At 48.2% G+C, this 71,562-nt stretch overlaps 1 protein-coding gene across 1 annotated transcript; it reads left to right on the top strand.

Annotated features, from left to right (window-relative positions):
* Positions 1-16,172: 16,172 nt before the first annotated feature.
* On the top strand, positions 16,173-43,793 carry RAB7B (RAB7B, member RAS oncogene family). The gene is made up of 6 exons (XM_065936690.1): positions 16,173-16,471; positions 25,672-25,740; positions 26,239-26,365; positions 27,109-27,324; positions 35,348-35,473; positions 41,912-43,793. The coding sequence occupies exons 2-6, from the start codon at positions 25,688-25,690 to the stop codon at positions 41,990-41,992; spliced, it is 603 nt and encodes a 200-aa protein (XP_065792762.1). The 5' UTR covers positions 16,173-16,471; positions 25,672-25,687; the 3' UTR covers positions 41,993-43,793.
* Positions 43,794-71,562: the final 27,769 nt, after the last annotated feature.

Raw genomic sequence — 71,562 nt, 5'->3', positions numbered from 1 at the left:
TATGCAGTGAATATATATTTATCAAGCCCCAATTGTGTGCTGACCATGTTGCTAGGCACTGGGAACACAGTGAAACAAGGAAGACAGTCCCTGACTTCAAAAAGCTTAATTCCAATGGGAGAAGGTGGGGAAAAAACTCAAAAGCTAGCTGACAATAAAATAATTGCACATTAATGGATGGAACAACAAAGAGTAATATACATACAATAGAATATTCGGCTTCCCTAGTGGCTTAGTGGTAAGGAATCTGCCTGCAATACAGGAGACATGGGAGTCGAGGGTTTGATTCCTGGGTCAGGAAGATCCCCTGGGAAAGGAAATGGCAACCCACTCCAGTATTCTTGCCTGGAGAATCCCATGGAGAGAGAAGCCTGGTTAGGCTACAGTCCATGGGGTTGCAAAGACTAACGCAACTTAGCACACATAATAGAATATTATTCAACCTGAAAGAGGAAGAGAATTCTAACAGTACACGGATTAAGAATCTTATGCTAAGTGAAACAAACTTGTCACCAAACAACAAAAAAACAAGGACTGTAGCGTTTCACTTATCACACCCCAAGTAGTGAAAGTAGAGACAGAAAGTAGAACGGTGGCCCCCGGAGAGCAGGGAAGGGACAAGTGGGAAGTAATTGAGAGGGTGTAGAGTTTCAGTTTTACAGGATGAAAGCTCCTGGGGATCAGTTGCACAACCGTGTGAGTGTACTTAACACTACTGAACTGTACCCTTAGAAATGGCTTGATTTTATATGTGCTTTGCCAATTTATACATTTTCTTAATTGCATATTGTAGCCGGAAAAGGTCATGAGACTCACCTGTCTCTGGGCACTCTTACCTGGGGTTCCAGGAAGGTCAGAGAGGAGATTTCTTACCTCTGACTGCTTCCCAGGGAGACTGAGCTTATCCTATTTCAGCAGAAACCCAGTTCCCCCTCACCTCTCCCATGTGGAGAGCCTTAAAACTCCTTATTCATCCCAAGATTCATTGGAAGGACTGATATTGAAGCTGAAACTCCAATACTTTGACCACCTAATGCAAAGAGCTGACTCATTGGAAAAGACACTGATACTGGAAAGACTGAAGGTGGGAGGAGAAGGGGATGACAGAAGATGAGATAGTTGGATGACATCACTGACTCAACGGACATGGGTTTGGGTGGACTCAAGGAGTTGGTGATGGACAGGGAGGCCTGGCATGCTGCAGTCCATGGGGTCGCAGAGTCGGATACGACTGAGCGACTGAACTGAACTGAATTGCAAACTCCTTAAAACAGTTTCCTCTCCAGCCAGGCTGCAGTGGGGACCATTCCTGAGCAGAACTGGGAGTAAGAGGGCAGGTTATCTAGACACCTCCACTTTCTCCTTTCAGAGCTTCCTGCTCCGTTTCAGCCTGGAACGAAGCGAACTGTGATGGAAAGTAGCAAAGACTTTGCAATCAGGCTGACCTGGACTTAAAGCCCCCAGCTTACATTACTTCATCTCCCTGAGCCTCATTTCCCTCAAATGGACTCTAGGTTGACATGAGAATTAATAAGATTAGGCAGGGAAATTCCTAGCACGGTGCCTTGCATAAAGGCCACCAACAAACGTCAGTTCGTCCACTCTTGCACCTCTGAAACCACTATCCTTAGTTTTCCACAAATGCCCATTTCCCCCGCCCCTTTACTGCTCTGTTTTGTATTTCACTGGTCCTTTTCCTCCTGAAAACAAATCAGTTTTAGGTCCTATTGCCCCAGGATCCTGCTAGGTGGTAGAACATATTCTGAAAAATAAATACAATATTAATAAATATTCAAGCTCCAGTAAATCATGTTGATTTCAAAGAGCATTTTCACCTAACACAAAGGAGTGAATAATGTGGAAATTCCAGGCACCACTACAAGAGTGGGGAAGATATTTGGAGCAAAGGGATATTGGGGGCATGCCACATGTCGCATGGCGAATGCACATCCCAGGATGGTGCTGGCCTTAATCCTACATGAGTTTGGCATGACCAGACCTATGGTTTCCGTTTTTCACCTCCCTACCCATCTATTGGAGAAGCAGGAGGATATTCACAAATCACTGAGCAGAGTTGTTTCTTTTTTTTTTGCCCTAAAATGCCCAGGCTAATCAGCTTACAGCTGTCAGTTGTAGCTTGCCAACTCACAGCTATCAGAAGCCCTCGTCTCACGGGGCAGGCTGACATTTCTGCCTGTCTTGGTACTTGCTGTGAGTGACCAAACCAAGAAGCAGAGGCCTGGCTGAGGCTTGGCTCTCAGGTTTTCCAGCGGCCCTTCCTCAACAATCTGCCTTTCTTTCCATATGCTGACACGGAGATGGTGCAGCGAGTGAGCTGATTTTCAGAGGCTGTGACCACTCCTGTCTCTCTGGGAACCTAAACTGGGTTCTAGTCACCCAGCAAGGGCTTCCCAGGTGGTTCAGTGGTAAAGAATGCACCTTCCAATGCAGGAGACTCAGGTTCGCTCCCCGGGTCGGGAAGATCCCCTGGAGAAGGAAATGGCAACCCACTCAAGTATTCTTGCCTGGGAAATCCCATGGACAGAGTGGCCTGGTGGGCTATAGTACCTGGGGTGGCAACGAGCCGGACACGACTGAGCAACTGAACGACAACACGACCAAGCGAGGCTACTGGCAGGTTGCAGTGGACACGTAAGTATCCTCCAAGGAGTGGTCACAGGATAAGGGGAGAGCACAGAGCAGGCAGAACTCAAATTTGGTGAACTGAGTTGACTTGAATGAAACTACTGGTCACTGGGGAGGATTCCAGAAGCTGGCTGTGTGAGGCTAGAGGTAAGGAGACGTGAGCAGAGGTGCAGGACAGGACAGCCGGTACACGGTACCAACTCTCAGCTCCTTTCCTATACGTGTGATGCATCTTTAACTCAACAGACAGTAAAGACTAGCACTCAGCCAACATCATATTCAACAGAAATTAACACGTAAGGCAGGGGCTAAGTGACATGGGGGTGCAGAAATAAGCTGGACTCGGATTTTGCCTTCGTAAAGCACTGCAGAAGATGAAACATATGCACAAACTACTACTATGTAGAGGGGAAGGTGGTCAGTTGCCCCATAAGATGGGTCACCAAAGGGACCCAAAAGAAAGGGCGAGTCTACTTCTCTCTGAAGAACTCCTACAGGGCTTCATGGAGGGGGTGGCGTTGACTGAACCGTCACACACACAACACACTCAGAGGAATGGAACAATTGAGAGAAGTGCAGATAGATTCCTGCCACACACCCTGTCGGTCCTTTATTGGACTAGAACCTGGTGGTCCAAAGTCGACGATGAGAGAGTGAAAGAAAGAAAGAGGCTAATATTCCCTGGGTTACGCAGCCGGCTTTCATGCTCCAGAGAATCAGCCAGAAATAGAGAGACAGACAGACAGACAGACAGACAGACAGACACGGGGACCCAAGCTCTGATGGAGCAAAAGTGTTTTAATCAACATGGTGTGGGCATATATACTGTCTTTCAAGGATCTCAGCAAAAGGCATCTCAGCAAAGATAGAGATTAAAATTCCAGACTTACAAAACATAAGGTGATCCCTATTTAAGAGAGAGAGTTGTAAACAATCACTTTTTACCATATGGTTCCTAAGAAGGAAGAGAGTACTTATCACCATATTGAAAAACTAACGAAGGAAATGCCTGGATTCCTCAGCCCTGGAAAAGGCGTGTGTCTCCTCTTAATTCCTGAATATTCAGGAATTAATAAGAACCAAATGATTCCTGACAGATCCAAAACAGCACACAGGAAGCCTTCTGCTAAATGCTTCCTGACAATACCCGGCACTGTTCCCGACAATGCAGGAATTCAAAGAAACATAATTCAAGGTTGAATTCAGCTGGGGATTAGTTCCTGCAAGGGAACAGGCATGTGCTTGGCACAGAGATACAAACCCAAAAAGGCTCCAATGTTTACTGTCTACTCAGGGCTTTTCAAACTGAAAGGATTTATCCATTGTGGGTCATGACACCACCATTAGGGGGCCATGACCTACATTTTTTAATGAAATGGGTACCTTCATTGAAATGAAGATATTATAAGTATGTTTCATGAAATTTTTATTGTGTGTGCCTGAGTGTGTGTGTTTACTAGGTTGAGAAGTAAATGTATTTCCAGAATGCTATAGAGCTCAGCCAAAAAAAAAAAAAAAAAATTGAGAAACCCTCATGTAGTGAGAGAGACCAAAATAGAAATTATTCTGTGCTTCAGTGGAGTAGAAAACAGGCAGGGAGTGAGAATTGCTGGGGACCAGGGAAGCTTAGGAGGAGACAGGAGAAGGGAGGGGAGGGATTGGCTGATGATGCTTCCTTTGTCCTCAGAATTAGAACGGAGACGCATCTGAACTGGCCCTCGGTGCTGTGTTGTCGTACACTGAAGAAGTATGTCAACATCCGTGCCTTACCAGAAGTCACCTTTACCATCCACGGAATCCCCTACAGCCTCCAACCAACTGTCTGTACCCTGCTGGTGAGATCTGCTTCCTTATTCTGCAAGTCACAGGCCATCCTCACCCACCTGCCACTTCCCCTTTTCAAACAGCCGTCTGCCCTCAGGCTGCCCCCTCCCGTCAGACCCAGTTTGCAGGCATCCCCTCTGCCAGGGGCCCCGCTGCCCAGGGTGGGAAGGACAGGCGTTGCCTCTAATTTGCTGTTCTGCTGTGAAGCGGCAGCCAGCCTTGCACAAGTCATTTAATGAGGTTTCCTGACGCTGTGAGGGGGGACTTTTCAACTGACAAAGTTTAATCCCTCAGCCACCGAGTCAGACCAGGATCCTTTCATCCCATTTTATAGATGAGGGAACGGAGACTCAGAGAGTTAAGTGATTCAAGATATGAGCTGCTGGGGTGGGGGTGGGGATACAGAATAAGGTTATATCTCTTCTAACATTCAAGCTAACATTCTCCTCAAACAAGAAAATGCTTGTTCCAGGAGACTGGTAGATTTGGAGAGTGAGGTAAAAAGACCTGCCAGGCATTTTGGAAATCTGTGATCCTGAGTTTTCAACACTGCACTTCTTTGGCGACACACTCTAATACACTGGCTTTGCCCAAGAGTTACACGTGGCATCAGGGTCATTGCACCAGGTTGGAAGCAGTACAGCATGAATGAGGGGTTTTGCCTACCCCCACACCTTGACCTCCATTAACCCCTTCTCAAAGCCACCAAGTATAAATGGGCAAAGCAAATGAAAATGAACGTTTTGCTTTAAAACACAGCTCCGTGTCAAGCCTGCTAAGCTCTTCCAACAAAGGAATTCTAGAGCTGTCAACTGTGAACACCATGCTGAGGACAAACTAAACATTTCAACTGCGCTCAGTTCCCCAGCCTCCCCTCCCCTCCAGGGCCCCACATTCTCTCATGGCCACCCTGTATGAGTCCCCACTCACCCACACACCTTCCCTGGACCATTATGGTGCCGTTGTTCTTTTATGCCAGCAGTTTCCAATCACAGCCACCTCAATCCTTCAAGGATACGGTCCTAAATCTGCATCTTTATCTCCTTCCTCTCAGGAAGACTCTTGAAGCCCTCAGTGAATTTTCCCAAACCCTCACTGGCAACTTCAAATTTCAAATGGCTGTTGAAACGACAACTCCTACTTGTTAGACTCCAAGGTTTCAGCAAATCAAAAAGCAGGTTTGGGAAGGTCACACTCTTCTCATGGAAAAATGGATGCCTACCTGCCATAAAGCCAGAAGAAGCCACTCAAATGATTCTTCCCAGAAAATCAACAAGAGAATAGCAGTGGTGAGTCACTTACAGAGCAATACCTCTACTTTAACAAATTAAGTTGAGCTTTGCTGGAAACTAAAGAAACCAGAATTTAAGCCAAGATCTTCTAACGCAAAACCTTTTGCTATTCCAGCCACAAGGTTTGAGTTTTCCCAGTTGTAAAATGGGGGTGTATAACACATGAATGATTATCAAAACTGTAGAAGTTGGAAGCCAAGACCTACAAATATGAAACTGTGCAAACACTTCATTGAGTGAACATGGATAGGTGTATGAAAAGGGGAGAAAAACTGATGTCGGGTTGCCGCAGCCTACAGCAGCTTGAAGCAGGGCTTTGGTTCCCAGCCAGAGACTGTAGTCAGGCCAAGGCTGTGAGAACAGAGTCCTGGCCACTAGACCACCGGGACCAGTCGCCAGTGGCAAGGCCCTGGCCCACCAGCTGCGTAGGAGCGAATTTCCACATAGAGATGGGAAGTAGTGAAGTGAGTAAAATGTTTACTAGGAGTGAAAAAGTATGTGTGGATAGACACATGGACAGACTCAGAGAGAGTCAAACTCTCATGGCAGTTCAAGTCACTTTTCTGGGACGTTTCTTCTGGGTTTCCTTTGGCCAATCATCTTGCTCTGCCTCTTTCTGAGTCCGTATTTGGTGTATTTCAGGGTCCTCCCATGTGTGCACACATATCTCTTAGCAAGATGGATTTTAGCAAACAGGCCCATGGGTAGCTGATATCACTTACTATGGGGTGGCACCTCCTCCCTTTCTGACCTCCAGAGAGCTTTTCTGCTTGTATGTAGCCTGGGAAGTCTCCTTAACTTCAGGAATAAGGAATCTGCAGTCTTTTATCTCTTGTCTGGGCAAGGCCCAGCCTTGTTTCCCCCTCTGTTTTGCAGTATCTGAGCGCCTGGGTGAACCTGGTCAGCTTGGGGCTTATCCAGCACCCGCCTCAGAACCAACCAGCTGCAGCGGTGAAGCAGCTCCCGGCGCCTTTCAGAGCAGCTACCACCACCACACATGTAGCCTCTAGTCAGCCCTGCTTCCTTCTTTCCCTGTATTTACATTCTTCTTTGCAACTCCAGAAATTAATGGGTGGAATGAAGTTTTGAGTCAGTGCCTTTCAAGACTCTGACGTCCAACCTCCAGCTGGGTCCTTCTGGACACTAGGCAATGTCTCCATTAGATGCTTTCACTCTGTCTTTGACCGAGGGAATACCCATGTGGGGCTGGCCCCAGCAGTCCCCTAAGCAGGGGCCTTGTGTCTGGGCCCACCCACTTGGAAATTCAGCTGGGTATTCTCCATAGCTGTCAAAAAACCACTACAATATTGTAAAGCAATTCGCCTCCAATTAAAATAAATAAATTATTTTTTTAAGTTATTCTCAATAGAGGGCAGTTGTTCCAGAGCTACAACCAAATTAGAGTGAAGCAGCGTGAGAACATACACACAAACACACACTCACACACACTTCATACATACCCACATTCACACCAACTCCATCTCCGTGATGGAAGAACTAAGCTGAATGCCCATACTTCTTGCTGCTTTTTGCTGATGGTGGAGACCTGGCCTGGGAAGACTTCTTACTGGAGCTGCTGCACTCTCTCCCTGTCCACGGGATAGTAGAGTAACTCTGAGGTCTTAGGGGATCAGGGACCCACAGTCACAACCACAATCCTAAGGGATGTGGGAAACTTTTATTGCTTTATTGCTTTTTGTCTTTTGATGGGAATCTCCAAACATGTGCTCAAGCAGAGATTACAATACAATAAATCCCTGTGTACCCCAACTCAATTTTTACAACACAGCCACACATGGCCAGGCCTGTTTTATCTTGCACCACCAGGCACTCCTCTCCCCAGCCCCACATACCTGGGTTATTTTGAAGCAAATTCTTAGCATCATATTATAAATTATCACATCAAAAATTTATCCATAAACCCTGCTAATATAGGTATCCCCTGCTTTTCAAAAGTTCACTTTATACCACTTAGATTTTATGAAAGACCTACATTAGCATCTGGGCTTCACAGGTGGTGCTAGTGATAAAGAACCTGCTTGCCAACACAAGAGATGTTAAGAGATGAGGGTTCAATCCTTCTGTCAGGAAGATCTCCTGAAGGAGGGCATGACAATCTGGTACTCTGGTACTCTTGCCTGAAGAATTCCATCGACAGAGGAGCCTGGCAGACAACAGTCCGTAGGGTCGCACTGAGTTGGACATGACTGAAGTAACTTAGCATGCAGGTACGCACACACCAAAGAAGTTCATGGCTGCTCATATATGCACACACTTTTTTTGGTTTTGTTTTTAGTCTTTTTTGCCTATATATATGTGTGTGTGTGTGTGTGTGTGTGTGTGTGTGTGTGTATAATGAAATTATTGCTTTCAGAGTGAATTGAGAATAATCTGATCCAAATAAACCAAAAGCAGCGTAAGAAATTTCTTACCTGGGAAATCCCATGGACGGAGGAACCTGGCAGGCTACAGTCTACAGGGTCACAAAGAGTTGGACACGACTGAATGACTTCACTATAGGCTTCCCTGATAGCTCAGTTGGTAAAGAATGCGCCTGCAATGCAGGAGACCCTGGTTCGATTCCTGGGTTGGGAAGATTTGCTGGAGAAGGGATAGGTTACCCACTCCAGTATTCTTGAACTTCCCTTGTGGCTCAGCTGGTCAAGAATGCACCCGCAATGCGGGAGACCTGGGTTCGATCCCTGGGTTGGGAAGATCCCCTGGAGAAGCGAAAGGGTACCCACTCCAGTATTCTGGCCTGGAGAATTCCATGGACTGTATGGGGTCGCAAAGAGTCGGACACGACTGAGTGCCTTAGCGTAATAAAAGGGTTAACAACACAAGCTCTGCGGAGGCGGGAGCCAATGTTTAGAGAACACCCCCACAGTCTCTCTCCTCCAGGGTGATTTCTACATGGGCAGCTATGCTGGTGTGTCCGCCTGGTACCTGTGGTTCCAGGAGCCTGAGTGGTGGAACTGAGTGTGAAAGCGATGCTTCAGTCACATCTTAGGAAGTGAAAGCGCCCTCACCCGGTTCTGTTCTGAGCACTCTGGCCCCACAAGGCAGAAGCGATGCTTTTAGTCAGTGTGGACTCGACTCCTGCTGTCTGTGTAAACCTGCTTAGCCCGAATAGCTGCTTTGACTTTTCCACAACTGACTTTGGCTCCTTGTGACCTTCACCTCTGAAATCCAGAACCCTGTTCCATGTCTGGTGCTAGGTCACCACCTCTCAGGGACGGGCCGAGAGCTCTGGCCAAGCTTCACCGTGCCCTGGGAAGGATGCTGCATTCATTTCCTAGTGCTGCCACAGCCGGGCACGACAACGTGAGTGGCCTAAGGCATAGGTACCCACTGCCTCACAGTTCTGGAGGCTAAAAACCAAGACGGATGGCGTCAGCAAGGCCACACTCCTCCTTGGAATCACGGGGAACAATCCTTGCTCACCTGAGCCAGCTTGTGGTGGCGGCTGGAATCCTCACCGTCCTAGGCTTGCAGCTGTGTCGCTCCAGGGTCTGCCTCCCTCATCACCTGATGCTGTCCCCTGGTCTCTGTGTCCCTTCCTTCTTATAAGGACACCAGCCATACCAGATGAAGGGCCCACCCTACCCTACTATGACCTCACCTCAATTTTAATTGCACTTTCAATGACCCTGTTTCCAAATAGGGTCATTCTGAGGCATAGGGCTTCAGACTCCAACCTATCTTTCAGGGGAAAAGAATTCAAGCCAGAGTAAATGCTCTGATAACTAACCACTCTTAGAAGGACCCCTAAAGTCCTTTTAGGAGTTTTTGGTGTTTTGTTCTTCTCTTCTTTTCTTTCTCTTCTTTCCCTCATGAAAAATCTGTAAGTTAGGCAGAGCAGGTTTTCTTACCTCGCTTTGTTAATAGGGAAATTGGAGTATAAAACAATGACACAATTTGTCAAAAATAGAGATAAAAGGAGGATGCATGTCTCGCAGCTCCTCACCCACGGCTTCTGATTCATACTCCTCCCCTGCTCAGCTAACTGGCAGTTCAGGATATGTCAAAGGTAAGGATGAAAGGTCAATTTCAGCCAGTTTCCCTAACAACGTTTTCTTGTTAAAATAAAAATGTATAATCTGCTGAAAGATTAGTGGTTGCTGACTCCCCCAAAGAATCCAAACACCTTCCTCCTTCCTGCTCCTACATGGAGATAAGATCCTGCCAAGAGGATTCCAGGGAACCCGCTACTGTTTGTGGGGGGAGAGGAGGCATCACTACCTTTGAGGCATCGTCCTCTTCCTGTTCTAAGTCCTATAGCCTCTCCTGGGGGTCTGGGGTTCCCATCATCACCTCCAACATGATAGGAAGAACACAGGCCTCAAGTCACCCCTGTCAGAGCCTCTCACTTGGGAATGGGAATCTTGAGTGCGACTGCACAGGGTGGAGGGGTGCCTGGCACTGAGTCGTGCGTGGCAGACACGCAGAGGCAGCTCCTGAGTCCTCAGTGATGAGGTCGTCAGGCCTTCTCTGCTTCTGTCCTTCCTGCTGTGTCTACTGTTCTCAGCTAAAGAGCTCTAGCATGTGCATATCCCCGTGGAAGGGAGGCTGGGATGACTGTCCTGTGTGGACATCGTGGCCTCAGGAGCATGGCTCAGTGACTTTGGCTAGGGAGCTCTTAAAAGAACTTGTGCTTATGAGAGGAGGTGTGCGAGAACTCAGCCAACATCCACACAGAGCTGGGGTGTGCAGAAGACATCAGGGCTTGGAGCCACACGGCCAGGCCGCAGGAGTGCTCCACTCCTCAGCTTCAGCATCTGCCCTCGTCTTCTCCACACTTGCTAGGTTATGACATCATGAGTTTCTTGCACAGAGAACCCTCCCAAATCAAAGTGTACTCCTCATTCATGGAGATGCCAGTTGAAAACACAACGTTTCAAAGCCCTGAACTCCATGTGCTTGGGGTTCCCGCACCCCCTTGGACCTCAGTTATTCCACTATCCTGTGGACAGGGAGAGAGCGCGGCAGCTCTGCTCGAAAGTCTTCCCAGGCCAGATTCGGAAGAGGCCCCGGTACCAGCGAGGCACTTCTCTATGTTTATTTGACCTGAACTCTACAGGAGCAGGCGCTCTGTCTTGCTCATCCTTCTGTCCGTCGGCTAAAATGTGGTCCACGGCCACACCTGTCCACGGGGGCCGGGAATGGCAGCGAGCTGTGGCCTGGCGGTGTACGGTCGTCTCTGCCTCACCAGGCCTCTTGCGAGGATCCCTTCTTTTCTCGTGCTTCTTAAATGTGAGTGTGTCTTGCGTCTGCCTCAGCCTCTTCTCTCTGTCCTCTTCCCACCACTCTGGGATGGGGCGTCTCTGCTGGGTATGGCCTGTGGAGACAACCCCCGAGTCGACAAACAATCTCTAAACCTCTGACTTTTTCAAATAGCTCCTGTATCTTTGTTTCTCATCCTGCATTAGTCTGGAAATACAATTCTTTCCTTTGCCCGGCAAATACTTATGGAGCTCTACCTTAGGCCTGTTTCCCTAAGGGGAAATTTTTTTGAAATGCCTGAGTCAGAAGCTTATATTTAACTTTTTATTGGGAAGTTCAATTCCAAGGAAGCCAAAAAGGGGAAAAAGGAAGTGAGGAAGACAGAGAAGGGGAATAGATACAAGGAGGCGAGCTCAGAATGGACCACTGGCAGGATGGTGTGAGGGCCGTGAGTGAGGTAGGACTCCTATCTACCGGCATCTTTCTTCTCCTGGATCTGTTGCTCAGAGCCTTTCTTGGGGGATTTGGTCCCCACACATTCGACTTGTAATCCTGGCCTCTCCAGGGAAGTCCAGGGAGCCAGGGCTCCTGCAACCCCCCAGCCTGGGAAGAGGCCCAGCGCACTGTCCTCAGCCAGCACCCTGCCCGCAGGCTCCTTGACCCCGGAGGTCGTGTTCACAGGTCTGAGACCAGGGAACCGGCAGGAGTGCTCCCCAGTGCTGCTCTGGCCAGAAGCAAGACGGGGAGCAGTGGGGAGGCAGGCCTAGCCCAGAGCGAGTGCCGGGCTCTGTCACTGCAGCCTAGCACAGAAGCATGCACCAGACAGGTAGAGCCTGCCCTCACGGAGCCTAACTGGGGTCAGAAGACGTCCGGCTGACAGGAGCCCCGTATCCCCCTGCCAAACGCATTGTCTCCCCCCAAGGTGAGCGGCATCACACCCTGACCCCCCGGGTCTACAGAGCTGCGGCTGCTCCCCCGCCCCTCACGCTCCCCTCCAACCCCTGAGCAGTCCTCAGGTTCAGTCAGCATTCGTGAGCGCCCTCCCAGTGCCTGAAGTGAAGGCAGGCAGCGTCTTGCTCCCCACGAGGCACGCAGCCACACCCGGCCGCGGTAGGGTCTGCTGGGCGGGTGATGGCACCAATCGGTTCTGTCACAGATTGCTTCTGCCACTTGCTCCCTTGTGCCCCGGTCACTGCCTTTCACCAGGCCTCTTTCCAGAGCATCCCAACGATCTGACCTGGTCCTGCTCCTCCCAGACACATTTCGGAAGCCCGGCTCAAACCACATTTTGCCCCTGCTCCAGTCTTCCCAGCAGCTCCTCGCAGCTCACCTCAAACCCAGGCTCTGGGCTCCGGGGCTCTGGAGGGCCTGGCCTCCATCTCACCTCCTCCCTCCACTCCCGTGTCCTCTACCCTGGACCAGACAGGGCCACCTCCATTACTGCAGCTTCATAGTTTTACTCCCAAGATTCTTTCTTCCCTGTTCACCAAAGGCGCACAGTCCCCAGAAGGACCCCTTTTCAACAGGTGTTGACACTGTAGCCGTGAGGTCTTAGACCCAGTGCCACAGAAGTCCAGGTTGGCGTCTCAGCTCTGTGGGGTGCGCCCTGTGAAACGGCCAGCCCTGACAGGCGCCTTTTTTGTGCCATCTCTCTTCTGCCAAGCAGATCAGCCTCTCCTCTTGAAACCAAGGGGGGCCCTGTGGGGCTCCCAGCACAGAGGTCCTTTCCTGCTCATTTCTTGTAGGCAAGACTCCAGCCTCCGTGACCTTCCCTGAGGTCCAAAGGGCAGATGTGAACGGTTGCTAGCCAAGGGGGGAACCACCAAGACCCACCGGAGGCAGATCAAAGGGTCCAGAGGATCAGGAGAGTCTGCACACACCCTCACCTCGTCAGCAAGCCCACTCCTGGGAAGTACAGTTGCAAAGCTTTTCATCCAGTCCTCCTGGGGGACACTTACTTTTTCAAGGCGGGAGTCTACTGTGTCACCCTTTGCCTGGCAAAGTAATAAAGCTATCCTTTGCTACTTCACCTGAAAACTCTGACTCTGAGACTCCACTCAGCACCAGTGTGCTGAGCTTTCAGCGTCACTCTCCCTGCCTCCCAGGGCCCAGGCCGTGCCCCCACCAAGACCACTTCTCACAGTGAAACTCACTCCCTGTCCACATGTCACGCATCTGCACATGCTCCCAAGGCTATGCACCCTCCAGTGAAAATCCTTCCTCTCCACAAAGCTTTCCTACTTGAGATCCTTTAAATCTCCACAACCCTTCAGCTGTGTTCCTTATACCATGATGTGCACCATGTCTTGTTCCCACTGATAAAATGCAAGTATCCATTTTGTGTCCCGAGGAAGGGTCTGACTGTTGAATGAATGCGTGCAAGAGAAAGAAAGGAAGGAAATTCAATGAACACATAGTCAGGGCCTCCCCCACAGAGCAGAGGCTGAACGCCATTTCCCAGTAGAGCACGTGTCAGGGGGAGAGAGGGGAAGCTGCTGACTTTTGATCCATGTGGCCAGAGGAAGCAGAGACTAGAGCCCAAAGGTGCTTGGTGACTTGGCTTCCCAAGGCATTAAGGGCAGTTCTGCAAACGCCTCCTCAAAGCTTAAGTTTCAGTCTCACGTTCAGAACCAGCTGAGGACAGTCCACTTCCCCTACTCACAAGCGCCCACAGCAGCCAGGGGGCTTGTGATCACTTCTACATGCTCTCTAAAGAGGCTCCAGTGCACTTCTATAACTTTACAGATACCTGTCTGCCTCTCCCCCAACACACACATGTCATTTAAAACCAGGTCTCAGAGAAGGAGACAAATGGGGGGGTGGGGGATTCCAAAGGGCACCCATTTAAAACCAAACTGGCTGTCAGAAACCAGTGGTTGTCCTGAGGGTGAACTGATACACCCTTTCAGTTCAAGTAGACCAAGAGGAATTTGCGCTGGAATTTTTCCAACTTTAATGTATGCTGTCCAATTATTACACTTCATGGAAATCACTTCACCCTCCCTCCAGGCGTGTTTGCCAGTGAAACAAAGAAATGAGTTTCAACTAGAGCTTTTGTTCCACCAAACACTCCTTTTCAGGCCCTGTATCTGTCACTACATGCGGCCAAGTGTGGGTTCAAGGATATTAAGTCCACCCTTAAGAAATGTATAGTCTAGCTGACCAAACAGGCCTAGACAGTAAGCACGATGAAGTGGTGTTGGAGACTCAGACTAGACAAAAAAGAACTTTCTAACAATGAGGATTATTAAACAAAGGATGGACCTCATGAGGAGGGAAAAATCCCAGCTCAGGAGGAATGCGGGGATGGGGGGACGTGTACATCCCCAGTGTATAAATGTATTATAAGCCTTAGAGGGGTTCCTTGGGATCTAGTGACCCACCTCATTTGCAAGTGTCTAAACTCACTTTATTCCCCTTTAATCTGCCAACTGTAGTTACCAAGGCATAGTTACAGGCAGCTCAGATGACCCCCACAATGATGATGCGAGCGGGACTCTAGGGCGACAGGGACAGAGCAAACAGACAGAGTGGGTGACTGAGTAGTTAATCCCACTAGGGACTTGTCAGTGGAAACATACTGGAGACCCCTATAAGTTAATGCTTGCTCAAGAAAGCAGGCTTGCTCAACCACAAAACCAAGCAGGCTTGCTTAGCAACAAGACCACACAACAGAAGCATGTGACACGCCCCAAACAGTGAAACAACGGTGGCATGAGACCCGTGCACCGCCCAGCGAGCTCAGTGCGTTAATGAGCCCTAGGACATGCTCTCTGCACACATCAAAAAACAGTAATTGTGGACCTAGCTTGACCACGTAGGGATGAGAAAACTCCCCTGCTCAACCTGGAGGAGGAATTGGTGATGGAAGCGTGATGTCTACTCAAGAAAGACAAAGATGTTCTCCTGCTTCCTACTTTTCCTTTGATTATAAATCTGTAGCCCAGTAAGTTCTCGGGCGCGGCATTTCTCACCTGCCACCTATAAGCCTCACCAGCATCCTATTCTAATAAATCACTTCTCATCTATCACTTTGCTGTCACTGAACTCTTCTCTGCACTGGGACATAAAGGACTATGGCACAAGCTCTTCGGAGGCCCCAGAAATGACACCTAATGGCTTCAAGGGCACAAAACCTTTCTGTGTCCTTCATTTCCTTGGTTATAGGAAATAGCCTTCGTTCAGCCTCTGTAAGCTTCCCTGAGCGCCAATGGGCAGTTTCTGGGAGTTGTTAGTTAGGGAAGGGGGGGGATGCAAGACAAGGGAGAAGCTATGCAGCCAGCCTTGGGGCAAGGTCCTGTTTCCCATCAACAGATACACACACTATCTCTGAGCCATTCTGCAGAGACTGAAACCCCCTCCAGGTGAGAGAAGTTAAGGACCATCAATGGTATGCCGCCCGCCCGCAGGTTTGCAGACCCCAGACCAGTTGGACCTGAAGGATGACGGTTCTGACTTCTACTTACCTCATCCAGGAATGTCCACGAGCTGATCATACCTTCTTTGAACAATTACTATAAAACCTCTCACCACCTTCTTAGGTTGGGACACACAATTTTGAGGACATTAGCCCGCTGTGGCTCCCCTTTACCTGGCAAAATAATAAAGCTATCCTTTTCTGCTTCACCCCAAAGTCTGTCTCTGGGTTGTGATTTGGCACTGGTGTACAGGAAAATTGAGCTTTAGGGAACACTAACATTTTAACTCACTGTAGGTTCCTAAGAACTTCAGGTTGGGTCACACGCTCTTACCCAGGAAGCCCGGGGAGATGTCAGGACTTGCCTCCCATCTCACGAGTCTGGTTCTGTGTGTGTGTGTGTGTGTGTGTTGGGGGTGGGGGGTTGGTGGGGAGGGAGGTATCGATGTGGTGTGCATGCGCAGCGTTAATTAAGAGTGAGGGCAAGGTGTGGGGACCAGAACCTCTCCCTAGCAGGCTGACGGGCAGGACACATGTGAGTCTGATAACTCAACCAACAAAAGGGCAGCTTTACTGGCAGGCTTCCAGCAGCAGACGCAGAAGTTCCTAAAAACAGCCAGAGGCTTTTTATGGTAACAGACCCTCTGAGCCACAGACTCAGACCCTCACGCCTCTCCTGCCTCACCCCTGCCATCCACCCCGCCCGCCCTGCCCTGCCCCAGGGTCCAACGTCTCCGTAAACTCAGTTCTCAGGGGCCCCAGATCCAGTCTGCTGGGAGCGCAGCTTTCCATCCTCCCCACCCACTCCACCCACACGGCTGAGGTCACACCGGCCCAGCCTCTTTTGCAACTTTCCCAAGTTTGTGCATAAAGAGAGAGGAGGAAAACTCAGAAGGAAGTGACTTGGCCTCAAAAAGTTTGCTCCCAAAGTCTTTTTCCTCTGATCTAACTGAGACTGCTGTTCTAAGAGGAGCCCCCCAGACTCAGAGAAAACCCCCCACCTGCCATCGGAGGCTGAAAAGGCTCTGGAAGCTTTTCCTGGCTCTTGTCTGTTCCAGCAACACCAGAGGTATTTGGGTTCGGGGGTGTGGGGAGGAGTGGAGGATAGGGAGGCTTTGAATCTGGCAGCTGCGGAGCATAGATCCAGCCCAGAGACTCCCTCCACGCCTCAGCAGCTCCTAGGGGGTGGCAGCAAGCCAAGGCAGAAAGGACTCCTTGCCCAGCCTAGGGAGCCGGGGCCCAGCTCGGGGCTCTGCATGGCCGCAGGTGGGGGCAGGACGGTGCAGCTGGAAACACAGTCAGGAGGGCAGAGAGGGAGCCGGGCGGGGCTGGGTCCTGCATCACCCCGTCACACTGACAGGGCACCTTCCGGGATGGAACCGGGTCAACCCAAGGGTCTCGTGGGGGAACGGGAAACTCCTGGTGTAGGAAAGCGTCCCTCTTGTTCTAAATCATAAATATTCCTCAGCATAGCTCTGCAGGGCTCGGGGAGTCAATGAACAGAGTTGAACAGACTCAGAGCTTAGCCTCGGCTTGCCACAGGCTAGTTGTTCCCAACTCTGGAGTCCGCTGGGCTGTGATGGCATTTTGTTAACTGCAAAGTGTCATATAATTGCTAGGCATTGTATATTAATAAAAGTAATTGCTTTGGACTGGCTGATCCATTCCCCACCACAAAGTGCTGCGGAGATAGTGACTGATCTATATCTTCAACCTCCATAGTACTGATGTGTGATGGGCACGCAGTACATATCCTGAAGGATGGATGGGTGGATGGATGGGGGTGGATAGATGACTGTTTATTGAAGACTCAATATTCCTGGCATGCGTCAGCCTCTTTAGGGGGATTGAAAGGTGTGAGGCATTGTCCTGCCCTCTAGGCACTGACAGTCTACTTGGGGAGATAGGACTAATACCCCCAAAGAACTTAAAGAACAGGAGCGCTGAGCCTCCTGAAACCAAGACTGCGGGTACACCTCCCCGAGGGAACGGGTCTAAACCTGCTAGGATTTGGGTGGGTGAGGCAGACTTGCAAGCCTTCCTGAGAGGCAATAAAGACATGTGCTCTCTTGATAGCCTCTTTTCAAACACAAACTTGCTCCCAAAGACAAAGTTGCTCCCAAACTTGTAAACCCCATTTATGTGTCAGGGTGGATACCTCTGTGATTTGCCAAGGCGTGGGAGCAGAGAGGGCAGGCAGCGCCATGGAGTAGGAGGAGGGGGCAGGCTTTGCCAGTTTCTGAATGCTTGTCTGCAGCAGTGACCCCTCACCCAACCCCAAGGAGGCAGAAGCTTGTCTGAGTCCTGGTTGGGACCAGAAGGGCAGAGAGAGAAGGAAAGTGGGCAGGAGAAAGCAGAGCAGGTCCAAGAGTTCTTAGGAGACTGGCTTAAAAAAACATGTGCGGAGGGATGTGCGCTGGGGAGGTATCAGCTCTGTCTTTCTTACTCTCTGGGCAATGAGTTACACTGCAGCTTTAGCAGATGGCCAAGGCTAAGTCCTGCCAAGCAAGAGAACAGTCCCTGGCAGACTCTGCTCTGTGTGGGCCTGGGCTGGCTGAACAGGGGCCCTGCTTTCCAGACCTGCCTTTCGCTGTTATTTAACAGCGGAGGGTGATGACTCAGTCTGGCCTCTAGGAGCATGCACTGGTTTAAAGTATCTGAGTCAGCTGGGTTGGGAGGGAGGAAGCTTAAAAGGACAGTCACTGCCAAAGCCCAGCCAAAGGCAGAACCCGGAGGATATGGGAAGAGCCTTCAGCACATGCTTCCCTGGTGAGCCCAGCCAGTGTCTGCCCACAAGCCACCATCTGTCACCATTGATGCCATCCTGGTCACCCTCCCACTGCTAGTTATCTTGGGACCAGTGACCAAGCTGTTTTATTTTATTTTTCAAATAGAAGGACTCACACATTTACTACTGAACCACCCTACCAATGCATAAGCATAGAAACAAAGAGAAAAAACATTTTTTCCCCAGTAGGATGTGCCCAGCTGTCCAGACAGTGGTGATGTTTTCAGCTACATGTGATAAATAGCAGTGACCTTTATACAGTATCAACACGGGGCCCTCTCACGTGGGATTCCTTACAGACCCAGCTGGGTTCTTCTCCGAGGTCTCTTCTTGGAGTTGTACCTGGTCTTGTTACCAGCTGTCATGTGAACCCATTGGGAGAACGGGACATTTCTTCTGCTTCTGTTTCTTGGCCAGGAATTACTTGATCCTGAAAGTCTTGGGAGAAGGCACGGTGAGGAACGGGGTCAGCCACACACGGGGTGGTGGAGCAGCGGGGGCGGCATGCTGTTGTAAATAGCCGCTGCAGCAAATCCCTGCCATTCCGGGGGCGGGGGTGGAACGCCTGGCAGCACACTTTGAGGGCACATGGGGAAGGACCAGGTGGTGGCAGGTGAGGGAGCTCAGGGGAGAAGCTGAGGTGAGCTAGAATCTGGAGAAGAAAAGACTCAAGTAAAACTCCAACCCTATGAATCTCTGGAGGGCTGCCATGGAGCAGAGGAGCTGGGCCTTCTTTCCGTGGTTTCTGGGGGAAATCCACCCCTCGTGGAGGGCAGCCCTTTGGGGGAAGGTCTGGCTCCATCTCTCCATGAATATGGTGGAAGTGTGGGAGGTTGGACCAGGTGAACTTCGGGGTCTTTCTCTGTTGTACTGGAGCAGATCCACAGCAGTCACTTGAAATCAGCCATGGTGGGAGTCTTTACACCACAGAAAGCAGTAGGCACTATGAATCAGGTCTCTGTCCCCCACCATGGTTAACCATTTAACTGGGTCTTTTCAGTTTGCTGTAAGAACATGACACAGTTGCTACGCTGCAGAAACAGCCTCAGCCATGAGGGATGTACCCACAAGGGAACAGACTCACCAAGTTAAGAAACTCTCCCAAGGTCACAAGCATATGGAGGTGGGATGAAAATACTGGCTCTGAAATTCATGATCATGCCATGGTCCCTGGAGTCCTCTCTGCTGCCCCAGACACAAATGTGACTGTCTTCTCAGATGACTTTGGGCTGCCATCCATCCATCCACCTGCTCTTTTTAAAGGAATGTTATCTTTATTGGATATTTTTAATTACAATAACTTAGACTTGTGTAACAAATTTTAACAAGATGTATATAAAATTAAACAATAGCTCCTAGCTTTAATCTACCTTTCCCAACCTTAATCATTCAGCATGTATCTATCCATAGCTTTCTGTGTATTTCAAAGAAAGAGAGTGAAATACCTCAGTTGTGTCTGACTCTTTGCGTCCCCATGGACTGTAGCCTACCAGGCTCCTCTGTCCATGGGATTTTCCAGGTAAGAATACTGGAGTAGGTTGCCATTTCCTTCTCCAAGGGATCTTCCCAACCCAGGGATCGAACCCAGATCTCCTGCATTGTGGGCAGACGCTTTACCATCTGAGTCACCTGGGAAGCCCAAAATTGGACCCTGACGGAAGTCCCCATAATTGACTTAAGAGCATGGTTGACTAACACTGGAGCCATTATAATTCAGCTTTTCTATGGAGAATTTCTCCAGGCAAGAATACTGGAGTGGGTTGCCGTTTCCTTCTCCAGGGGATCTTCCCAACACAGGGGTTGAACCTAGTTCTCCTGCATTGCAGGCAGATTCTTTACTGACTAAGCTTTGAGGGAAGCCTCTGTGTATTGCAGGACAAGGAAGTTTGTGTGTGTGTGTGTTTTTTTTTTTAAGGAGTGAATTAATAAAGTGTCTATGTATTGCAGGACAAGCATAAATACAATATTAAACACATGATCACATACTTAGGGCTGCTGTTTGTTTTTATACAACTGGGATCAAACTATGCATAATGTTCAGTGATTTTATTTTACTTAAATCATCATCATTTCCCACTTCATTAATTGACTCCTTTGAAAACTGCCTAGTATTCCAGAGTATGAATGGTCATAATTTATGCCACAGTCTCTTACTGATGGGCATTTAGGTTACAGTGTTCTTCAGCAATCATTTTTACAAAAATGTGTATTTGAGCATATGTGTATTTCTGTTGGATACACTTCTAGAATTAGAATCTAGGGTATGTTCCTATTAAATGTTGTTACTGTCAAATTGCCCTTCAAAAAAGATGGTGCCAATTCATAGTATTTCAGCAATAAATGAGAGTTTTTCCCACCCATTTGTCAACACCAATTTTTTTTTACTGTTAGTTTTTTTAAAATTTTTTTATTTTTTAATTGAAGGATAAATGCTTTACAGAATTTTGTTGTTTTCTGTCAAACCTCAACATGAATCAGCCATAGGTAAACAAATGTCCCCTCCCTCTTAAACCTCCCTCCCATATCCCTCCCCATCCCACCCCTCTAGGTTGGTTCAGAGCCCCTGTTTGAGTTTCCTGAGCCACACGGCTAATTCCTATTGGCTCTCTATTTACATATGGTAATGTAAGTTTCCATGTGACTCTTCCCATACATCTTACCCTCCCCTCCCCTCTCTCCATGTTATTATCAATCTTTTTTTATTATTTACTTAGTTAGCTATTTGGCTGGCCAGGTGTTAGCTGTGGCATGCAGGATCTTTGCTGCATAATGCAGGAACCTTCACTGCAGCGTACGGACTCTCCAGTTTTGATGAGCAGGTTCAGTACTTGTGGCATACAGGTTTAGTTGTTCCATGGTGTGTGGGATCTTAGTTCCCTGACCAGGAGTCGAACCCACATCCCCTGCATTGCAAGGCAGATTCTTAACCACTGGACCACCAGGGAAGTTCCTATCATCAATCTTCTTAATTTTTGCTGTTCTGGTGGGTGAAAAAAGTAGTATTTTTTAACTTTACATATCCTTAAAAAGTGGTAGGTTTGAGTACCGCTCAAAACTTACTACTTATCATTTATAAGATCTCTGCGGGTTACTTATTCTTTGCTCACTTTTATGTTCTGTGTTGTCTTTGATTGTCGTCTGTAGAGTGCTTTACACAGAGTGGATATTGATCTTCTGTTATACACATATGCTTTCTACCTCCCCAGCTCTGCTGCACCCTGTCAATCCCAAACCGTCCAGCCCCCAAGACTCTGCCAGGGGCACCAAGAGGGTGTGTGGTCCTCAGTGCAGATTCACAGGAGGCAGGAGGTAGGACTTAGCAGCTAAGAGTGTGTTCTCTGGAGTCAGGCCTGGATTCAAATCCCAGCGACTCTTAACATGGGCTCTGCCACTCACAGACTGCTTCTAGAGGTGAACTACATACCTGGCTTCTCTAAACACCTGCTTCTTCAGTGGTAAAATAGAGATAATAGTAGCATCAATCCCCCAGGCTATTTTTGGGTACTAGTAATAGCCATCAGATAGCTAACATTTCTTGAGCCCTTAATTTGTGCCATAAACGCATTATAATAATGTATTATGTGTGTTGTTAACCTCACGATGATATGCACATTATTTGCCTGTTCACACAGCGCTCTACACAGCACCAAAGTAAACCTCAGCCTAGGGCAAGTGCTGACGGCTCTGCCTGGTGAAGGCTCACTCCTCTGCTTCAGGGCGCTCAGGGACCCCTGGTCAGTCTGCACACGGGAGCCCCTCTCCAGCAGCCCGTTCCCTCAGCTTCTGCTGCGCCTGTTGTCATTTTGGCTGCCTTTCTCTCAGTCCCCTACAGTCCGACCAGAATTTGGTTGGAGTTTACCAGACCTGAGTCGAATAGTCTAGATCCAGTGCACACAGATGCTACAGATTCGGACTCAGGAGGTCAGGGGGCAACACGCGCAGAGCAACCTCTCTGGCCTCCGGCTCACACACTAGCTTATCCGTACGCTGCATGTGTGACCTTAGATGCGTTACAAGTGACTTGGCTTCTCTGAGCCCCCTTGTGCTCATCTCGGAGCTCAGGACCCCCTAAGTCCTATGGAGCAGCCCTGTGGACGCTCAGCCAGTGCTGGCCCCCTTCCCGCTCCCCTGCCCCGCTGTTTTCTGGCTCCCCAGGGCTCTGTACTGGCTTTTGAAGCTAAGTGAGCAGGTTACACCAATGCCTTTAGGCAGGAGCCCACCCTCGCTCCCTTTCCTGAGTGGTGACGGATGCTCAGAGACACGTGCCCTCAGGAGCTTCTGAGTCACTTACCCCACAGCTGGTTTCCTGGTGGGCAGTGACTCCATTACAACATACCAGCCCTGGCCAATACCTTGACTTCTCTTCCTCTGCCTGTCTGAAGTGTGGGAGACAAATGAATAAATAAACATCTGACAAGATTCTTGGCCTGATAGTCATGACCCTTCTTAACCTTGCATCCTTCCTAGGCTTTTCTCCCTCCACACTCTCACCTCACCCTTCCTAAGGAAAACCATCCACGTCCTCCACTCACCTATCCCCCGAGCCTGATTATTTCATTCTCTCCTCTGAAATATTCCCCCAACCTCATGTGTCATTTCTGCAGGGCCCAGGCGGATTGCAGGCCACCACACACACACACACACACACACACACACACCCTCACAGCACTTTCTCCAGGCTTCGGTCAGGACACTTTCCACTTTCTCTCTGCTGTAATCGCTCACCCCTGTCCTGTCTCACACACACACACACACACACACACACACACACACACACACACACACCCCCTCACAGCACTTTCTCCAGGCTTCGGTCAGGACACTTTCCACTTTCTCTCTGCTGTAATCGCTCACCCCTGTCCTGTCTCTCCTGACGACTCCCTGCAGGGGTCTCCCATTTGCTTTGTCTTTTGCTCCTCCCAGTGTCCAGGGCAAGTCTTCATGGTCCAGCGACTTACAACTCCAAGAGATAAAGCATTTTTCAACTAGTAGGGACACTGGGTCCCAGATGGCTCATTCTGTAGCCAGAAAGCCAAGACTCAGAGAGGCAGTAACCGGCCCCAGCAGCAAAGTGAGAACTAGAACGAAAACCTCAGGACGTCCAATGGAGAGATTTTCCCCCGTACCAGGGAAGCTCAAGTTGGCCAACTTTTGATACCTCAACTAGGCAAAGTCAGATCAAGGTTAACTCACATATATCTAGTGCATTGAGATTAGAAGACCCAGGAGTTGGGAATAATATATATGTGTGTGTAGTATATATGTGTGGGTAAAATGAAAGAACTAATTAAGCACAATTCCCTGAAACAGTTTTGCTTTATCTTCTTAAAAATAATAATTATATATGCATAAATATGTAATTTATATGTATAAACATGAGGCTTCCCAGGTGGCACTAGTGGTCAAGAACCCATCTGTCAATGCAGCACACGTAAGAGATGCAGGTTTTTTTTTTTAATTTATTAATTTTAATTGGAGGCTAATTACTTTACAATATTGTGGTGGTTTTTGCCATACATTGACATGAATCAGTTGTGGGTGTACATGTGTCCCCCATTCTGAACCCCCCTCCCACCTCCCTCCCCATCCCATCCCCCAGGGTCATCCCAGTGCACCAGCCCTGAGCACCCTGTCTCATGCACCAAACCTGGACTGGCGATCCATTTCACATATGATAATACACATGTTTCAATGCTACCTTCTCAGATCATCCCACCCTCGCCTTCTCCCACAGAGTCCACAGGACTGTTCTATATATCTGTGTCTCTTCTGCTGTTTCGCATATAGGATCATCATTACCATCTTTCTAAATTCCATATATATGCATTAGCATACTGTATTGGTGTTTTTCTTTCTGACTCACCTCACTCTGTATAATAGGCTCCAGTTTCATCCACCTCATTAAGAGATGCAAGTTTAATCCCTGGATCTGGAAGATCCCCTCAAGGAGAACATGGCAACCTACTCCAGTATTCTTGCCTACAGAAGCCCATGAACAGAGGAGCCTGGTGGGCTACAGTCCATAGAGGCGCAGAGAGTTGGACCCAACTGAAGCGGTTTAGCATGCACACATATATATAAACATACCTATAAGTATTTTCCTCTTACAGAAACAATACATCTCTGACATGTTTGCTGTTTAAAAAAAAATGGAACATACTAAAAAGTAAAGAGAACAAAGTCAAAATCATGTAATTTTCTACTACCCAGAATTAATCACTTACATTTTTTATATATTTCCTTCTAGAACTTTTTCCATGCAGGTAGGAATTCATTTCAGGCTTCCCTGGTAGCTCAGCTGGTAAAGAATCTGCCTGCAAGGCAGGAGACCCTGGTTCAATCCCTGGGTCGGGAAGATCCCTTGAAGAAGGGATAGGCTACCCACTCTAGTATTCTTGGGCTTCCCTGGTGGCTCTGGTAAAGAATCTGCCTGCAATGTTGGCGACCTGGGTTCAATCCCTGGGTTAGGAAGATCCCCTGAAGGATAGCATGGCAACCCACTCCAGTATTCTGGCCTGGAGAATCCCATGGACAGAGGAGCCTGGTGGGCTACAGTCCATGGGGTCCCAAAGAATAGGACATGACTGAGCGATTAAGCACACCACAGGAATTCATTTCAGTTCTGGGGATCGGGATGGGAGTGGGGGTGGGGATGGGGGGGGTGCTGGTATGGTTTCTGCAGTTCAGTGTCTTTTGGTTTTCATTTAGATCCCATGGCATAAGCATTTTCCCACATTATTATAACATACTCACAAACTCCATTGTAATGACTGCTTAAGAGTTCAGTCTGTGCCATAATTTTTTTAACCACTTCTTAATTGTTGGATGTTTATAAATGACACTGGGGAAGAAAATTCTTGAACAAGAGCCTTTGCCCGCATTTCAGATAATTTTTTTAGAACAAATTCCTAGAAGTGGAGGGCAGGGACATTTTTAAGGCTCTCCGTACTTGCTGCCAAGCAGCTTTCCAGAAACATGTACCAATTACACCCCCACCAGCTGCATGAGAGAAGAGCCTTTTGATTCTGCCAAGGCAGCAGCACCTCGGGCTGGGGGAGGGCACCGTTCCACCAGAGGCCTCTCTGCGGTCTGAACAATGGGCCCCTTGTCCCGCCCCCATCTCCTCTTCCCGCACTGCCCTCCATCCCTGGCTCCAGGCTCGTCTGTCTGCAAGGCCTCTGTCCAGTCCAGTCCAGCCTTGGTGCTCCAGGCTGCTGCCTCCAAGAGCAGGGTGGGTAGAGCTAAAGGTGAGAGGAGACCCTGTCCCGTGGGGCCACCATCCTTCCAGCCCCAGAGAGACCCCCAGGAAAAGTGAGGGCAGGGGTGTGTAAGGGTTGCTAAGTCATCTGCCTCTGCATAACAAGCCCACCCAAGCCCCTGATAGGGATCTGCGCATGACAGGGGAAAGGAGAGGCCAGCCCCAGTGACAAAGGCCACGGGGGCCTCTGGCCAGCTTGGGAACGACTTCTATTTCCCTGCAGATTCTGAAGCCCCTCCATGAATCCTCGGAAAAAGGTGGACCTCAAGCTCATCATCATTGGAGCCCTGGGGTAAGCCAAGTTCAGCTTGGGGCCTGGGGGCTGGGAAGCAGCCTCTCCCAAGGACAGTGAGACATCCAGGATGTGCTGCCCGCTTCCAAGGGTCCCTTCTGATTCAGGGTGGCACCAGGGAGGGTGTTCCACCCCAAGGAAGGGAGCCGAGGTGGGAGAAACAGGCCGGGAGTCAGACTACCTGGTCTCTGACCCCAGCTCTGCGGCAAGGCCACAGTAACCAGATGTGTGAACTAGGCAAACCATTTGGCATGTCTGCCTTCCTCCATCTCGCCACATACAGGAAATGTCTGGCCATTCTGCTGGGAGGCACTCAGCTCTCTACAAACTTCTCTGCTCACTTTGGTCCCTATTTCTAGAGTCCATTCCCTAGTCCCTTGCTACTCAAACTGCAAATGTTAGAAATTCAGAGTCTCAGAGAGAAATGCTGGTGAGAGGGGCAAAATGCTGAGAATGGTATGGGGGTGTGTGTTCACGTGACCTGGTTTTTTCTCTCAGTGTTGGAAAGACCTCCCTCCTCCACCGATATGTGCATAAGACGTTTTACGAAGACTATCAGACCACACTGGGGGCCAGCATCCTCTCCAAGATTATCATACTGGATGACACAACCTTGAAGCTACAGGTGAGCAGCCCTCCCATCCCCTCTTCAACTACATGCCTGAAAGTCACCCCACAGTTCCCGGACAGGCACTCACACGGCAATGTGCACCCAGAAGTAGAATGGAGCATAGGTCAGCAAACTTCAACTCGCGGACCAAATCTGGTCCTCCATCTGCTTTTGAAAATAAAGTTTTAATGGAACACAGTCCTGCCATCTGTCTCCTCGTGACCTTATGGTTGCTGTCACACTACAGCAGCAGGGTTGAGCAGCAGCAACAGACAGTACTGCCTGCAAAGCCTGTTCTTCAGGAGCACTTTCACATCTGACCTGGGAGAAAATGAGGGCTCAGATGTGAAAGTGCTCTTAAAAGTGTTAGTTGCTCAGTTGTGTCTGACTCTTTGCACCCCATGGACTGTAACCTGCCAGGCTCCTCTGTCCGTTGGATTCTCCAGGCCAGAATACTAGAGTGGGTAGCCATTCCCTTCTCCAGGGGATCTTCTGGACCCAGGGATCAAACCTGGGTCTCCTGCATTACAGGTAGATTCTTTACCATCTGAGCCACAGGGAAGCTAAATATTAGTGCAGATTCTGTAGTGTACATGAATGACAGAGAGTCATGTCCGTGTATGGAAGGACCGCATGCAACTTTACCAGGGCTCTCTGCCCCCTACCCAGAAAGGAAGCTTTGACATGAGGTGGCCTGGTTGAATATCCCTTCAGCCACTCATCACAGCCCCATGGGGCCACTGCTCTTTCCCTTCCAGATCTGGGACACAGGCGGCCAGGAGCGATTCCGCTCCATGGTGTCTACATTCTACAAAGGCTCTGATGGCTGTGTCCTGGCTTTTGATGTCACTGACCTGGAGTCCTTCGAAGCCCTGGAAACCTGGAGGGGTGATGTTCTGGCCAAAACCATTCCAATGGAGCAGTCCTACCCCATGGTGGTGCTCGGGAACAAGATCGATCTGGCAGACCGGCAGGTACCGTCGGCTCATTCATCCACTCACCAAATACGTGAGGACCAGTTACATGCCAGGTGCTGGGCTAAGTCCCACACATACAGAGCTGAAGCGGGCATAGTCCTTACATTAAGAATTTCACAGTCTAGTAATGGATGCATTTTAAAGATAATTATGGTGCAATATGGTAAATCATGAGCAGTCATAGAGAACACCTTGGGGACCACAGTGAAAGAGCATCTATCTGGTCAACCCAGGGTATAGCAAGGGCTTCCTCGAGGAAGTGGAGCAAAGGTAAGAAATAGCATCATGATATGAACTGAGAACCAGAGGCAATTTTGTCTAGAGACAGGGAATGGAAGAATGAAGGCCTAAGAAGTAGGCAGATGGGATTTGAATTAACCTGTAGAATAGTATTTCTTTTTTTTTTTTGGTAGAATATTAGTTCTACCCAAGATCAGATAGGGAGTCTGTAGTTATGAACCCTTGAATCTTCAAATATTCTGAGAAAGTAGTAATATGTATTTTATTAGCTTAAGCATATTCTACATCATCTGGCTGACCACTTGACAAATGATCTGCTTGCTCCAAGACTGCAGTGACCACACTTAAGTAGGTATTTACTTATTGCAGGGGCATTGAGTCAAGCTCTGTTCATCATTGCCTCCTAATAAGAAAAGAGTAAAAGTAAACTTAATTTATAAGACTCTCTTGAGCCAAACAAAACCCAAAAGACACCACAAAGAGTGTTTGAACAAGTTGTCTTAGTGTTTCAAATAGAGAAAATAAATGGGGAACTGACTCATCATATTTGAACCACATTTTCAAAAGGGTTCAAATAAAAAGTGATAGAACTGAGGCATCATTTGGAAGGATGAAGGGTGGATGGTGAGTGAGGGTGCTTCCAGCTAAGCCACCTGTTTGGAGAGAAGAGCCTCCTGTTTGGACAGAAAGGTGAGTTTGGATTTTACATGCTAAGTTTGAGGAGCTTGTAGAACAACTGATTGGGGATGACCAGTAGACTTTAGAACACATAAGAATGAAACTTCAAAGGAGAAGTCTGTGCTGGAAATAGAAATCTGGAAGTCATTAATTCTCTGGTCACTTCAGGTTGCAAATTTAGTGTCAATTCTCTAATTACAAATCCTCAATCTCAAATAAGAGTCAAAGTCCCAGGTTTATTCACAGCCAAGCAGTCTCGAATGTTCATACTGGGGCCAGCAGCAGGTGAGAACACGGGGGCCTAGGAAGCAGATCCCATTGCCAACTTTACGTGTCCACATGTCCTCCCTTCTCAGGAGGGAGGTTCTATTAAGAGTGAAGCAGGTTCCAGGCTCTGTTAAGAGTGACGCAGAAAGAGGGAGAAGTGGTCAGAAGGGCAGGAAAGTCTTTATTGGACTGGTACTGTCTTGAGATAGTTTGTGCGCTCCAGCAGATAGATCAAGCTGTCTCTTGGTGAGTGGCTCCTTTGGGTCCTAAGAAGCCTCCAGTGGAGCATTTAAATGTACCTCCCATGACAAAGGTCTTGCATATTCTTCCTGTCTCTCCTCAGTTCCTAATTTAGGAGTTTAAGAGCCATCCTCATCCTACAGTTCCGCTTCTCCTGCGGATGCGCTCCTGACGGGGTTTATAACAGCTCCAGGCTGGCGAGCTCTCCGGGGCGCCCACCTCTCCTTCTCAGGGCACAGCGGTGCATGCTGGCCACACTGGCGAGCCTGGGGTACTTCGTTCTCAGGGCGCCGTCCTCTCTCTGCCCTGATGCCTTTCACCTTAAATCCCGGGGGTGCAATTAGACAGCAGCCCACTGTGGCCACAGTCATGTGGCCTCCTTGAAGCAGTCATGTGGCCTTCTTGAAGCCCTCTTTTGGTCAGAGTTGAAGCTTTATACGTTCTTCCTCTTGTGGGGGTGTTCCCCCAACACAGTTTTCTGCAAAAAAATATCCTTTCTAAACCCTCCTTTTAAGTCTTTTTCCATCCATGCCAGAGGGCTTGGAGTCATTCAGCAGATTCTTGCTCATCAACCTTCGGAAATGTGCAGGGTCCCGTGGGTGGGCTGTCTCCCAATAGCCTTGATATCCAGCATCTATCAGATGGTAGTATCTCTGCCACAACTTCCATTTTAGTATCTTGCTTCTATAGGTCGTGAGGTGGGAGGTCAGGGGTGTTCAAGACTGAAAGTCTGACTTTCCCTCAGTGAAATAAGAGGCCTCATCTTCTGTTGAGAGAGAGGAGGAAGGGAGGCAAGAAGGAGTCTTAAGAATCACGGTGAGGTTGTGCCACGTACTCTGGAGAGAAACAGGCGAAGGAGTTGGCCAAGGACGAAGTCCAGAACTGACGGTGGACCCCAAGGGCCCCCCGAGGGAGGAGAACAGGAGACCAGCTGAGCGGAGTCCGTTGTGGTTCTCTTCAACAGCAGTGCATGGGGTGAAGGCCGGGGCCCTGATGGAAGGCTTTTCCAGATAAGAGCAGCTGAAGAACAGAGCCGTGAGGCCACTGAGACCCGTGGAGGGAAGGCGAGAGACCAGGAGAGGCTGAAGACCCAGGGGGCTGTCAGAGGTTGAAGAGCAGGGCAGACGGAGGAAGGGGAAAGGAGGCCACGTGTAAAGGTTCATGGAGGCCCTGGGCTGCGCCTGGAGGGGCAGGCGGAATGGGGAGGAGGTGGAGATGGCGGGAGGGGAAGGAAGTGTGAGGCTTGGGGCTGCGTGGAAAGAAAGTTTCACCAGATCACAAGCGTCCAAGGAACAAGGGTACTCGGATGGGAGGCGTAAGTGATGACTCAGAGGGGTAGAGGCATCCTATCCCAGCTGCGGGGGCATGAGCTTTGTTCTGCAGAGACAGGAAGAATAAAGGTTTGAAAGAAGCAGTGAAGCCCCAGGCAAGCCCAACTCCATCTCTGGGATCTGTGCTGAACAGGGTGTGGAAGGAGCTCCCCCACCCCCCGACTGGAGAAGGCGACAGGATTTGGAGGGGGGCCAAGCCGGAGGAAGAGAGGTGAGGAAGTGCTCACAGGCATGAAACGAGCACAGCCAAGTGCAGAGGAGGAACTGGGAGTGGGGCGCACAGAGGGACTTTGATCCAGAGACCCAGGATGGGGAGCCAGAGGTGAGGCTGGGAGGTGGCCGCCCTCCAAGGGCACAGACCGGGCAGAGGATGCCGCCAACACTGAGAGGCGAAGCCCGGGCTTGGGGAGCGGGCTGCAGATAGTCCTCACTTGCACAGGGTTGAGTGGATAAGGAGAACCTTCTCTGAGCTCAATTCATGTGTCTTTGGCCAGTTCCAGCTTCTTTATGAAACGGACACCAGACTCAGATTTCATGAGGTTATTTGAGGCTCACAGGCAATGATGCCTATAAAGCACATGGCAATCTTAATACATGAAAGAGATTGTTACCCACCTTCTTAATTTCATATCTCCAATGTGCAGACTGGGAATACAGAGAAGTTCTTCCTACTTAATAAAAAGAAAATGAATATTTAAAACGTATATGCTAGATGTGGCATGATGAAGTGTTAGTTGCTCAGTCATGTCCAACTCTTCGCAACCCCATGGACTGTGACCCCATGAACTGTATCCTGCCAAGCTCCTCTGTCCATGGGATTCTCCAGGCGAGAATACTGGAGTGAGTTGCCATTCCTTTCTCCAGGGGATCTTTCCCACCCAGGGATTGAACCTGGGTCTCCTGCACTGCAGGCAGATTCTTTACTGACTGAGATGAGGAAATGAACACTGATGATGGTTGCACAATGATGTGAATGTACTAATGCCACTGAACTGGATGCTTCAGTATAGTCAGGGTGATACATTTTATATTTATATATAAATATGCATTATATATATATATATGATATATATAATTACATTAAATATATAATTATACAAATATACTTATATAAAGTCTACATTTTAAATTTATATATTACATATATTTATAATTTATATTTATGTATATTTTACCACAATCAGTCAATCAATATCTCACCAGGATAGTTGTAAAGAAATTGCCAACTTAGGTTTTTCTTAAAGTCTCTACCTGTTTTACAGAGGTAAAAGTGAAAAAAAAAAATTGTTAAAAAAAAACCAGCTCTGCTAGCATCTATGCTATGAGGAATTTATTCACTAGGATATCAATTCTTTGCTCTCAGGTAGGCAGTTTCTGATTTACTGCTGATCTATAACATTGGGATTATGTTTTCTGAAGATATTCTTTGTTATTTTTTATTGGTTTAAGATGTATCTGACCTATCTCAGGACACACAATTGATCATTTTAGATGAATATGAGATGGGAAAGCATCATAGATAAACGTCTGCAAAATGGACTAATTTTGTCAAACATTTGACTGCTGATGAAAAGTAAAATGTTAATAGTATGTGCATGCTAAGTCACCTCAGTTATGTTCTACTCTTTGTGACCCTACAGACTGCAGCCCACCAGGCTCCTCTGTTCATGGGATTCTCCAGGCAAGAATACTAGAGTGGGTCACCATGCCCTCCTCGGGATCTTCCGGACCCAGGGATCAGTCCCACATCTCTCATGTTTCCTGTTTTTGGCAGTTGGGTTCTTTAAAGGTAGCACCACCTGGGAAGCCCGTTAAGAGTATATTGTCATGGACAGAGGAGCCTGGTGGGCTACAGCCCATAGAGTAGCAAAGAGTCAGACCCCTGACTGAAGCAGCTTAGCATGGAGACACATCAGCCAAAACAAAAATCAACAGAAGTAACACTTCCAAAGTTTTCACTCTTCCCATGTCTCCACGTACCACAACCTGAGTTTATGTCTGCAGGCAGAGTCTAAGTTATGTATAACTGTTATTTTATAAATAAAAGACAACACGATTTTAAAAATCATGAAGCTGGTGCTAGAATTGGAAAGGAAAAGTGAAAAGTGCCGTGTGGGTCATTTTTTACCCCGTGGCGACTTTCTGAGGTTGACTGGAAGAGGTGAGGTGCTGGGACCAGCCGGCAAAATGAACAAGTCCCGACCGCAACCACACGGAAGCCTGAGAAAAAAAAAGATGATAGTAAAGGATGGGGTCGAGAGGGCTGAATGCTCTTTAGGCAAGTCAGCTATTTTATTGAGTAGAACAGCTACCTTTATACTAGTACAAGCAGAAAACATAATTCATAAAAAATGCCATCTGGTGTCTGTCAGATCAATACAATTCTTTGTTTTAAGTGATTGCAGAAGCTTACATCTTGTTTTTGGCATTCCCAAAATAAACTACTAAGTGAAGGTCACTACTACGTTTTTCTCAAGGAAGAACAAAGGAGGCCCAGCAAATATTTTACTACTTTATCATGGGGTGGTGGGACAGGGAATGGCCCCCTTCAAGGCCTTTTCCCAGGGCCTATGTGGGCCTTGAACAGGCCGGCTCCCCGCAGTGAGGGGATTATAAAAAGAACGTTAATTTGCAACACAATCTCAACTGATATTCTGGAGTATGTATTTAACCACTCCGTAAAAGCTGGACAGAGAATGAGTGGGGAGAAATGAGATAAATGTCTATCACGCCAGGCAGCGGGCAGGTCGGTCACTGTCCGTGGCAGAGAAGGGGCTGTACCTGAGCATCAGCGGGCTGTGTGTATGGGCTTATCTTCCTAGCTCTGTCTCTGGGTGAACTTGGGCACCAGTCTGGGCTTCTGCTTCTCATGCCATGAGATAGGAAGAAGCTCCCTGCCTCCTGGAGAAGCAGAGGCACCTGAGTTCATTTCAATTCGCTTCCACATTTACTGCAACTCCTAAGGACCAACAGGGAGCCCAGAAAGATGCTCGTCACCTGGTGGGGCGGGGGAGGGGGAGGATATAAAGCAGGAGGAAACAAGAAGAGTAAGTCCAGTCCTTGCCCTAAAGTTTTTTTAAGGACTTTAAAAGATACAAAGCCCTTTGCATTCCTAAGATGCCATCAACGGATTGCAACATGTTCTTTCCTAATGATCAATTATGTGTGTGTTACCAGTGAGAACAATGATAATCAGCAACCTGGCCTTCCTTGACACTTCATCCACATAGTTCAGGATTTTGCCCAAGCTGTGAGGCTTCTTGGCTGTTCACTACGTCAGGGGTGCTTATGCTGCAGGGGAGGGGGCTGTCCTGGCTAGATGGGGAGCCCCTCGCACCACGAGTCAGGAGGACCTTAGAGACCAGAGGCCAAGACCAGCGCCGGGGGCCGCTCCCTGCTCTGCTCCAGTGCAGCAGCTCCCGGGAGGCTGGGGAAGGAAGCGGGTGTGGGGATGTCGTCCGGACGCCCCAGAGGGCAGGCCGCTCAGCTGACCCCAGTGCCTGGGCCACTCCTGAGGCCGAGACAGCAAGGACCAAAGAGACAGGCAACAGTGGAGCTCCTTTAACCCCAGGAAGACAGACTTTCCAGAACCTGCAGGAGACAAAGGACAGTCTCAGATCTCCCCCTGGCTGCCCTGTGTTTAGAAAAAGGAGCCGAGTCTTTCTTTGTCATGAAAAAACCTTGGCTCCCTTAAACAAAGTGAAATAATGGTTATAAAGTACCAGGCACAGCAAATTTCACCGTATGGTCATTCCCTATTCCCCGAATAACTGATTAGGCTAAACTCAGCGGAGCCAAAGGTCTTTGGAAGGAACCCACAGAGCTGCCAGGGCCTTCAAGCCAACGTCCTCAAACTGGCTGGCTTTTGCATTTGGGTAGAGGTGTATTCGTTCAGCCTCTAGAGAGTGGCTTGCGGGGCCAGGCCAAGAGCTAAAAAGTCCTGACTCTGAGCTTGTGGCTCAGACAGTGTAGAGTCTGCCTACAGTGCAGGAGATCTGGGTTCAATCCCTGGGTCTGGAAGATCCCCTGGAGAAGGAAATGGCAACCCACTCCAGTATTCTTGCCTGGAGAATCCCATGGACAGAGGAGCCTGGCAGGCTATAGTCCATGGGGTCACAAAGAGTTGGACACAACTGAGCGACTTCACTTTTACTTTCTTTGTTTCTTTCTGAGCTCAGGAAAGCTAGAGTCCAGTGGGAGAGACAGAACAGAAGCACAGTTCCTGCGCAGGGCTGGGCAGTGGGCAGTGCAGATGCTGTGGGAGCGCGGGGCTGGGGCTGCCTTCAATCTCTGCCTTTCTTAGCTGTGTGGTCTGAGGCAAGCTGCTGAAACTCTGAGCCTCAGGGATCTTACATATAAGTGAGTAAAAGTTGCTCAGGCGTGTCCCACTCTTTGCAACCTCATGGACTATACAGTCCATGGAATTCTCCAGGCCAGAATACTGGAGTGGGTAGCCTTTTCCTTCTCCAGGGAATCTTCCCAACCTAGGTATCAACCCAGGTCTCCCGCATTGCAGGCAGATTCTTTACCAGCTGAGCCACAATGGAAGCCCAAGAATCTTTCTGACGCAGGTATCGAACCGGGGTCTCCTGCACTGCAGGTGGAGTCTTTACCAACTGAGCTATCAGGGAAGCCCTCTTATCTATAAAGTGCAGCTAAGAAGACCCACTTCACAAGGCTGTTAGAGGATTAAGTGAGTTAATATGATCAGACGTCTAATCCAGCATGTGGTCCAGAGTAGAAGCATATCAGCCGTTCCCAGGACTTTCCCCTGGGAAAGAAGGGTTAGTAGGGACCTGAGTCTCTGCCCAGCAGCACGGGCCTGATAAGCCAGCTCAGGAGAATGGGGTCCTCCCCACCCCCCAGGCCCTGGCTGATGTCTGTTGCACCCCTCTGCCTTTGCAGGCACTGAGGAAGGAGCTGGTGGCAAGAAGCCACTCCCAGTGTAGGCCTTAGGAAGATGCTATAGTGCAGGGGGCTTTAGTTCTTCCAGGCCTGTGTTCACATCCTGCTCAGCCCTCTGCATGCCAGTCCTCAGCCTCATGTGAAATGGAGCTAATGAGAGCCACCTCATTGGCTTACATTAAAAAAAAGAAGAATAGCACATGTAAGCTTACACCACATGGAAGGTTCCCAGTATATAGGAGTGGAGGTGGGGAAGGTGGGGCTTGGATGGTGGTGATGATCGTGGTGGGGATGTGATGACGGCAGGGATGATGGTGACGATGATACAGGAATGGTGGTCATTTCTTCCCCTCGTGCAGGTTCCGCAAGAGGTAGCCCAAGGCTGGTGTAAAGAGAAGGATATTCCCTATTTTGAAGTCAGTGCCAAGAATGACATCAACGTGGTACAAGCCTTCGAGATGCTGGCCAGTCGGGCTCTGTCAAGGGTGAGTGGCACACGCCAGGGCTGCCCCCTAGGATGGGTGGGCTCAGAAGCTTCTAGAAAAGTACCTGGTGGGCACAGGGAGGGATGCGGCTGGGACAGGACTGCTCGTGATCGTCATTAGTTGCTGAATGAGCTCAACAGTACTCTAATTCGGGAACCACAGAACACCAGAGGCATAAAGCTTCCTTAGCTTTATGGGGGGTTCATCATTGGTGGAGTTTCTATAAAATACAGTCCTGTACCTCACCCCCTGGAGATTCGAATTTAGTAAGGGTCTGAGAAGTGATCTAGTTCAGTCCTCACTGATGGGAGAGCAGCCCCATGGTGTTAAGTACTGGTCCAGGAGGAATAATCAAGCCTGGAGAATTTGCTGACGTCATCCAATCAAGACGATGGATAGATGTAGACCCCTTGGTGTGGCCTTGCAAGAGCAGGTCTCGAGTGTGCCATTGGCGCCCGGCACCGTGTGGGCCCCAGGGCCCCTCGCTCTCGTAGGAAGACAGGTCCACACGGGAGCGGCTGCAGCGCAGACTTTGCACGGTGGGCAAGGACGGGTGGGGGGCCCAGAGCGGGGCACACAGTCCGCACTGCAGAAGGGAGGCAGGAGAAGGAGAGGAAGCTCAGGGCAGGCTGCCCAGCAGCATTAGCAGGGTTTCAATGCCATTCTGTGTGGAGTCTGGAAACCGTGAAGAGGGTCCGTGAGAGACCGGCATTGGGAGGGGCTCAGTCTGTTTCACTGTTCTGCCACATCCAGCCAAAGTGGGCTTCTTAGAAGCAGGGAGAAGGCCATCACGGCAGAGATTTTTAATTGAGGAAAAGAGCAGATGAGGACAGGCGACTGGAGGGCTGCCCTCTGCGGAGGAGCCCGCTGTCACTGGTCTGCCTGGCACTGCCCACCATGGAGAGGGTTCATGCTCACCATCTTCATACCCCATTGCCTTACTTAGGGTTTGTCCTCGTGGGCTATTCTTAATATATCCCCTCCAGGCCACCTGCCCTCACCGTCTCCTTAGTGGGAAGCAGGCGCTGACCATCTCCAGCACCCGGTCAAGTGCAGCTCTGTCACCCAGTCGGTAGTACAGACGCACCTGCTCAGGCCATTCCCTGGAAGGCACGGGGAGCTGTTGGACCTTGGAGGGTGATGCGTGCTCAGCGATCCACCACAAATGCACCTACTCACGGGGAAGCTCTAGCAGCTCCACCAGCCAGGGTCTGTGTGTGGTTAGCACCAGCAGCTCCACCAGCCAGGGTCTGCGTGTGGCTAGTTCCAGCAGCTCCACCAGCCAGGGTCTGAATGTGGTCAGCACCTGTCCTTCTTGGAGAAGGCACATCCTTCATTCCTGAAGCCATGTCCCTCCTGCTGTGTCTCTGTCATGATGCAGCGGTGTTAGTAGATGGTAGCTTGTCTTGTTTTTCTTTTTTTCCCAATGGCCTCACTTGTCAAAAGAACGGATTGGCAACCCTGTGTCAGTCCCTCATGATGATGGAGGAAATTTATGACGAGAAGTCTGGAGGTCACAGGTGTGATATCCACAGTCAGACTGACCTTGGTTGGATCCTAGCCTCATGCTTTCAGGTGGACTCCTGGGCAAGACATGTGACTTCTCTGAGTCTCAGTTTCCTCATCTATAAAATAGAAATAATTCCATCCCATACAAATTCTTGTGATGTCAGGCTAGGGCTAGAGATGTAGACCTCATGGCCCGTGGTCAGGTAGAGGATTAAGGCATCCAGAATATATGGTCGGGGGTGAGGAAAGTGCCATGGGGGGGCCGGCCAAGGCATCAACATGACCGAGAGGTGCTGGTGGCAATGCCGGTTAGCATGCCTACTCAGAGAAGGGGCCTGTCTTGGATGTTGAAAGGTGACACAGTTTGCAGGTGGACAGCTAGGCTACTGAGGGCATGAGCAGCAGCTGCAGAAGGGCAGAGAGAAGGCCGTGACAGAGGCCCAGGTGTGAGTCCATGGGGCTCATGTGAGGGACCACCATGGGCTCCATCTGAACAAGGGGGAAACGTGGCCTGGAGGGAACTGGAGGTGCTGGACCAAGGTAAGCAGTGAAGCTCTCAAGGTCAGTAGCAGCAGACCTGACTGCATACGACAGGCCCCTCATCTCTAGACCCACTGCCAGACCCCTGGGCCACAAGGGGGCCCACCTGGGGCCTGGATGCCAGCAGAGGGTGTCCTCCAGCCGTGTCTCTATTATTGAGAAATTTGGAGGAGAAATATTTTGCACTAAAACAAACATATGTGCTAGGACACAGAATGTAAAAACACATGTGGCTTTTTGAGGTGAAGCTGGAGTTTGCAAATCTATATTTTAAGGTCAAAGAAGAGTTTTCATGGACACATTTCCTCCAAGGACCTGTCCCTCATTCCCACGTGCTCATTCACAGCAGCCCAGATACTTGGGGAGGAGGATGTGAGGGGCGCTGCTACAATACAGAGGGAGCCCAGCCTGGGGAGGGAAGAGATGGGCTCTGAGGTCAGCGGATCTGGCTTTAAATCCTGCCTCTTACTTGCCAGGTCCTTGACAAGTCATGTGCCTCCCTAAGCCATCGCTTCCCTCCCTTTACGAACAAGTAACAGTATCTTCCTCACGGGGTTGTTGCCAGGGCTAGATAAAATAGCATGGTAGTACAGAGGAGGCTGTAAACAAAAGGGAGCTATTTTTATTTGTTTTGGCTGCACTGGGTCTTCCTGGTGGCACCTGGACTCAGTAGATGTAGCACATGGCTTAGCTGCCCCGAGGCATGTGGCTCTCAGGTCAAACCTGCATTCTTAATCACTGGGCCACCAGCGAAGTCCCTGAAAGGTAGCTATTTTTAAACGAAAGTGCAGGGAAGTTTCATGCTGCAGGGAAGATGAGCTTGATGGGCGGTTCTGAAGGTACAAGCAGGAGAGGATGGGGATGGCAAGAATGCGGTGGATTAAAGAGACTTTGGAGGGAGAATTATTGATGGTTGATGATGATCAAATAGAGGAGAGAAGGAATCAGGAGCTGCTGAGCTTGATGACGAGGTTTCTAGCTTGCTAAATGGAGGAATGATTGATCAGTGATGCTATCGACCAAGATAGAAAAGAGAGGAGGGAAAACAGAAGCCTTACAAGAGGAGGAACAATGTGGTCCACTGGGGCACATGGCACTTGAGCTTCCTTGGGATGCCTGAGTTCTGCAGTGAGCTCTGGATGGAAGGAGCGATTTATAGGCAGAAAACCAGAAGAAGTGCTCAGTTTGCATTCTGAAAGGAGAGAAGGTAGCTAGTTACTTTAGTGTCCCTATCTGGCCACTTTGAAGGATCAGGTATTTAGCTATTCATGGTTAAGAATGCCCTCATAGAATAGCAATGAATCATGTATATTATCATATGTGAAACAGATCGCCAGTCCAGGTTCAATGCATGAGACAGGGCACTCAGGGCTGGTGCACTGGGATGACCCTGAGGGATGGGATGGGGAGGGAGGTGAGAGGGGGTTTCAGGATGGGGAACACATGTACACCCATGGCTGATTCATGTCAATGTATGGCAAAAAACCACTACAATATTGTAAAATAATCAGCCTCCAATTAAAATTAATTAATTAATTAATTTTTTAAAAAGAATGCCCTCATAATCAAAGAAGGGAAACCCACCCGCTTTAGGGGATTTGGGCTGACAGGATTTTGCTCTTACCAAGTGGGCAATACCACCCTTGCTGGGCTGGTCAGGCCTGGCGTGGGCCGTAGCGCAGAGGCCCAGTTCCTTTTGGGTTAATTAGAGAAAGACATAATTACCATGTCCAGGAGAAGGCAGGCTGACTAACAGCTAAGCTTAGTGAAATTACAGGGCTTTTATGAGGTCCTTGGGGTGCAGGATGTAAAGGCAGGGTCATGAGGTGACCGGGCTCAGAGAGACAAACTCACAGCCACATCCTCACTGAAACGATGTGTTAGGATTCCTGGTGTTATGTTACTCGGCATGCGCAAACTTGCCAAGAGGACTTTGGTCCGAATTTCACAGGGAGCCTCACTATGGCCTGCCGGTGACTTGGAAGCTCTGTAGGAAACCCCAGGATTGAGATGATGCTGTTATCGAGTGAAACGATGTCATAAACGAAAAGGTCTCAGGGCTGACTTGACCCTGGGGAGGATGTGACTATTCCTGGGTGAAGAGAGCGGCCTGAAGACCTCAGTCTTTACCTGTGTAGCGAATGCGGATGCTTCTCACATCTTCTGAAGCAGCATTCTGTTTGTTCCGCAAAGTGCAGAGAGCTCGGAAAGCGCGCAGCTGCTCTGGCAGTTCAGAGTCCGGCATTGAGGCCGAGGCCCAGGCTCTGCTCTTGGTCTCAGCCGGGCCTGGATGTGAGGCTGGGACACTCTCAGTGGTGGTGAAACAGCAGGCCCAGCCTCCTGGTCCAACAGGTCCAAGAAGAAACGTTCTGATTCCAGCCAAGGTGTCTTTGCTGTTCCCGGTGAGAGGGGGACTGACAAATTCCCAAAATTAGAGGCTCCTTTCAAAAGCCTGTCTTTCTGGAAGCAGTGGATCGGTCAGCTTAAAGTGGGGACTTAAACAGTAATGTCCGGCTCCTCCTTACCCTTCCCCGTGAGGCTCAGAAGAGTCAGGCTTTTAACCTCAGTCAGCTCAGTGGAGCCCACAGGCCCTGCAGAAGGGGCTGACTGCAGGACTAGGCAGTGTCCCGAGCCGTGCAGACCCCAGCCCACACACCAGGCCTCAGCGGTGCTGGGAGAAGGAGCTTCTCGGGCCATTTTCTCCACTTGGGCATCTCTGGGTAGGAGTCTGGTCTCTTGGGGTGAGGAGCTGCAGAAATCTGGGGTGTGTCAGACTGGGTCTACAAGCAGTGGGCTAGGATCCTCCTCAGCAGAGGGGGATACGGGGCTGGGGTGTGGAGACATCCCTGGAGGGACAGACTTTCATTGGGAGACACTGGCCCCCACTCCCCAAAACTAATATATAAAACAAGGCTTCCCAGGTGGCGCTAGTGCTAAAGAACCCATATGCCAGTGCATGAGATGCAAGAGACGTGGGTTCCATCCCTGGGTCAAGAAGATTCTCTGGAGGAGGGCATGGCAACCCACTCCAGTATTCTTGCCTGGAGAATCCGTGGACAGAGGAGCCTAGCAGGCTACAGTCCATGGAGTCACAAAGAGTTGGACACAATCGAAGGGACTTAGCATGCATGCATACATATATGACAAATAAAATTCTAATATCCCCAAAGAATTTGCTGAGGGCTACTCCAGGCCCATCATCCAGGCTGACTAAGGGCAGCTGTGCTCTGCTGGCCGGAACACCCTACCAGGGAGTGGCTGAGAGATGGGGGCTCTGCAAGAAGCAAACACGTGAAGAAGGGCTGGCTCCCAGGCCCAGTGCCCTGAGCTCTGGGCCGTCAGGCGGAACTCCTGCCTAGCCTGGGGGTGGCAGCAAGCGGCAGGGCATCAGAGGACCTTCTCATGTATCTTGGGGGCCACCCTCATGAGGGGAAGCAGCCTCGGGGATCCAGAGTCATGGACACTAAGAATTTGGTTGATATTCTCCAGCTGGGACCCAGAGAGGAAGTAAAGGCACAGGCGTCATTCTGGAAATTGTCCTCTCGGAGGGGCACTTGAGACAGACAAACCTTGGAGGGGGCTGGTTCCCAGCTCAGGTTCACACCGGCATATCCACTCACTCACTCACCACCACACACACAACACCGCCAGGGGAGGAGCGTGAGGGCTGGGAGCTCAGAGATGGGGGAGCGTGAGCAGCGAAAGAGACAGGATCCCTCTAAGAAGAGGCCCATCTTCCCAAGGGAGGACGGCCTCCCCGTGTCACCCCTGCACCAAGCAGGCTGGCTCATGGCTGAGGAGTGGCCAGCCAGGTGGGGAGAGGCATGTCAGACTGACCGCAGGCTTCCTCTGGACCTTGTTGGAACAGGAAACTTTGGGAAGGTGGGCAGAGAAGCAAAGAGGCCCAGAAAAAACACTGAGTCTGTTTGGGGGAGGGCTCCCTGGACGCGGGGGGCGGGGGTGGGGGTGGGGGGCGGGGGGTGGACAGGATGAGGGGAGGTTGGGGGCTGGAGACAGAGAAGGTTGGGGTGTGGGGACGTCCGCAGGGACCTCTTCTGCAGACACGAGCAGCAGGTTGTCATCATCTCTGCCCGAGGTCAGACGTCTGTCCCCTCGGCTGTCCTCTCTGGAGACTGGTGAGTGAGGGGACCCTGCTGGAGGTCAGGAGACCTGGGCGGCTCACGCGGCTGCCCTTCTGCCCTGGGCTCCCGGGAAGGAGCTGGAGAAGGCGGTGAGGCAGGAGCCGGCGGGGAAGACCTCCCCAGGGCCTCCCAGCTGCACAGGGAGAGGGAACGGAAAGCCCGACCGCCACCAGCCCTTGAGAAATAAGGGGCAGGGGGAGCCCGTCCGGCCGGGAGGCGAACGCTGACGCCTCTTTTCCTTCCGCAGTATCGAAGCATCTTAGAGAGTTACCTCACAGACTCCATCAAGCTCTCACCGGAAGACCAGCCCAAGAGCAGATGCTGCTGACCCTCCGGACCCGGCTCTGCGCGCCCACGGACGGAGCTCAGCCCCGCCGGCCGCCCGCGCTCAGACGGCAGCCAGGCTCCGAGGCCGGCCGCGGCCTTCGCCTCCGCGCGGCTCCAGACCAGCCCCGCCTCGGGCTGAGTGCAGTAGTCAGGGCGGAACCCGGGACGTCCCAGAGGAGTCACGGCCCCTCGCTTTCCTGCCCTGCGCCCTCCCCGGACCCCTCCTGCTCTGGAAGGCCCACTGCACCCCACCCTCTTAGAGCCGCCGCACAGCTGTGGACCAGGGTCCCTGCAGCCAGGGCCGGGGAGGAGGTCCCCCTCACCCCCTGGCAGCAGCTGTTCAGGCCTGGGACACCGTCTGTCTGTCCCCCCAGAGCGCAGGGCAGAGGGAAGGCATGAAGACCCCCGGGACCGCGCATGTCCCCTTGCTGGCGCTCAGGCTGCTGCCTCAGCGGTTGTCTGCCACACGAGGGTGGCACATGCCCTGCCCACATCCCGTGGCTCCTCAGGACCAGAAGCTCGGCTGCAATCCCAGGCGCTCCTGTGGAGACACGCTGGCCATTCTTTCAAGTCCTTTTGTGTATCTACTATGTGTGATGGCTTGAGGTCTAGGGACGCGTGAAACAAAGACCTTGCTCTCCTGGGTCCGACGTTCTGGAGAGGGAGGGAGGCAGTAAACCCAGAATTTAACCAGATGTTTTCAATTGGCAGGTAAGCGCTTGAGCCAAGCAAGGTAATGGGAGAGAGAAGGACGGAGGGTGGCGTTAGGTGCTGTTTCAGATGTTTCAGACAAAGTAGCCCAGGAGGGCTTCCCTGGGGAAGTGACATTCGCCCAAAGGCTGGAGAATGAGAAAAGGGCTGCTGAACTGGAAGAAGAGCATTCTGAGGACAAGTAGAAGCAAGGGCCAAGGCTCCAGATCAAGGACAAGCTTGTTTTGTTCCAGGGACAGTGAAAAGACACTGATTAACCTGAGAACTCAAAGCTGCTATTCCAGGGACTAGGTGGACTCCCCCACCCCCGGAAGACGCCTCGCCTGCCGGCCACCGGAGGGCAGCAGCGCGCCTCCCAGCAGAGCAGGAAAGGGCGGCTCCGTGGACGCTGGAAGGGCCGCCGTTTTCCTCTGCTGAGATGCTCAGAGCTCATTCTTTGGCTCCGGGCATTTTCAGTCCTTCGAGATTCGTCAGGCAGAAATATCCCAATTTCTTAAGTCAACTGAGAGATGGGCAAAAACTGCAGCAGCAATGATTCAGGCAAGAAATCAGCATCGGTGATAAATACTGGAAAGCCGGAGAGTCTGTTCCTGCAGACGATACAACCAGAATCTTCTGTTTCTTCTGGTGACGGGCAGCGTTTACAGAGCCCAACCTGAAGGGAGTAGCGAGATGACCGACCACCCCCCCACCCCAGGGTTTCCACGGCCACATCCGTGCCCACCACAGAAGTCTATCTACACAGAGGTACCCTTCCCTGAATGTTAGCGTAGGACTTCCAAGCGTCACCTGACACTGAAGATTCGCCCAGAGGCAGAGGAAAGGGGAGGTGAGGGGTCAGAGTTTGGGGAACCCCTTCTGCCCACCCTGCTATCAAGTGAGCGCTGCTTGTCCTGGGCCGCAGGAGCAGGCAGCCCAGCGCACAGCTCTGTCTGCGTCCTTCGTGGGGGCGGCACGCTGCGAGCCTTGCGGGCTCTCCTGGGAGGCAGTGGGACTGCGGACTGGATGCCACAGCTCGTGCACTGCAGTGGGCGTAGGAACCATTCTAAGAGTGCGCAACAGATAATAAATATTGTCTTTCTTAGTTTTAATCCTTTGTGGTATTTAGCTTTTAAAGTCTTTTTTTTTTTTTTTTGCAATATCTGCATAGTTCAAATTCAGAAGGTACTAAAAGGGAAGACAGAAGACAACAAAAAGCAAAATAGGACCATAATGGTCAGTGCCCACTGCAAAATGAAAATGCCTTGTCCCTTGTCCAAAATCATGACAAGTTCCAAGACGGCAATGCTGGACCATTAAAACAAGCATGGGGTCCTTCTGAGTGCAGGTACCATGTGCCTAGGAAGTCATGACTGAGTAAGCGCCTGTTTTCAGGGCTCTCCAGAATGACAGACCTTGGCCAGGCCCACCTGAGCTGCTAGGAGATAAAAGGTTCTGTCTTTGCAAAAGTCACGTGGAGATCCAACCCTAGGCCCAAACCACACATTCTGAGTCTTGTCCGGAGTCAGGGGCCAGGACCGAATGTTCACGTGGGGGTGGAGAGTAGGGTCCATGGCCCACAGCCTCGCTCCTGTCACGACCAGGGGACATGCTAGTGACCAGTCTCAAGATGGAACTGAGCTGAAACACTGTGGGCCGCTCCTCACCCCCCACCCCACGCCTGAGGCAGGCTGGCCTCAGTTCCCACCCCACAGGGGCAGGTATCATTGGCAGAGAGAGGCAAGCTGTGGGAGCTCTAACTCCAGGCCCAGGAGAGCCCACTAGCGCCTGCATAGGGGTGGGGCAGCAAGTCGCGGGTCCCTGCCCTCAGCATTCCTTCAGAGAGGGGACCCAGCCAACAAGACTGGGTGGCCAGGCTGTTCCTGGGCCCACCACAGCCCTGCTCTGAGGGGCAGCTGCAGGCTGCTAGTGAGCAATCGAGAGAATCCAGCCCAGGGCTCTGGGCGGCACATACCCATAACATGAAAGTGAAAGTCGCTCAGTCGCAGCCAACTCTGTGACCCCATAGACTGTAGAGTCCATGGAATTCTCCAGGCCAGAATACTGGAGTGGTTAGCCTTTCCCTTCTCCAGGGGATCTTCCCAACCCAGGGATCCAACCCAGGTCTCCTGCATTGCAGGAGGATTCTTTACCAGCTGAACCACAAGGTAAGTTCAAGAATAATGGAGTGGGTAGCCTTTCCCTTCTCCAGAGGATCTTCCTGATCCAGGAATCGAACCAGGGTCTCCTGCTTTGCAGGCGGATTCTTTACCAGCTGAGCCACAAGGGAAGTCTGCACATGCTCATGGAGCTTGGAAAAAAATACAAATCTTATTGCCAAACAAGCTTGACTGGGCCCCACTGGGTGCCCCACTGCCCCCTCCACAGCCAGGGGCAGGTCTTGCTGCCGGGCGCCAGCAGGCGACCACGATGTGGTCCTGTTCCCAGGAGCGCAGTCCAGGGGCAGCCATGCTGGCCGCGACACCCAAGACCCACTGCCATGCACAGCAGACCCAGCTGCGACTGGACCCGTGTTAGGCCAGACCTATGGCATACACACCTGGAGGCTCCCCCAGAGGTGAAAGGGGAAGCAGGGACAGGCACGGCGAGAAGTTTAGTTCCATTAGAGGGCAGCAGTCTGCATCGCCGTGCCGGGACCAGTGCATGCCTCTGTGTGTGTGTGTGTGTGTGTGTGTGTGTTGGGTGGAGGGGGTGGGGAGCAAGATATTAGAAGATCAGACAGTGGATTTCCCTTGCTGAAGTACAGACAAAGTCTGTAGGCTTGGAGGGGAGCAAAAACCCACAAGAAGCAGTGTTGGCAGTGTGGGGACAGAAACGCTGCTGAGAGCCTTCCTCACACAGTGAAGCCCCAGAACAGCCCATGGAGGGAGGCCTTGGCCTAACTTTCAGAGGCTTCCCCACCTCCCCTCACATCCCACCTCATCCTTCTCTTGGAATCATTCCCTTCTCCGCTCATCCTCTGCTCCAGCAGGTCCAGCCAACCGCATGCCTCGCCTGGACCACTCTGCCCTCTCCTGGACCACACTGCGCTCGCCTGGAGCCCGCCGCCTGCCCACTGATCCTTTTCCTGGCCGCTCTGCATGGCAGCCATTGCAGCAGCATCCACAGGACAGTTCCTGGGATCTGCAACGCCGGCCTCCGCCAGCCAGGGCCTGCTCGTCAGGGCTCAGCTCTGGCCACAGCCTCTCTCACGGCTGCAAACGAAGGACCTTCTCTCAGTCCCCAGATATGCCTCTCACCTCCCTGCCACATCTGGCAGGGGGATCTCTGTTGGAAGCACTGGTTTCTCTCTGGCCCTTCACCAATCTAATTCCTCCTTAGCTACTAGTTATCAGCTAAATCATTATCTTCTTCAGTAAGGATTCCCTGATCCCAAGACCAAGTGAGAGGCCCCACCATGTACATCCTCGAGCCTCCCGTGAACACAGTGCCAGGACTTCAGCTCCACCAGGATGGAAGTGCAACAGGGCAGGCATTTTCATTGGTTTTATTCACTGTCTTCTCCCCCATGCCCAGAGCAATGCCTGACAAGTGGTTGGGGCTGGAGAAATAGTTTTGGAAGGAACAGCTCCTCCAGTATTTTATCATAGTTGTTTGTCCATTTGCCTAGACTGTAGTATCCCTGAAGGCAGGGCCTATTTTGATTAATCACTTTAACCCCAGCACTCAGCATGTAGACTGGTGCATAGTAGATAAAAAAATATTGTGAAATATAGTAGAATTCTACACAGGTATTTTTTTAAATGACAATTGAATGTTTTATGTAATGACCTGAAACAGATATCTGAGATGCACTGTTACATTAAAAAACAATGCAGAATCATGGGAATAATATGCTATACCTTCTATAACAGGAGACTCAAATTAGACTTTATGTTCATTTTTGCTTGTATATAAAGAAAACTCTAGAAGAATGCATGAGAAATGGATAAAAGTGATTACCTTTCAGAGAGGAACTGGGCAAACACAAGCCAGGAGAGACAGCAAGACTCTTCTTCATATAATTTTGCTATTCAAATTTTGAAATCTTTGAATGTATTGTATAATCAATAATTTAAAAGAAGGAAAATTAGTATTGGTGGAAAAAAAGAACAAAAAGGGGGAAAAGCAAAACCAAGATCTGCCTGCCTCCAATCAGTCACATCCTATGGCCTCGAACCCAAGGCTAACAAACGTAGAGAGTACACACTTAAGAAACCCTCCCAGCCCACATGCTCTGACTGAGATGCTGAGTCCTCTGGGTTGTGGTGAGAGCTCCTCAGGTTCTCTTGGGTCTCCTGTGTCCTGGAGGAGTGTCCTCTTTACTGGGATGTTAGCTACTGAGCGAGTGTTTCCAGTCTCAGAAACTCAGCTCTGGAGATAAACTGTCAAATCTCTGCACTGCTTTGTGAATTACCATGTAATGACTACACTTAGGAATTTCCCAAGGCTAATCTCAGGGCTTACCAGTTTGTCAACACCCTGGAACCCCCTTTCCTAACTGAAACATTGACCCCTAAGATGCTGCTCTAGCTTATAAGCTCAAAAGTAAACTGGTGCAATTACTTTTTGGCTATACTGAGTAAGGCACCACATACAGGCCCTCCAATCCTACAGGCACAACCCTTTCTGGTGCACCAGAGGATGCAATCAAGAATTTTCTCCCATGGCCAACATAATAAACAGTAAAAGTCAAAGCCTTCACACTAAATTCTGGAACAAGACAAGGTTGGTCACTTTCACCACTTCTATTGACTTAGTATTGGAAGTCCTAGCCACAGTTATCAGACAAGAAAAAGAAATAAAAGGTATCCAAGTCAGAAGGAGAAAGTAAAATTCTCATTATATGCAGATAACATGATACACTACATAAAAAACCTTAAAGACTTCACACCAAAACTATTAGAACTGACAAATGGGTCCAGCAGGGAGCAGGATATAAATTAATATATAGAAATCTGTGGCATTTCTTTATACTAACAATGAAATATAAAGTAAAAACAAAAATCCTGCTTAAATTTGCATAGAAAAAATAAAATTCCTAGGATTAAGTCTAACCAAGTGGTGAAAGACTTACACACTAAGAAATATAAAAATTAATAAAGGAAATCAAAGAAGATTCAAGGAAATGGGGCATGCATATCCTGTGCTTTTGGGTTGAAAGAATCAATATAGTTAAAATGGTCATACTAACCAAAGCAATCTACAGATTTGAAGTGCTCCCTATCAAAGTATCAATGGTATTTCCCCCAGAACTAGAACAAATAATCCTAAAATTTATATGGAACCACAAAAGATCTAGAGTTGCCAAAGAAATCCTGAGGAAAAAGAACAAAGCTAGAGGCATAACCCTCCCAGACTTCATACAATAGCTACAGTAATCAAAATAGCGTGGTATTGCACAAAAACAGACATACAGATCAATGGAGCAAAATAGAGAGCCTAGAAATAAACCCACACACCAGGGTCAACTAATTTTTGACAAAAGAGGCAAGACTATACAATGGAGAAAAGACAGTCTCTTTAATGAGTGGTATTGGGAAAACTGGACAGCCATATGTAAATCAATGAAGTTAGAACACTCCTTCACACCACACAAAAACAAAATGAAAAAACAACCTACAGGATGGGAGAAAATATTTGCATATGAAGCAGCCAACAAGGGCTTTATTTCCAAAATATAGAAATAGCCTCATACAACTCAACAACAACAGCAAAACAAACAATTAAAAAATGGGCAGAAGACCTAAATAGATATTTCTGCAGAAAAACAACATAGCAGATGGTCAACAGGCACATAAAATATCCTCAACATCACTACTTATTAAAGAAATACAAGTCAAAACTGCAGTGAGGGATCACCTCACTCCAGTCAGAATGGCCACCATCAAGAAGTCTACAAACCATACATGCCAAAGAGGGTGCAGAGAAAAGGGGACCCTCCTACGCTATTTGTAGGCATGTAAATTGGTGCAGTCATTATGGAGAACACTGTAGAGGATCCTTTAAAGTATAGAAATAAAGTTACCATTGTTGTAGTTGTTCAGTCACCCAATTGTGTCCCACTCTGTGCAACCCCATGGATTGCAACATGCCAGGCCTCCCTATCCCTCACCATCTCCCAGAGTTTGTCCAAGGTCATGTCCATTGCATTGGTGATGCCATCCAGCCATCTTATCCTCTAATGCCCTCTTCTTTCACCCTCAATCTTTCCCAGCATGGGGGACTTTTCCAATGCATCAGTTTTTCAAATCAATTGAACAAAATACTGGAGTTTCAACTTTAGCATCGGTTCTTCCAATGAGTATCAGGGTTGAGTTCCCTTAAGATTGACTGGTTTGATCTCCTTGCTGTTCTTGCCATCCAAGGGACTCAGGAGTTACCTAGGCATATGTCTGGAGAAAACCATAATTCAAAAAGATACATGCTCCCCAATGTTAATAACAACACTACTTAGAATAGACAAGACATGGAAGCAACCTTAGTGTCCATCAACAGATGAATGGATAAGGAGATATGGTAGATACATATATACATATATATACAATGGAAAATTCTCAGCCATTAAAAAAGAATGAAAGAAATGCCATTTGCAGCAATGTGGCTGGACCCAGAGGCTGTCACACCAAGTGAAGTAAGTCAGGTAGAGACAAATACTGTGTGATACCACTTGTGTGTGGCATCTAAAGTAATACAGAAGAACTTAATTACAAAACAGAAACAAACTCAGACATAGAAAGCAAACTTATGGTTACCAAGGAGAGAAGGGGAAGAATGGGGGTAAATTAGGAATACGGGATTAACAGATACACATCATCATATATAAAATGGGGCTTCCCTAGTGGCTCAGATGGTAAAGAATCTGCCTACAATGCAGGAGACCTGTGTTTGATCAGGAAGATCCCCTGATAAACAATAAGGATTTACTCTATAGCATAGGGAACAATATTCAGTATCTTGTAATAACCTATAATGCAAAAGAACCTAAAAAAGAATGTATATATGCTTAAATAACCAAATCATTTTGCTGTACACCTGAGCCTAACACAATATGGTGAATCAACTAAACTTCAATTTTATTTCAATTTTAAAAAGGAATTTTAAAAAAATTTTGCTTATTTCTTGTGGCACACAGGATCTTTGATGCTCGTTGTGGCATGCAGGATCTTTGTTTTTTGTTGCAGTATGTGGGGTGTTTAGTTGTGGCATCTGGGATCTTTAGTTGTGTCATTTGGGGTCTTTAGTTGGAGCCTGTGAACTCTTAGTTGCAGCATGTAGGATGTAGTTTCCTGACCAGGGATTGAACCCAGAACCCTTGCATTGGGAGCATGGAAACTTAGCCACTGGACAACCAGGGAAGTCTCCCCCAAAAGAATTTTTTGTTGTGCTGTTTGTAATAGCAAAAAAAAATTTCTTTTTTTTTTTTTTTTGAGAAACTGAAAATGATCTAGACATCTGCCAGGAAATCAGATAAATAAAATGTGCTATATTCAAACAGTGGCACTTCCCCAGCACTGGAAATAAATAAAGCCACATACATCAACTGGGTGAAACTCAGAAGCTCTGGAAGATAGCAAGCCATAGAAGACATATGGTAAACCATTTATGTAAAGTTTAAAACTTAACAGCTTATCTTCATACATATTTATCATAAATGCATGTGGCAAAACAACAGAAAGCAGTAAAAGGCAAGCAAGCAAGGGAAACCTGGACCCCAAATTCAGACTGTGTTCACCTTTGACAGGGTCAGGGTCAGGGGAGGCAGAGCTGCAATAGAGGCCAGACACTCAAGGTACCAGGGCCACGCTGGAAGACTTCTGTTTCTCCAGTTGGGCTGAGGCCACAGGCAGTCATGTTGTTATTACACTTTCTATCTTCGGTGTATGCTACATTTATTACATGTATTTTAACCACTTAGGGATTCAATTTTAAAAATTTTAGCCACAGTCTGAGCCTTGGCATCAGGCCCTCCTGGGTTTGAAGCCTGACTTTCTTTTCCATAGCTGTGTGAACTTGGGCCTGTCTCCCGACCTCTCAGAGCATCCATGGTCTCATCCGTACATAGGGATAATAATGTTTACCTCTAAGGGTTATGTATGTGCTGTGCCTGCTTGTAGTAGATGCTCAACATGCGCTCAGTCACTTCAGCCGTGTCTGACTCTTTGTGACCCTATGGACTGTAGCCTGCCAGGCTCCTCTGTCCATGTGATTCCCCAGGCAAAAATACTAGAGGGGGTTGCAATGACCTCCTCCAGGGGATCTTCCTGACCCAGGGATTGAACCCAAGTGCCCTTCATCTCCTGCATTGCAGGCAGATTCTTTACCCAATGAGCCACCTGGGAAGCCCATAATTACTAATAGTGTTCCCATAGTACGCTAAGCATTCTCCATCATTTCTGTTCATTTGATCCTTTCCTGTAATATTTTATTGGCATGTCACAAAATGAACATTAAATTATCACTTTAGTCCCTGAAATAATATATCTTAACATGTTTTTGTCTTTGGTGACCAGGGTGATGAGGGAGGAAAACTAGGAGAAAGAATGGTGATCCCTAGAACATGGGCTTTGTTGGGGTTTCTGCAGGAAAGGCAAGGCAGGGCTGAGTAAAAAGTTCAGGATTGGCTGGTTTAAGTAATTTCCACAGGCTTTGGGGCAAGTGACTCTTTACCTGGCCCTGGGTTGATCTAGGACAGGAGAAATAGTCACATGGTGTGTGAGAGTCGAAGGTGGCAGAGGCTTCAGTCTACACTTAAAGGTGTGCTCTAGGCAGGCTACCTGCACGAGAGACATAAGCAACTCTAGCTCTGAGGTTGGCCCTGTGATTAGTTGCTGCCAAACTGACACATACAGAATCTAAGAAAGCACAGTTAGAGAAGTAGAGAAGGACCACAGGTCAAAATGAAAGGAGTTTTCACAGCACGGCCCGTAACTAGGTTTACTGTTTTTTATGGCATTAGCCAAGAAAACAGGTATGAAATTTTGGGAGATCTCTAATATTATCTTGGTAGAGTTGTAAAGTGTATTAAAAGTGTGAGACCTGTAATAAATCTCAGTTTATGTCTCAGGGGAAGGTAGTAGGCCCAGCAATAAATAGTGGTTATTCTTGGGTCAGGAAGAGTTTCAGGAGGATTGGCTTAAATCTCTTTGTGAATAAAGGTTATCAGATTCTTTAACTTATCTTTGTTAAGGGTGCAATTACAAGAATGAATGAACTGAATGAATGAATGAGTGAGAGAACGAACAAAAGAAGTCATTCATCCTGTTCGAACCTCCTCATTTCCTTCCCTCACTGACTTCTGGGACTCAAGCTGCCTGGTTAGCATTGTGGTCACTTGTAAAAGCAAAATCCAATTCTCACACCTATCCACAGTATCTGGAAGCAGGCGGCTAGCATGTTTAGCCCCAGGAAGACTCTGCCTGCACCCTCCAAACTGGACCAGAGAGAGGACCTCGTGGGTGGAACTCCTTGCATCCTCCCTGCCACCATGCCCCGGCGCGGTCCTGAGTCCATGGTCGCTGTTGTGGGAAGACAGGTCTTTGATCAGCAGGGAGCTCCCCAGACATCTGTAGCCTTGGATCCATCACTTTTGAATTTCTGGGAGATTTCCTTGCCCTTAAAATCTCAGAAACATCTGTTCTATATGCAATAACAGCCCATGATTGGAGAAAATTAAGTGCATTTCAAAACTCTGAAAACGGGAGAAACTGGTGTCTATAGGACTTCTGAGAATCTCTGCCAGTCTCTGATTTGATTTTTTTCCTGTTTAAGGCTACATCTAGGGGAGAGAATTACCTGTGGAATCAGAGACAGGGCAATAGATTTGAAATCAGGTGATTTTAACGATGTTTTTGTGTGATATTGAGCTAGTATTATTTCTAGCCTCAGTTTTCTTTTCTGTACAATGAGGACAATAATTGTGTCCTGGCGATTTCCCTGGCAGTCCAGTGGTTAGATTCTGTGCTTCCATAGAATCTCCAACCTTCCAAAGGTCAGAGAACTAGGAGTCTGCATGCCATGAGGCACTGCCAAAAAATAGTTATTATTATTATTTCTTGCTCATTTCACAGGGTAAGATAGAAAAATGATAGAAAGATAAAATAAAATCATATATATGTTAGTCATTTGAAAACTATACAGCTCTGCATAACATGTTGTACGGAGAGAATGCTGAATTCAAAATATCTTGGTTGGTTGGTTGGTGGGTTGCTTATTTTTAACACAACACGTATTAATGCCACAGGTGTTAGTTTCTGCAAAAATCCCCTGGTCAATAAAGTGTTAGATAATCAAACATATATTGAGGCTTATTATGTACTAGGCACTGTTCTGAGCAGTTTATGAATGTTAACTCTTTTAGTCCTCACAACAGTCCTATGAACTAGGTGTTATATTGTCATCCCCATTAGACAGATGGGGAAACTGAGGCACAGTTCAGTTCAGTTCAGTCACTCAGTCATGTCCAATTCTTTGCGACCCCATGGACTGCAGCATGCCAGGCTTCCTGGAGCTTGCTCGAACTCAAGTCCATCGAGTCGGTGATGCCATCCAACCACCTCGTCCTCTGTCGTCCCCTTCTCCTCCTGCCTTCACTCTTTCCCAGCATCAGGGTCTTTTCCAAGGAGTCAGCTCTTCATGTCAGGTGGCCAAAGTTCTGAAGTTTTAGCTTCAGCCTCAGTCCTTCCAATGAATATTCAGGGTGATTTCCTTTAGGATTGACTTGTTTGATCTCCTTGCAGTCCAAGGGACTCTCAAGAGTCTTCTCCAACACCACAGTTCAAAAGCATCAATTCTTCGGTGCTCAGCTTTCTTTATAGTCCAACTCTCACATCCACACATGACTACTGGAAAAACCACAGCTTTGACTAGGTGGACCTTTGACGGCAAAGTGATGTCTCTGCTTTTTATATGCTGTCTAGTGTGGTCATAAGCTTTTCTTTCAGGAAGCAAACGTCTTTTAATTTCTTGGTTGCAGTCACCATCTGCAGTGATTTTGGAGACCAAAAAAGTAAAGTCTGCTACTGTTTCTGTTGTTTCCCCATCTATTTGCCATGAAGTGATGGGACCAGATGCCATGATCTTAGTTTTGGTAATGTTGCATTTTAAACCACATTTTTAACTCTCCTCTTTCACTTTCATCAGAGGCTCTTTAGTTCACTTTCTGCCATAAGGGTGGTGTCATCTGCATATCTGAGGTTATTGATATTTCTCCCAGCAATCTTGATTCTAGCTTGTGCATCACCCAGCCTGGCATTTCACATGATGTACTCTGCATATAAGCTAAATAAGCAGGGTGACAATATACAGCCTTGACATACTCCTTTCTCAATTTGGAACCAGTCCCTTGTTCCATGTCCAGTTCTAACTGTTGCTTCTTGAACTGCACACAGATTTCTCAGGAGGCAGGTAAGTTGGTCTGGTATTCCCATCTCTTAAAGAATTTTCTACAGTTTGTTGTGATCCACATGGTCAAAGGCTTTGGCGTAATCAAGAAAGCCAGAGTAGATGTTTTGCAATCATTCTCTTGCTTTTTAAATGATTCAACAGATGTTGGAAATTTGATCTCTGGTTTCTCTGCCTTTTCAAAATCCAGCTTAAACATCATCTGGAAGTTCACGGTTCATGTATTGCTGAAGCCTGGCTTGCAGAATTTTGAGCATTACTTTGCTAGTGTGTGAGATGAATGCAATTGTGTGGTAGTTTGAACATTCTTCGGCATGCCTCTCTTTGGGATTGGAATGAAAACTGACCTTATCCAGTCTTATGGCCAATGCGAGCTTTCCAAATTTGCTGGCATATTGAATGCAGCACTTTCACAGTGTCATCTTTCAGGATTTGAAATAGCTTAACTGGAATTCCATCACCTCCACTAGCTTTGTTTGTAGTGATACTTCCTAAAGCCCACTTGACTCTGCATTCCAGGATGTCTGGCTCTAGGTGAATGATCACATCATCGTGGTTATCTGGGTCGTAAAGATATTTTTTGTACAGTTCTTCTGTGTATTCTTGCCACCTCGTCTTAATATCTTCTGCCTCTGTTAGGTCCATACCATTTCTGTCCTTTATTGAGCCCATCTTTGCATGAAATGTTCCCTTTGTATCTCTAATTTTCTTGAAGAGATCTCTAGTCTTTTCCATTCTGCTGTTTTTCTCTACTTCTTTGCACTGATCATTGAGGAAGGCTTTCATATCTCTCCTTACTATTCTTTGGAATTCTGCATTCAGATGGGAATATCTTTCCTTTTCACCTTTGCCTTTAGCTTCTGCTCTTTTCACAGCTATTTGTAAGGCCTCCTCAGATAACAATTCTGCCTTTTTGCATTTCTTTTCCTTGGGGATGGTCTCGATCACTGCCTCCTGTACAAAGTCATGACCTCCATCCATACTTCTTAAGGCACTCTATCAAACCTAATCCCTGATTCTATTTGTCACTTCCACTGTATAATCATAAAGGATTTGATTTAGGTCATACCTGAGTGGTCTAGTGGTTTTCCCTACTTTCTTCAATTTAAGTCTGAATTTGGCAATAAGGAGTTCATGATCTGAGCCACAGTCAGCTCCCAGTCTTGCTTTTGCTGACAGTATAGAGCTTCTCCATCTTTGGCTGCAAAGAATATAATCAATCTGTTTTCGGTGTTGACTGTCTGGTGATGTCCATGTGTAGAGAGGTTTCTCGTGTTGCTGGAAAATGCACTATGGATTGCACTATGAATGCACTATGACCAGTGCATTCTCTTGGCAAAACTGCTAGCCTTTGCCCTGCTTCATTTTGTATTCCAAGGCCAAACTTGCCTGTTACTCCAGGTATCTCTTCCTACTTTTGCATTCCAGTCTCCTGTGATGAAAAGGACATTTTTTCTTGGGGGGGGGGGGGGGGAATGGTTAGTTGTAGAGGGTTTTGTAGGTCTTCATAGAACCGTTCAAACTCATCTTCTTCAGCAATACTAGTTGGGGCATAGACATGGATTACTGTGATATTGAATGGCTTGTCTTGGAAATGAACAGAGATCATTCTTTCATTTTTGAGACTGCACCCAAGTACTGCAGTTTGGACTCTTTCGTTGACTATGAGGGCTACTCCATTTCTTCTATGGGATTCTTGCCCACAGTAGTAGATATAATGGTCATCTGAATTAAATTTGCCCATTCTAGTCCATTTTAGTTCACTGATTCCCAAAATGTTGATATTCTCTCTTGCCATCTCCTGTTTGACCACTTCTAATTTACCTTGATTCATGGACATAACATTCCAGGTTCTTATGCAATGTTATTCTTTACAGCATCAAACTTGACTTCCATCACCAGTCATAGCCACAACTGGGTGCTGTTTTTACTTTGGCTCTGTCTCGTCATTCTTTCTGGAGTTATTTCTCTACTGATCTGCAGTAACATACTGGGCACCTACCAACCTGGGGAGTTCATCTTTCAGTGTCCTATCTTTTTGCCTTTTCATACTGTTCACGGGGTTCTCAAGGCAAGAATACTGAAGTGGTTTGCCATTCCCTTCTCCAGTGGACCACGTTTTGTCAGAACTCTCCACCATGACCTGTCCATCTTGGGTGGCCCTACAGGGCATGGTTCATAGTTCTTTGAGTTAAACAAGGCTGTGGTCTGTGTGATCATGTTGGTTAGTTTTCTGTGATTGTGATTTTCAGCTGAGGCACAGAGAGGTTAAATCACTTGTCTATCTTGTTCACCAGTATGTGACAAAGCTGAAACCCAAACCCAGGCTGTCAAGCTCTAGAAGCTGAGTTGTTAGTCAGCTATTCTGCCCCCTCCTTGAGAGATTTGAAACCTACACCTGCCTTTCACTAATTCTGTCTTCTAACTTCCATTCATTGGTCCCACTTATATTTACTGAGAGACTACTATGTGTTGGGCACTGTTCTAGGGATGGAGCAGTGAACAAAACATACTGTTATGGAGCTTGTATTCTAGCATGAAAAACGGACCATAGACAGACAATCATATAAGTTGTCCAGAAGAGTAACTGCAATGGATGAAGAACAGGGTGGGTGTCTGAGTCTGTTCAGGCTACAGGAACAAAACACAGACTAGGCAGCTAATAAACATCATAAATTATGTCTCACGGGTCTAGAGGCTGAAAGCCCAAGTACAGTCAGGTTCTGCTAAGAGCCCTCATCTGGGTTTCAGATGGCCAGATTCTTACTGTGTCCTCACAGGGTAGAAGGGACATCTTGTTCTCCAGAGTCTCTTTGATAAGGGCACTAATCCCATTCATGAGGGTTCCACCCTCGTGACCCAACCACTTCCCAAAGACTCCACCTCCTAACACCACGAGTTTGGGGTATTAGGGAGGAATATGTATGAATAAGTGAGGAGTACAAATAGCATTGTATGAATTTGGGTGGAATACAAATAGTAGCGCAAGGGAATATAATGTGTCTATGGGTCATGTGGCATAAGTCCTCTTGGAGGAGGTCGCCGTTAGCTCCACCATAAAGCTACCGAGCAGACGACCCACAAACTGCAGAACAATTATACCAAAGAAATTCTCAGACTGTTAAGAAAGTTCTAGGACCCACAAAAGATTTCCCAACCTGGGGATCCAGTAAAGGGACTGAGACTCCCCGGGGAATTTGACTTTGGAGGCCAGTGGTGTTTGATTACAGAACTTCCACAGGACTGGGAAAACAGATGCTTGGAGGGCACAAACAAAACCCTGTGTGCACCAGGAGCCAGGAAAAAGGAGTGGTGTCCCCACAAAGACTGAGCCAGACTTGCCTGTGAGTGTCCAAGAGTCTCCAGCAGAGGTGTGAGTCTTCAGTGGCCTGCTGTAGGGCCAGACACTGGAAACAACAGTGGGGGTTTAGGTCCTTTTGAAGAAGATCACCATTATTGTCATTATTCCTACCATAGTTTGGCCTCGGGCCAAACAACAGGGAAGGAACCCAGCCCCTTTAATCAACAGAAAATTTGATTAAAGATTTACCCTGCCCATCAGAACAAGACCCAGATTCCCCCACAGTCAGTCTCTCCCATCAGGAAGCTTCCAAAAGCCTCTTATCAGAGGGCAGACAGAATGAAAACCACAATCACAGAAAACTAGCCAAACTGACCACAAGGATCACAGCCTTGTCTAACTCAATGAAACTCTGAGCCATGCCCTGTATGGCCACCCAAGATGAACGGGTCATGGTAGAGAGTTCTGACAAAACGTGTTCCACTGGAGAAGGGAATGGCAAACCACTTCAGCATTTTTTCCTTGAGAACTCCATGAATAGTATGAAAAGGCAAAAAGATATGACACTGAAAGATGAACTCCCCAGGTTGGAAGGTGCCCAGTATTCTACTGGAGAAGAGTGGAGAAATAACTCCAGAAAGAAAGAAAAGACAGAGCCAAAGTTAAAATAGCACCCAATTGTGGATGTGACTGGTGATGGAATTAAAGTCCGATGCTGTAAAGAAGAATAGTGCATAACAACATGGTGTTATAGCCACGCGTTCCGGGAAACAAACTCACTCAGAAGGACAATGCAGATAGTGGAGTGCAGTTTGTTACACCGGCAGGCCTGAGCCAGAGTCTCCTCTCAGCCAAGGACCCTAACCAGTTTTTGTGAAAACATTATATACCCTAAATGTATGTGCCCAAACCCGCCTCCCCAAGTTCCCTGAAACTAATCTGGACAAGGTAAAAGAGAGATAGGATCAAAGCTAACCCATGATTCATGTGTCACAAGACTAGATAAACAGTGGATATTTATCAATAGGCCTGTGGTCATATCCCAATAAACATAATGGAATTTACCACTTTGTTCTGTTACAGAGATAATTAGCGTATTCTTTTAGACAACGGAGAGTCCAAGTACAAGTCCTGAAGCTCATTTTTCCGGGGGGGGGGGGGGTCTCATTTCCCATTGGTATGCCATTTCTATAGACACTGGGCACAAAGTTCAGAGTTCATTGGGAGGGTAACCATGCGTGTAGCCTAATGTTCTCACCCTGGCCTAAGACAGAGTCCAACTCTGTCCGTTTCCTCCTTCATTCCCCACTCTTGATGCTCTTAACTCATATTACGAGCATCATTCATAGGGATATATTGCACCCTGGCTCTTCGACCACCAATTTGGGAGAACATCACAGACCTTTGGGTTACAAAGTTCCTAATACATTGTAAAATGCAGGGTCCACAAGGCAGAACTATCAAGGAAACTATAACCACGGTAAATACAATTTTCCGTCAATCACCACCCTTCACCCAAGATAGGACCGAAGTCCAGAAAGGAATGTTTTCATTTGACGTTGCTTTTACCTGGTTTTTCATGTCATCTAAAGCAGTCGATACATTGCCAGATAAGTCAGGAATGCATACACAACATTCAACCTTAATTATAGCACAGGTCCCTCCTTGAGCAGCTGTGAATATGTCCAAAGCCATTCTATTATAAGTTACCACTTTTCTCATTTGGATTTGCTCTTCATTTAAGGCTTGGATGGCTTTCATTCTATCTAGGAGAGCCTATTTTGTTAAATTAGTCAAGGCCTCTACTTTAATCATAATATCTGTTGTCTCTATAGAGGGTATGAATAAGGCAACAATATACTCATACCATTGAAACACAGATCTTGTCCACCTAGCACGTAAATAAGGTAGATTTACCAGGGCTTGTTGTAGGTTAGGCTTTTGTTACACTGGCATTTATATCAAATGTAACCCTATGATCCAAGTCTATTGACTGTAGGTCTGGCTTACACCCAGAGAGCAGGGAGAGTTTATGATAGTGTCCCAGAAAAGAGCAGAGTGGTTTAAAATCTCCTTGGCAGAGTGGTGAAAGCCCCCAGGGAAGTCCATCCATCACAGAGAGAGGCATAGCCCCACATACCCAACAGTTGGAGGTATTGTGGAAGTTGGCATAGGAATATGCACGTTGATGAGGCCAAGCAGCAGGAGTTGATTGTGTGGCTTCATCCTCAAGGGGCTCATCCAGGATCTTCTTTTCCTTCTTCTTAAGGATGGTCTTAGTCTCTCAAGGGTCAGCGGGGTCCCTCTGTGCAGTCCACTCAGCGTTTTCTGGATCTGCATGGTATGCTCTCTTCACCCTCATATGATGGATCCAAGGGGCAATACCTGCAACTTTAAGTGCAGTAGGGGTAGTTAGAATAACAGTATAAGGGCCCTTCCACCGAGGGGCTAGTAAATCAAGTTTCCAATCTTTGACCCATACTTGGTCACATGAATCTGTTCCCCAAGGGGGAACGGCACCCTTTCTTGTACAAACTTAGTTACCTGATTTATTACCTTACTCAGTTCCATCTGCTGTGAAATCCTATTCCCCCTTGAAGTGAAGTGAAGTGAAGTCGCTCAGTCGTGTCCGACTCTTTGCGACCCTGTGGACTGTAGCCTACCAGGCTCCTCCGTCCATGGGACTCTCCAGGCAAGAATACTGGAGTGGGTTACCATTTCATCCCCCTTTACCTGAGGCAAATTTGGTGACATCTGTTTTATTATGGGAGGGGGCCTCCCATACACAATTTCATATGGAGAATAGCCTTGGGACTGTGGGGTCATCCTGAGTCTGAGCAGAGCCGTCGGAAGCAAGTCCACCCAGGAGCAGTCAGTCTCTATGATCCACTTGGAGAGTCTCTTTAAGTGTCTGGTTGGTTCATTCAACCATCTCAGAACTCTGGGCCTATATGCAGTGTGCAGTTTCCATTTGATGTTTAAAGTTTTGCTTACTTGTTTACTAAATCAGCTACAAAAGCTGGGCCATTGTCTGATTCAATGCTGGTAGGAAATTCATATCTGGGAACTATTTCCCTGAGCAGGCACCAGGCTACTTCTGATGCTCTTTCAGTCCAAGTAGGAAAAGCTTCTACCCATCCCAAAGACATACATACCATGACCAGAAGGTAACGGTAGTGTTGGTGAGGTTTCATTTCAGTGAAGTCCACTCCCAGGTATTCAAGTGGCAGTGTGCCTTTCAAAAACCCAGAGGTTTTTGTCTGAATACCCTAGAGGCAGCATTAACCTGTGAGCAGACAGCATGGCGTAGGTGGGTTGCTTGGTGTGTTTGGCTTACCAGAGTGTGTGCCAGCTCCTCCGGTACCAATAATTTGTCACTTGGCAATTCCCACCATCCCTTTTTAGTCTTGATGGCCCCTTCCATTTTGGCTAACCTGATAGCCATTGTCCTTGTTTTATCAGGCTAGTGGCATCAGTATATAGGACCCAATTAGGGTCTGAAAACTCATGTCGTTCTTTAAAACAAACCCCAGATACTTTGCCTCCTCCTTGCAGATCTGTGCCTTCTTCTTCGACACCTGGTAACCTGCTTCCATCAGCAGCTGGAGCAGTGTTTTTGTCCCTTCCCAACATTTTTCCTTGGTCTTGGCAGCCAGCAGCAGGTCATCCCTATATTGTAGGAGCCAACATCCACACTCTTCCGGATGGAATGAGTCCAGGTCAGAAGCCAAGGCTTCCCCAAAGATGGCTGGGGAATTCTTAAACCCTTGTGGGGGAGTCCAGATGAGCTGTTGTTTGGTGCCCAGCCTGGATCTTCCCATTCAAAGGCAAAGATGGGCTGTGACGCTGGGGCGAGGCGTATGCAGAAGGCTGCATCCTTGAGATCTAGGCAAGTAGAAACTTTAGTCCTCGGTGGGAGGAGGCTAAGTAAGGTATAGGGGTTTGGAACAGTGAGGTATAAAGTCACAGTAGCCTGGTTGACTAGCCTGAGATCTTGTCCAGGCCTATAGTCCTGTCCTCCTTCCTTTTTCACTGGCAGGATTGGCGTATTCCAAGCTGACTGGCAATCTACTAGAATGCCCACTTGTTTCAATCTATTGATGTGGGGCAGTATGCCAGCCCGGGCCTCTATCGGTAGCGGGTACTGGTGCTTTCTAACTGGGATGGTGCCTGGTTTGAGTTCTACTATCACTGGGGCTGATGTTTAGCCAGCCTGGGAGGAGGGAGGTTATCTTCTGCCCAGACCTCAGGGAATAATTGAGTTAGCTCTCTCTCATGCTCTTCCGGCCCACCCGGTTCTTCCTTAGGAGGCTCACGCAACCTCCACTCATCTTGGGGGGTATTGAGAGAAAGAGCAAATAAGTCATAGTGCCCATCTGGAAGGTGGGCCTCTCCTCAGGGGAGAAAGTTACTTGTGCTCCTAGTTTGGAGAGCAAGTCTCTTCCCAACAGGGGTACTGGGCACTCAAGATCATAGAGGAATTCATGAATCACTTGGTGCCCCCCCCCATCTGACATTTTCTGGGCTGGCAAAATGATTTAATCATCTCTTCTCCCGATACCCCAGTTACAGCGGTGTCTTTCTGGACAGTGGTGCCACAGGTTTTGTTACTACCAACAGTTCTGCTCCTGTATCCCCAATGAAGTCAATGTTTTGGTCCTCCACTTTTAAGGTTACCATGCGCTCTCAGGGACCTGATATCTCTGAGCCCTGGCGGCCCTATTTAATTTCCAAGTCAGCAAGTCCCACAACTGCGGGAGCTTCCTCTTCCTTCCTTGCCTTAGGGCATTCATTCTTCCAGTGGCCAAAATCTCCACACCCAGCACACTGGTTTGGCTGCAATGGGGCCCGGGGCCTCCGTTGGGACTGGTTGAAGGACTGTCCTGTCCCTGGGGCAGAGGAGGTTTTCCGGAGGGCCCGAGATAGACTTTCCCAGAGCAGCAACTAGCACTGCAAATCTCTTGTCTGTTCTTTCGTTCCCTCCGGCTCTCGGGCAGAGTGCAGTCTCTGCTTAATTCCAACGTCTCCCTCCCCTTCTTGTCAGTACTCACTGGGAGAGGCAGGTATAGCTTGGGCAGTTTGGCTGGAGCCGGATCCTGGAAGTGTTGGCCAGAGGCTTCTGTCACTGGGATCTGAGCCCGCCGAGGTGGCAGCTCTACGAGGTGGCAGCTCTCTCTCCAGGAGGGCTGGCAGAGGAGCAGTGGCTGCTGCAGGAACTTCACCTGGCCCTGGATCGGGCATTAAGGCGGCCTCTGGTCCTGGTGGAGCACTGGGTCATCATCCAGTATGGGGGAGGGGCAGGTCATCCTCGTCCAAATCTTGCCAGATCCCAGAGGGAGAAGGGGGATTGGTGTGTCTTCACCTGCCAGTCAGCACAGCCGAACAAGAACACCACGTGGTCCAAGACTGTTTCTCCCTTAAAGTCCATTCTGCCTTGGTGGGCTTGATCAGGTGTGAATGAAAATATAGATGGTTAAATATCCCATGTCCCAGGCTGTCTCCGGAAAAGCCAATTCATACTCACTTATGTATCCCCTTCCTTCTAGCCTGACAATTCCGAGGGGATCAAGAATTTCACAGCAGACGGGACACCTCCTGGGGGAGGGCAGAATATGAGCATACAAGAACCAGTTTCCTATCCTAAAAATCCCCTAGCGATTGCTGGTAATAATTTTCCCTGAGACGGCTTGGACACACCTCCTAAATGACCTTCACAAATTCCCTTCCTAAGCCCTAGCACGCTCGTCGACCTGTGTACCAAGCAATCGCCACCTGCCTATTCCAGGCTCCTGTGGGTCCGTGCCCCTTCTAGTCCCTCCCAGGGGGGTGATCCAGCCCCCTCTTCCACCCTGCTGGGTGTTTCCTCCTCACCTGAGCGCTCAGTTCCCCTGCTGCTGTCCACTACCTGCTAATGTGAAAGGTCCGGGTGTTGAGAAGCAGAATCCTTCCAGAAGGGTGAGATGCCTCCCCTGCTCTAGAAGATTCAAGTCACAAGGCCTTGGAGTAGCTCCAAATGGGACTTGTGTCCTCAAAGTGAGGGGGTTCCCGGCCCATGCATCAAATGTTGTAGCTATGCATTCCGGGAAACAAACTCACTCAGAAGGACAATGCAGATAGTGGAGTGCAGTTTATTACACCGGCAGGCCCAAGGCAGAGTCTCCTCTCAGCCGAGGACCCCGACCAGTTTTTGTGAAAACCTTATATACGCTAAGTGTACTTGCCCAAACCCGCCTCCCCAAGTTCCCTGAAACTAATCTGGACAAGGTAAAAGAGAGATACGATCAAAGTAAACCCATGATTCATGTGTCACAAGACTAGATAAACAGCGGATATTTATCAATAGGCCTGTGGTCATATCCCAATAAACATAATGGAATTTACCACTTTGTTCTGTTACAGAGATAATTAGCATATTCTTTTAGGCAACAGAGAGTCCAAGTACAAGTCCTGAAGCTCTTTTATCCGGGGAGTCTGGTTTCCCATTGGTATGCCATTTCTATAGACACTGGGCACAAAGTTCAGAGTCCATTGGGAGGGTGACCACGCATGTAAGCCTAATGTTCCCAGCCTGGCCTAAGATGGGGTACAGCTCTGTCTGTTTCCCCCTTCAGTGGTGTATTAGGTCCATGAAGCAAGGGAAATTAGAAATGGTCAAACAGGAAATGGGAAGAGTAAACATCAACATTTTAGGAATCAGTGAATTAAAATGGACTGAAAGGGCAAATTTAATTCAGATAACTATTTTATCTACTACTATGGGCAAGAATCCCTTAGAAGAAATGGAGTAGCCCTCATAGTCAACAAAGACTCAGAAATTCAGCACTTGGGTGCAGCTCAAAAATGACAGAATGATCTTTGCCCTTTTCCAAGGCAAACCATTCAATATCACACTAATTTAAATCTATGCCCCAACCACTAATGCCAAAGAAGCTGAAGTTGCTTGGTTCTATGATGACCTACAAGAACCTCTAGAATTAACACCCAAAAAAGATGTCCTTTCCATCACAGGAGACTGGAATGCAAAAGTAGGAAGTCAAGAGATATCTGGAGTAACAGGCAAGTTTATCCTTGGAGTACAAAATGAAGCAGGGCAAAGGCTAACAGAGTTTTGCCAAGAGAATGCACTGGTCATAGCAAATACCCTTTCCCAATAACAGGAGAGACTGCTCTATACACAGACATCACCAGAAGGCCAACAGCGAAATCAGATGGATTATATTCTTTGCAGCCAAAGATGGAGAAGCTCTATACTGTCAGCAAAAGCAAGACTGGGAGCTGACTGTGGCTCAGATCATGAACTCCTTATTGCCAAATTCAGACTTAAATTGAAGAAAGTAGGGAAAACCACTAGACCACTCAGGTATGACCTAAATCAAATCCTTTATGATTATACAGTGGAAGTGACAAATAGAATCAGGGATTAGGTTTGATAGAGTGCCTGAAGAAGTATGGGTGGAGGTCATGACTTTGTACAGGAGGCAGTGATCGAGACCACCTCCAAGGAAAAGAAATGCAAAAAGGCAAAATGGCTGTCTGAGGAGGCCTTACAAATAGCTGAGAAAAAAAAGAGAAGCTAAAGGCAAAGGAGAAAAGGAAAGATAGTCCCATCTGAATGCAGAGTTCCAAAGAATAGCAAGGAGAGATAAGAAAGCCTTCCTCAGTGATCAATGCAAAGAAATGGAGGAAAACAATAGAATGGGAAGGACTAGAGATCTCTTCAAGAAAATTAGAGATACCAAGGGAACATTTCATGCAAAGATGGGCACAATAAAGGACAGAAGTGGTATGGACCCAACAGAAGCAGAAGATATTAAGAAGAGGTGACAAGAATACACATAAGAATGATACGAAAAAGATCCTCATGACCCAGATAACGATGATGATGTGATGACTCACCTAGAGCCAGACACTGGAATGCAAAGCCAAATGGGCCTTAGGAAGTATTACTGTGAACAAAGATAGTGGAGGTGATGGAATTCCAGTTGAGCTATTTCAAATCCTCAAACATGATGCTATCAAAGAGCTGCACTCAATATGCCAGCAAATTTGGAAAACTCAGCAGTGACCACAGGACTGGAAAAGGTCAGTTTTCATTCCAATACCAAAGAAAGGCAATGCCAAAGAATGTTCAAACTACCACACAGTTGTACTCATTTCAACATTCTAGCAAAGTAATGCTCAAAATTCTGCAAGCTAGGCTTCAACATTAAGTGAACTGTGAACTTCCAGATGTTCAAGCTGGATTTAGAAAAGGCAGAGGAACCAGAGTTCAAATTGTCAACATCCGTTGGATCATGGAAAATGCAAGAAAGTTTCAGAAAATCATCTACTTCTGCTTTACTGACTACTAGTCAAAGGCCAAAGCCTTTGACTCTGTGTATCACAACAAACTGTGGAAAATTCTTCAAGAGATGGGAATACCAGACCACCTGACCTGCCTCTTGAGAAACCTGTTTGCAGTTCAAGAAGCAACAGTTAGAACTGGACATGGAACAACAGATTGGTTCCAAATAGGGAAAGGAATATATCAAGGCTGTATATTGTCACCCTGCTTATTTAGCTTATATGCAGAGTACATCATGCAAAATGCCAGACTGAATGAAACACAGCCTGGAATCAAGATTGCCAGGAAAAATATCAATAACCTCAGATATGCAGATGACACCACCCTTTCGGCAGAAAGTGAAGAAGTAAAGAGCCTCTTGATGAAAGTGAAAGAGGAGAGTGAAAAATCTGGCTTAAAACTCAACATTCAAAAAACTAATATCATGGCATCTGGTCCCATCACCTCATGGGAAATAGATGGGGAAACAATGGAAACAGTGACAGACTTTATTTTCTTGGTCTCCAAAATCACTGCAGATGGTGACTGCAGCCATGTAATTCAAGGATATTTGCTTCCTGGAAGAAAAGCTATGACCAACCTAGACAGCATATTAAAAAGCAGAGACATTACTTTGCTAACAAAGGTTCATCTATTCAAGGCTATGTTTTTTCCAGTGGTCATGTATGGATGTGAGAATTGGACTGTGAAGAAAGCTGAATGCCAAAAACTTGATGCTTTTGAACTTTGGTGTTCAAGAAGACTCTTGAGAGTCCCTTGGACTGCAAGAAGATCCAACCAGTCCATCCTAAAGGAAATCAGTCGTGGGTGTTCATTGGAAGGACTGATGCTGAAGCTGAAACTCCAATGCTTTGGCCACCTGATGTGAAGAACTGACTCCTTGGAAACGACCCTGATGCTGGGAAAGAATGAAGGTAGGATAAGTGAATGACAGAGAATGAGATGGTTGGATGGCATCACTGACTCGATGGACATGAGTTTGAGCAAGCTCCAGAAGTTGCTGATGGACAAGGAAGCCTGGCATACTGAGGTTCATGGGGTCACAAAGAATCGGACATGACTGAGCGACTGAACTGAACTGAGCTGATGGCTCAATAATGTTATCTCTTTGAGCCTCAAATCTCTTATTGTAAAATGGAGCTACTGGGTCCTTGCCTACTCCAAAGGTTTCAGTTCAGTTCACTTTAGTCACTCAGTCATGTCCGACTCTTTGCGACCCCATGAATCGCAGCACACCAGACCTCCCTGTCCATCACCAACTCCCGGAGTCTACTCAAACTCATGCCCATCAAGTCGGTGATGCCATCTAGCCATGTCATCCTCTGTCATCCCCTTCTCCTCCCATCCCCAATCCCTCCCAGCATCAGGGTTTTTTCCAATGAGTCAACTCTTCGCATGAGGTGGTCAAAGTATTGGAGTTTCAGCTTCAGCATCAGTCCTTCCAATGAACACCCACGACTGATCTCCTTTAGGATGGACTGGTTGGATCTCCTTGCAGTCCAAGGGACTCTCAAGAGTCTTCTCCAACACCAAAGTTCAAAAGCATCAAGTTTTTGGCGCTCAGCTTTCTTCACAGTCCAATTCTCACATCCATACATGACCACTGGAAAAAACATAACCTTGACCAGACGGACCTTTGTTGGCAAAGTAATGTCTCTGCTTTTTAATATGCTGTCTAGGTTGGTCATAGCTTTCCTTCCAAGGAGTAAGCGTCTTTTAATTTCTTGGCTGCAGTCACCATCTGCAGTGATTTTGGAGCCCAAAAAAATAAAGTCTGACACTGTTTCCACTGTCTCCCCATCTATTTCCCATGAGGTGATGGGACCAGATGCCATGATGTTAGTTTTCTGAATGTTAAGCTTTAAGCCAACTTTTTCACTTTCCTCTTTCAATTCACTTTCATCAAGAGGCTCTTTACTTCTTCTTCACTTTCTGCCATAAGGGTGGTGTCATTTGCCTATCTGAGGTTATTGATATTTCTCCTGGCAATCTTGATTACAGCTTGTGCTTCTTCCAGCCCAGTGTTTCTCATTATGTACTCTGCATATAAGTTAAATAAGCAGGGTGACAATATACAGCCTTGACGTACTCCTTTCCCTATTTGTAACCAGTCTGTTGTTCCATGTCCAGTTCTAACTGTTGCTTCCTGACCTGCATACAGGTTTCTCAAGAGGCAGGTCAGGTGGTTTGGTATTCCCATCTCTTTCAGAATTTTCCACAGTTTATTGTGATCCACACAGTCAAAAGCTTTGGCATAGTCAATAAAGCAGAAATAGATGTTTTTCTGGAACTCTCTTGCTTTTTCAATGATCCAGCGGATGTTGGCAATTTGATCTCTGGTTCCTCTGCCTTTTCCAAAACCAGCTTGAACATCTGGAAGTTCTCGGTTCACATATTGCTAAAGCCTGGCTTGGAGAATTTTGAGCATTACCTTACTAGTGTGTGAGATGAGGGGTCAGTCAAATAAACCCTGAAGTATCCATGGTATACAAACTGTAAAATGTTATTCCAGTGCAGGCATTTTAAAGACTTTGTTGTTCACGCCTCTGTTCCTGTGGTACTTGGTTCATATCTCTGTATGTTCACCATTGTTTCATGGTTGGCCATGCAGGTCTCTGTGTCTCTCAATAAACTGAATTTTTGAGGGCAGTGACAGATTTATGTTCAGAGTAAGGGTGAAATAAAGGTGTAATTATCCACATGAATACTCTCTATTCAATGAACCCCTACTAGTGCCACACACTTCACCTTCATGTTATCTCTGTTGCCAGAAAAGACTCAGAGAAGTGAGTACTCTGCCCTCAGTCATTCACCAGAGAGTGACAAAACCAGGATGGGAGCTTGCATCTCCCTGCCTCCAAAACCCATGATCTGTCACCAACCCCAAGCTATCACCTGATTACCCATCACACAACAAAGTATTTCATGAGCACCTGCTATGTTCTAAGTGCTTTACCAGATGCTAGAGGCATGGAGATGAATAAGGCAGGGGTGCTCTTGTCCACATAGAAGACGGAACTGATACCTCAACAAAGAACTAAGAGAGGCTCGCTCTGACATGCTGGGAGTCCTATCCCGGTTGAGAGAAGGAAGGCCTACCTGAGGCAGGGGCTGAGAGCTGAGCCCTGAGAAATGAAAAGAAGATGACTTTCAGAAGATCTTGGAGGAAGGGCCAACAAAGAAAACAAGCTGAGGTGTGAATGAGCGGGGAATGTTCTCCAAGTAGCAGGGCAGTGAGTCAGCCTGAAGAGTCATGAGAAAGTAAGAGGTGAGTTAGGAGAGGAAGTCTGGGTCTGCACCGGAGCAGGACCTCAGAGACTGTGGAGAGGAGCATGGGGACCTTCAGAGGTTTCCCGGTGGAAGAGTGATGTGATCCGATGTATGTTTCACAAAAGACATTATTAGTAGTAGTAGTTTAAATACAATTGGGGTTTGCTAATACTAATTATAACAGTGTTTTAAAAAACATGTTTAGAAGACAAGAGACAGAGGTAAAAAGTAGGGTGTAGGGACGATGGTTCTGCAAATGATTTTTGCAGGTGTTTCCCTGCATCTGAAGTCCAGCAGAATTAAGTCTCATTTATTTTATATATAATAATAATGGGCTGTAAATGGGAAAGAACTAAATAGATTTGCAGAGCTCTGCTGTGAGAGGGATCAGATTTCTTCCCCTTTCTCTTCCCATTCCCAAGGAGAGAGGTGGCCCAGCACCCCAGGGCTGAAGGGATCCATCTGCTGCTGTCTGGAGCAGGGTTATCTGTTTAGTAGCAGCTTCCCTAGTGGCTCAGATGGTAAAGAATCTGCCTGCAATGCTTAAGACCATTCTCTTCTCCCCAGGAGCAAGGCTCTTAAGTTCTAGATACAGTTCAGTCTTGGCCAGATTGTGGCCTGGGAGTCACCGTTCTTATTGTACAGCCTTGGCTGTCCTCTGGGAAGCAGGCAGACAAGCCCAGTCTCATCCCTGCTCTACTGCTGTGAATTTGTGAGGCAAAAGCCGATCCCACAGAGTAGGAACTACAGAAAGGGGAGACAGAAAGCAGAGGCCTCAGGTGTCTGCCCTGCCTGTCTTTTGCTCCCCATCCCCTTTTCCATGCTCCTACCCTGTCCTCTTCAAGAAGCAGAAGAAAATTCATGTTGAGGTTTGACAAAACAACAAAATGCTGTAAAGCAATTATCCTTCGATTAAAAATTAAATAAATTTAAATTTAAAAAAAAGAAGAGGAAGCAAGAGAAAGAAAACTCCAAGAAAGAAGAACTTGTAAGAAGCAAAACAGATCGAATTTGAACATTTCTGGACAACTGAGTAATCTCACCCATGCAAATTACATTGGATTATGCTAATTGTGGTGTAGATCACTACACTGTCACATTTCCTCTTCTACTTCCAACCTCAGCTTTTTGTACCCTAGTGGTGTTTGGGCGGAGGGCATCCTGCCAAAACCCCCGCTGCTGGTGCAAAGCTTACCGAGTTGAGTTTTCCAACCCCTCCCACTCCCAGAACTGCAGATTTCTTCCTTCAGTTCTGCTTCCCTCCACTCTGGCCACAAGGCCTCTCCCAAAGGGACCTGGGGAAAGCCTTTACCCATGTCCACCCCACCAAGACACTCTTTGTCCTAGTGCCTGGACAGAATATTTATGTACTGTATTTAGAGACAATGTGGCAAGTTTGAAGGAGAGAAGGGTTTAAAATAGACTCATGCAAATAGAAGTCCTTTATGCTAATGATATGTAAATACCACTCTTTTTTTTTTTTCTTGGCCCCCTGGAGTCAAGAAATGACTTGTCTATGTGCAGTGAACCAAAAAGAGACCCAGAGAGAGAGCTAGAGAGCAGGACAGTAAGAAAGAGTGGCCTGAGAACCCTGGCTTACATGCCACCCACCACCCACACACACACACACACTCACACACACCGTACCCACTACCACCACCTCCCTGCCCAGCCTAGACTCATCTGAGCCCTGGGCAAAAGATGCAGACAAGGCTGCCTAGGCCTTCAGGAGGAAGCACAGGGCTCAGACGGGGGTGGGTGGGGGCAGGGGGGTGGAGAATCACCTGGGTTCTGAGCTTCCAGGACAGGTGCTTCCCCTCCCCGCCCCCCCCCCCCCCCCCCCGAGTGCCTCTCACCGCCCTCCACCTGTGGAGAGACTGTCTCTCTCTGCTATTATCTCCTACATTTGCTCATAAATGACAACACCCCCACAGCGGCCGCCCAGCACTTGAACCCCTTCTGGCTAGGCGGCTTTCCCGAGGATTAGCTCCTCTTTGGAGAGTCCACAATAGCCCTCCACATCCTTTGTGCCTCTGTTTGCTGCAAATATTGAAGCTCTCTCCTGAAACTCATTACAGGCCATCAGGACAAAGGCTTTCCACGGGCCTCCAGGACAGAGCCAGCACCAGGATTCTCCTCAATATTGTACCTGCTGCCTCACCTGCCACCTCTTCTCCAGTTACCCCTGAAGGGAAATGACCCACATTCACACCAGCCGTCTCTGCTCCAAGGCAGTGGGCAGGTGGAGGCCATGATGCCCACTTCCAGGCTTGCCCATCTGAAGGGAAGGGCAGGGCTGGGCATTCTGGGGGCAAACAGGGGTCACAGGCAGTTGGGAGATGGGAGATCTAGGGTGAGGGAAATGGATGGAGCCGAGGACACAGCAGCAGGTGCACTAAGTGCTCACTTGCCATCAGGCCTCCTTCACCTCGGCCTAAAACATTCCTCTCTTCCTCTCCTCAGCCTCACTTTCAGGGGCTGGTTTTATTTATCCATCTGGTCTCACCCTGGACTTGCCTCATCACCTCCTCCAGGAAGCCTTCCCTGCTTCCCAAATTTAGGT

The sequence above is a fragment of the Muntiacus reevesi genome, chromosome 5 (assembly GCF_963930625.1).
Source record: "Muntiacus reevesi chromosome 5, mMunRee1.1, whole genome shotgun sequence".
Lineage (NCBI taxonomy): Eukaryota > Metazoa > Chordata > Mammalia > Artiodactyla > Cervidae > Muntiacus > Muntiacus reevesi.
The sequence above is the reverse complement of the archived record's forward strand: the minus strand, read 5'-3'. Positions and strand labels throughout refer to the sequence as shown.

Excerpts from the sequence above, each read along its gene's own strand:
- RAB7B (XM_065936690.1), top strand. The coding sequence starts at position 25,688 with ATGAATCCTCGGAAAAAGGTGGACCTCAAGCTCATCATCATTGGAGCC. Across the intron at positions 26,366-27,108 it reads ACACAACCTTGAAGCTACAG|ATCTGGGACACAGGCGGCCA; the intron begins GTGAGCAGCCCT and ends TTTCCCTTCCAG. Across the intron at positions 35,474-41,911 it reads CCAGTCGGGCTCTGTCAAGG|TATCGAAGCATCTTAGAGAG; the intron begins GTGAGTGGCACA and ends TTCCTTCCGCAG.